The 71,186-nt window shown below is 41.9% G+C and overlaps 4 protein-coding genes and 1 long non-coding RNA gene across 5 annotated transcripts; 4 read left to right on the forward strand and 1 right to left on the reverse strand.

Moving 5' to 3' along the window:
* Nucleotides 1–5,082: 5,082 nt before the first annotated feature.
* On the forward strand, nt 5,083–22,409 carry LOC122654523 (protein RNA-directed DNA methylation 3). Its single transcript, XM_043848645.1, has 23 exons — nt 5,083–5,368; nt 7,981–8,231; nt 8,329–8,484; nt 8,668–8,826; nt 8,921–9,004; nt 10,236–10,303; nt 10,397–10,735; nt 10,828–10,879; nt 10,949–11,104; nt 11,207–11,353; nt 11,434–11,554; nt 11,655–11,813; nt 11,893–11,947; nt 12,071–12,120; nt 14,165–14,234; nt 16,684–16,720; nt 16,837–16,891; nt 18,256–19,884; nt 20,209–20,973; nt 21,219–21,281; nt 21,543–21,605; nt 21,850–21,909; nt 22,201–22,409. The coding sequence occupies exons 1-23, from the start codon at nt 5,173–5,175 to the stop codon at nt 22,272–22,274; spliced, it is 4,809 nt and encodes a 1,602-aa protein (XP_043704580.1). The 5' UTR covers nt 5,083–5,172; the 3' UTR covers nt 22,275–22,409.
* Nucleotides 22,410–26,852: 4,443 nt separating this feature from the next.
* LOC122654524 (serine/threonine protein phosphatase 2A 57 kDa regulatory subunit B' beta isoform-like) lies at nt 26,853–35,555 on the forward strand. The gene is made up of 2 exons (XM_043848646.1): nt 26,853–28,046; nt 34,993–35,555. Exons 1-2 carry the CDS (start codon nt 26,853–26,855, stop codon nt 35,317–35,319), a joined length of 1,521 nt encoding a protein of 506 aa, XP_043704581.1. The 3' UTR covers nt 35,320–35,555.
* Nucleotides 35,556–39,290: 3,735 nt separating this feature from the next.
* Nucleotides 39,291–41,149, forward strand: LOC122655103 (protein FAR1-RELATED SEQUENCE 5-like). The gene is made up of 3 exons (XM_043849339.1): nt 39,291–39,980; nt 40,254–40,327; nt 40,777–41,149. The coding sequence occupies exons 1-3, from the start codon at nt 39,291–39,293 to the stop codon at nt 41,147–41,149; spliced, it is 1,137 nt and encodes a 378-aa protein (XP_043705274.1).
* Nucleotides 41,150–55,793: 14,644 nt separating this feature from the next.
* Nucleotides 55,794–57,533, forward strand: LOC122655104 (protein NUCLEAR FUSION DEFECTIVE 4-like). Its single transcript, XM_043849340.1, has one exon. It carries the CDS (start codon nt 55,809–55,811, stop codon nt 57,531–57,533), a length of 1,725 nt encoding a protein of 574 aa, XP_043705275.1. The 5' UTR covers nt 55,794–55,808.
* A 600-nt stretch (nt 57,534–58,133) lies between these two features.
* Nucleotides 58,134–70,119, reverse strand: LOC122654525. The gene is made up of 3 exons (XR_006331924.1): nt 70,050–70,119; nt 66,110–66,112; nt 58,134–58,436 (listed from the first exon to the last, which is right to left on the reverse strand). It is a non-coding gene; the product is annotated as an uncharacterized LOC122654525 (long non-coding RNA).
* Between the last annotated feature and the right edge of the window lie 1,067 nt (nt 70,120–71,186).

A 71,186-nucleotide genomic window follows, 5' to 3' on the forward strand; every position in this document is an offset into this window, starting at 1 on the left:
TGGGTCGCGTCCGATTGGGGCTTAAGCCTAAGCCGACATTGGTCTTAGTCCTTGAGGTTAGTCTTGGTTCAATCTAAACATGTCAAAACCAATTAACCATGTTTTGAAAATTCATTCGTAAAATTTTAAACATCCTATACCAGCATGGGAGCTCAGAACACTAACACACTCATCTAGGCCGAAATGTGTCACACTCGCAACCCACCTCCTGAGAGGATTTGGCTAGTGACTTAAATACTCGAAGTATTCGAAAACCTCTAGGATCCAGATGCAGTACCTACACATCACAAGCACAACACAAGATCAAGTTAACAAGTACTTCTTTGATCAGAGTGCACGAAAAGTAAATACTTGCAAGTTTTATATACATTATTTACATTGAAAGTCCCCACAACCCGATATTCCCAGGTTCACAGCTATCGGGCCAAAGTAAAAACTATCCTGAATATATACAGTGGAAACCCTTCCATAAAAAAAAATAGTGATTTAACAAAAGAAAAAAAAAAAAAAAAAGACCACGTTATCAGTCCCTATTCTCTAGGGATCATCCACATGATTGGGGTCACACCCCTCTAGGTCCAGACAAGCATGCCCACTATTATCATTATCCTCCACCTCGAAATAATCCTCCCGTAACCATCACATCCACCTGCAAGATCATCTAAAAAGAAAACATTCCACAGGGGTGAGCTCCACCGAGCCCAGCAAGTAAAAGATAACCACACACAAGCACATTCACACACAAAGTAAAAATCCTATATGCATGGATTCAATTTTAAATCTTAATTCCACCTAATAAACAATATCTAAGTCTCTAAGTCTGTGCTACGCCAACAACTCGAGAATCATATTTGGGTCCATCTCCCCGACTCCAAGTTGTAACCTTAATTATTGTATGGAGCCCACACAGATCCCCCCGTGGGTAGACTCTGATAATCATAGCCTAGACCCCATCCCGGCGTACCACCACACTCCTCAGTGATAGGGAGCTATGATCACCTAACACCTGAATCCCTACTGGTAAGGGTTATAGCACCAAGAAATGACATTCCTAGCCATCTGCAATCTAGTTGGCATAGTACGAGGTGTACAATATTCTCGCATCCTATACTATGGCTCACCCATACCTCTCGTTTCCAAATCGCCTACGGTATCTATTCTAACACAATATTCACATTCAAGCGTATGATTCTTAACAAACAATCTAAATGAAATAAACATTTCTAAAATAAATCAAATCTATCCCCACTTACCTTGTATTACTTGTGTTTATGAAGCTAGACTGGTTCTTGAGTTAGTTGCCGATTGATTCGATGGCCAAAGGGCTATGTCCTATCATTAATCAACCAAACATATGAGTTATGAGGTGTCCTAATGTTACTGGAGTCTTAGGGTAGGTTAGGGTTAAGTTAGAATAAGTTTGGAGTCAATAACACACTTGATAGCAGCATTGGTCTGTGTGAGAGGTCAACTACTGACACAAACCAGTGGACTACACAATACGAATTTCATAGAAGAAACAGGGTTTTGGAGGAGCTTTTGGGTTGGTTTTCACCATTTGGTTCCAGAGATGATTCCTACATATAGAATTGAGTTATCAAGACTCAAATTGGGCTAGAGAAATGAGCAATTTGAAGAATTGGAGTTGGGATTGGGTGTATGTATAGGGTTTGGGGTTCAGGTTCATGGATTTAACCACGCATGGCAAAATTGGGCTTTGATTGTTCAAAACAAAGCATATCAATTAATAATTAATGGAATTTATTCCCAATTATGGTTAAGATTAGGCTATAGAGATCATGGATTGAACATGCATAAGAGGAATTGGGTTCATAGAGATCGAATTTAACATGCATGGTAAGGATTGGGTTTTAATTGTCCAAAACAAAGTATTTCAGATAATAGATAGTGAAATTCATTCCTAAATATGGTTAGGATTAGGTAACAAAGATCGATTGGAGCATGCATGTGATGATTTAACATCAAATTTGTGGATTCCCAAATGAATTCATAAGAAAACATAATAGGTAATAATTCATATGAACTCAAGATATTCAATTGCTGTAATTTGATATAAAAGATAAGAATTGATCATCATTTATGATCAAAACAGAATTTGGGATGATGTTGAAGCTCATGGATCATACATGCATGGAGGTTTTAAGTCCAATTTCATGGTTTCAACTTGAATTACAAGTTCAGGAACAGAATTGAATGATAGAGTTTTCAATCAAGGTTAGAGTTTACCTTGTGAGTGTAAACAGAGTGGATTCCAACTTGATCACTTCAACTAGACTAAACAAATTACAAGGGAAAGCAGAATTTAGGAATGGTTTAGTATAGAGGGTGAATTTAGATGGATATAGGATGGGGAAGGTGATGATTCTTACCCAAAAGCATGAATCGATCAACACAAGACTTCAATCTTCAATCTCTCCTTTCCTCTCCTCTTCTTCTTCTCTCCTTCTTCTCCTTCTCTTTTTTCTTCTCTGCTTCCAATGTTTTGATCAATAGAGAAATGAATAGTTTTAGGAATTAGTTTGCTTATATAGGTAGTGGTTATTAGGGACTGTTTGGTTTGAGTTAAATTAGTTCAAAACTGTTTTTAAAGCCAAATTGGTGTATGTGGGTGTTCCAACATTGTTGGAAAAACATATCCACAAAATAAATGGTACGCAACGGTGAGATCCCCAACTCGAGACACTGGGCCCCACACTCCCGAGACAGAGATATGTTGGGACAACAACACTGGTCTATTTGAGAGGTTGACCAACACTATGGACCAGTGGGTCGTTTTATGTTGTCCAAGTGTCGAAATAAGCCAAGCTGTAACAAAATGAACCCTCCACATTTAAGGGGAATTCCAACTCATCATTGTCCACGCTACTCTGGTATAACAAAATTATGTATCTACAATATCATGATCAAGAGAACTAGATATGGAGGGTAGATCTGCTAAATACTTATTTCCAAGATTTGGACAAAAAAGCCATAATGAGGATGAAATTGAGTTTGTTTCCAAGGTTTGATCACCATTTTTATTTTTTTGGGGGGGGGGGGGGGGTGGAACTGCTAATGGAATTTTTATTTTTTTTTGGGAACTAGAGGTGTCCGGCCTTCGGCCAACTAATTCCCCCAGGGCTCGTGCACGACCCCGCAACACACACAAATCGGAGATACTAGGGCCCCCATGTTCACCAGGGAGTTTCCTCTCAGGCGGGTGGCCCCAAGGGGGGAGGCAGAGCCGAAATGGAAAGTTTTCAATTAAGACAACCTATCACCTTCTCCTTAATCAAAGAGATCAACATTCCTCGGCCCAAGCTCCTTCTTTTTCATAGACACGAATGGGATTCCATTCCTTATTGTGTGTGGAAGAGAATTTAGAATTGTGTGTCTCTCCCAAAAATCAAATCCTTCCTCTATAGAGTTTGTGCTCAAGTTGTAGCTTTTGGAGAGGGTTTTTGGAAACTATGCATTCCAATCGATCCATCTTGTAAGAGATGTTGTTGTGACATGGAAACCATTGATCATATTTGTTGGAATGTCCTTTTGCTAGAGCAACGTGGTTCAACAATACTCTTTTTTGGTGTGCCCAACAAAGGGGGTGCCAAACTTGCTCCATGTTTGAAACATTGGGATCATATTCGCTTCCCAAATAAAGTGAGAGCTACAGAAACATTGAGCTTGTGTACCTTCTTATGTCAGAGAAGCCCGTGGAATTTAGATCGTATTCACTAAACAACCAATGGATATCAAGAAACGAGTTCATTTTCAACCAAAAAGAATGGACTCCTATCGTGGTCTTCATTCAAGCAAAAAAAAGTTTTCAACGAGTTTTGGTCAGCTAGAAAATTTTTTGTTGTTCAATCATCCCCTCTCAGTCTCTAAGCTCAGTAGTTCATTAGTGTCGGTCTCCCCCGCCTGCTAACTTTTCAAAATTGAAATGTGACGCAACTCTTACATGGAGGTATAGGTGTTGTTTTGAGGAATCACTTGGGACCCCCATCTCATGTATTTTTATGAACCAACATCATTCCATGATAGTCTATTGGGAGTGGCCTTAACAGTGCGCTTTGATCTATTTTGGGCTTTCAACACCTTGCTTCATCCTTTATTTAGCATTTTTTTCTTCTTCTCTATTTCTAGGGATGCAGATTCTTTTGCGCATACCCTAGCTCAAAAGGTTGTATTTTTTGGCAAGACATTGTGGCCTATGTCCACTCACTCGCTTCAAGATCATTCTAAAGAGTGTTTAATATGTTTTTTATCTTATCTTTTGTTTTTTGGGGATCATAACTAACCACCACTACTAATGGGGTCACCATATGTTGTTAGTGTGGGATAAGGAGAAATATCTGGGTTACTAACCAAACATGCATAGGATTTAGGCTAGTGCTTTAGGCTAGTGCTCTAAATCCTATGGCCAGTGCTCTACTGCGTTTGATGACCTACACCACTCCAAAGGGGCTTCTCCATTTTTTTCTCCTATCTTTTGATAATTTGGATCCATATGGATGTCGTTTTTGCACTGCCATGGAATTACATGAGAAATTCTCTCCTACTTAGAGAGAAAGAATGCCACCTGGTCATGTGTTGTGGCATGCACCTACACCTAGACACAGTCGGATGTGAAATGACTCATATACCCTTGCTTTTCCATTGGGATGAGGTGATCATTTCATACTCAGCTGTGTCTGGGCGCAGGTGCACGCCAAAGTGCGAATGGGTGGCGTTTCTTTTCCCATTTTTTTTATAGTCTGAAGACTTCGAACTGAATAACGGATTTTTTTTTCAGATGATTCTTATCCGATGTCTGGTATAGATCAGAGACCAATAATTCCGATTGCTCCGTGGCCCATCCCTTTGGCCTTTGATTAGTAACTCTGTAACTTATTATTTTATTAAAAACTCACCGAAAAAAAACTCTGTAACGTTTATTAGCGCCCCCACCCACCAAACAAAAAAAAAAAAACTCTGTAACTGCACAAAAGCCGATGGAATGGAACCCACCGTACGCACAAATGCCTTTTCATCCTATTGTGTCCACTCTGTAGAGAGTGTGGTCTGCCTTTTGGTCTCCCTTCATCCTTCTCTCCGTCTCTTCGTTCTGATCGCGAGCCTCCGTAGTAGTCCCATTCTCTTACTTTCTCTCTCCTCTTGTAGCTGTAGATAATGGCTGTAAAAGGGAAGAAGGTGAAGGGGAAGCAGGTTGCTGGAAAAGGGTCATCGGGAAAGAGGAAACGTGATGATACGGACAAGACTGGCAAACGGAAGAGAAATAATCCTGGCGTACTCCAGTTTTTCGACGTCGCCGCTGATGTTGAAGACGAAGAAGATCAAAGCGAAGACGATTGGTTTTCTGACGATGGTAAATTCGTTTATTCTTCCAAATTGCCTCTTTCGATTCCTTTGCTGTGTTCACTGCAGTGTATTATGTACTCTATACTATATAGGGTTTCATTTCTGTCATTTCGTGGGGGCTATCGCAGCAGTCTTCTGATTGTTTCACCTTATTCTGAACTTCTTACGGTATTTAGGGCTCATTTGGTGGGTATGATCGTAGGGTTTGGTTCCTGTGATGAATATTCTTTTGAATGCAAATGTGAGTGCATATAATTGCTTTTATGCTTATATTGGCATGCATTTCGGGCTTTGACTTCTCTTTATTCTTACATGCACTATATGCTTAGGTCTAGAAGTGGATGCATGTAATGCGGGTTGTAGCCTTGTGGGTGTATGTACGCATGTGGTGATGTGTTGATGCTTTCGGGTATTATTACATGGTGGTGGTGGTGGTGATGGGGGGGGGGGGGGGAACTGTTACTGCAGAACTTACCAATGTTTACTGGATGGGGGTTTCACAGGGTAACCAGTCTTGTAAGTGTTGGTTAAATTAGTGCATAAATGCCTTATGGCAGCTTATGGGAGGCCCAAGAGATGCACAAAATCCTTGGCTTTCTAATTGATTAAATTAGTGCCATAAAGGCCTCGTGGCATCTTATGGGAGGCCCAAGAGATGCACAGAACCCTTGTTTTTCTATAATCCTGTAAAATTTCAGCAAGCAACATGTTTTCAAAATATGGTAAAATCAAAGCCTTTTCATTTTTAGAACTTCTGGATATTTTGACCTAAAAGTTGACACTTGGACACGTAGAAGAGAAGAACCAAATACATGGTGTGTCATATGATTGGAGTGGAGCCCAAAGTTCCATTTGATTTGGTTATACCAGAGTTTTTCGTTGGTCAAGGACCTCAATTACTTCCAAGATATTATTTGGTCATAGATACCCCCTTAATAACTATTTTATTAAAAGCTTAGCATGATTAGATAATCTTTGAACCATCTAAATTAATAGGAATTGTTGGAACTCATTTTATATTCTTCTCCTTTATTCTAATGAATGATAAAAAAACACACAGTTATGCTGATTGTTTGTTATAGGTAATCTCTTGCCCCTCCCCCCCCCCCCAAAAAAAAAAAAAAAGAAAAAAAAGAAAAAAGAAAAAAAAAGAAAAAGGAATGTCATAAGGTTTATTTGGGTATTTTTGATCCAGTCCAAGTTAACAAGGAGTCATTCAGGTAATGTGTCTTAAGGTTGTTTTCTAGTCAAGGTATAACCGTTATATGAATTTAACAGACTCTATGCAGAATAGGTTATAGCTGCATTGTTATACAGAGAATCGGTTATTGATTCAATCGAACCAATGTTGCATCGTTTCTGTTATTATCCATTATAAAAGAAAGAGTTGAACTTGCTGCTGTAAATCTGTCCTAATTTACTTGTACCGAAAGCTACTGCAACATATAACTGATATATCTGTTACTCGACTTACTTCTATTACCTTATCATCCACCTCTATTAGGTTACATCCATTATCATCATTGTTCGCTTGGGGGTGGGGGTGGGGGTGGGGAGTGGAGGAAAGCTGGCCTCTCTCTTTATCCTATGGGGTTTATTTCCCATCCACTCCCTTTCTAATTTGCGCATCCCAAATTACTCCTGTTTACTGTCATATCAAATGCGGAAGAGACCATCTGTTTCTTTCATCCATTTCTTTTTATGGTTTCTGGTTTCCTTCTTCCTTAGTTGCTGCAATATGGATCTATTATAATATCGCTCTTCAAGTAGTGGTTTTATTTCAGGCAACTGTTTGGTTCTATTTGTTTCCTTTAACTGAACCTTCATACCTTGTTCGATAAGTGCATTTCATTTAGGGATGCCTCCACACCCCCGGTCCCTGAGGTTTACCAACCGCATCAAGCATAGCCTACCACAAACATATTGCATGTGCTCTAAAAACTATTCTTTTCCGGAGGACTGAGGGAAACCTTACTCTTTAGCTGTGATTAAGGTTTTTTTGTTGCTATTATCTTTTGCAATTTATGAGTCTGTCCATTGTTTCGAGTTCTTTGGTTCTTTGTTTGTCCTTGTTATGCGGGTGCTATTCGTTTTTAATCTTTACCAATTTTTGTACCAACTGGTTGGTTTGCCTCAATTTATGATCGCTGGCCGATTGGTTGGTTTTTCAGGATATATCAGAAAACTTATCTGAAGCTACAACCCAACAGTTCAGTTCAACTGAACCCTCTCTCACTCTCTCTGTGTTCAATATTTTCTACATGAGAACATAGGATATTCTATGCGATTGCTTGAAACTGGTTAATTGAAAATTGAAAGGATTCATGATCGTGTGTTTTTTTTTTTTTCTTCCTTTCAGTTTCATCTAACCTCGCCACTAGATCTGTAATGGCAGTCTGGTCGGTGCATCTTTAATGCTTGTAATGAATTCTGACTTATGAGGATATACTGGTATAATCTGAGCCTAGTTTGCTGAGGAGTGTCATAGTTTGTTTCAGTGGCAGGAAAGCTCTTTTCGTGTCTTGGAAGATGCTCCAAGGGTTTGTTGCTTCTTTTGTTTATAATTTCAGTGTCCAACCAGTAGATTTATCACATCCAATTGTTTATCAATTGGGACAGATTTTTTGGATAAGACTGACGCAGAGCTAAAGGACAAGAATGAAGCTGGAAAATCCCATCACCTCCCTTTTATTCCTAAAGAAGAGGAGCTGAGTGATGATGAGCTTGCAGAACTGTTGAAAGAACGTTACAGGCCTGGTTCACGGCATGTTGTCTATGCTGAAGACGATTATGAGGATAAAAGTTCTCTTGCAGGAAATGGGCTTATGCCTTCTGATGACGATCCAACCATTTACAAAGTCAAGTGCATGGTATGATATCTGATTATTTAGTTGTCTCCGGACACCAACCATTGAAACAGTTGTATGACATATTTCACTGCTTTTTCTGAAAATCTGTTGGGTGCAGGTTGGACGTGAGCGATATTCAGTATTCTGCCTTATGCAAAAGTATGTTGAATTGCAATCTCTTGGAACCAAGCTGCAGGCTATTTCTGCTTTTTCTCTTGAGCATGCAAAAGGTTATATGTTCATTGAAGCTTATAAGGAATTTGATGTAGTTGAGGTATCTCCTGTTACCTGTTAGTCTGTTGCTGAAAAAATTTATCGATATTCTATACTTTGTATATAAATTCTTGCAGCTATTGTCTTGATTATTGTGGCCAGGAAGCAGTTTATTGCCGTTATTATTGTTAGTATTGTTACTATATAAGATACTAATATAGGATTGACAATATTTTCGCTTCAGGCATGTAAAGGGCTTTGTAGTATATATTCCAGTAGATTGTCAAGTGTACCAAGAAATGAAGTTTCTCATTTATTCATCACAAGAAGTAAGACCAGTGAAGTTTCTGTGGGCTCATGGGCTCGCATGAAATATGGGATATACAAAGGTGATTTAACACAGGTATGTTTTGTGTTCTTTAGTACACAGGTTGCTGGGTTTCAACTTCCAAGTGCATTTAGTGTTTATGTTTTCTATGTGAAATTTGTTTCTGTAGGTTGTGGCTGTCAATGCTGCACGTAAAAGAGCAACAGTAAAGCTTATCCCAAGAATTGATCTACAAGCTATCGCCAAAAAACTTGTATTAAGTTCTCCTTGTTACAGAAGTTAATTTTGGATTGATTGTCAATTATTAAGCAATTAGCAGTAAATGCGTACATGTTTTCTGTATTTTATGGTCTAATAAATCATAGTTGCCAAGGCATCACCTAGCACCTAGGCGTCCAGACGGTTTTCTCATATGACCTAATTAGGTCATGAAACTTGCAGGACATCCTATTTCAGGCCTTATAAACATGGTGGAACCCTTAGTTTTTTTAAAAACACACCCAAAATGGCAGTTTGATTTAGGACCCTAGGTTGGTAGTGTACGCTGTATATCTATATATATGGATATGACCTATTCCATTGTGATCAAGTGGTCATGGGTTTGAGTCTGGAAACAGCCTCTCTGTGAAAGCTGGGGTAAGGCTGCGTACATTATGACCCTCCCCAGACCCCGCAATGGCTGGTGCCTCGTGCATTAGGTACACCCTTTAGAACAACTTAAATAAGCAATATGAATGAAAAGACATCAAATTATGATCCATTTCATAAATCATACATCTAACATTGTTTGTTATATAGAGTCAAATATAATTGAGTCAACATTTAACACTACAAGCAAATCTCCTCCAAATGTTGTTCTTGAGCATTAAATCCAAGTGTTCTAAGCTTTGTTTTGGTAAGATTTGGAGCTGTTTTCTTCATGAACTGGCATAACCAGTTGAGTTTATCGAGAATAGGTCGAAATTGCGACCGAGAAAAGTCGAAACATGGTATTTATATAATTGACGTTGTGACATTTCGGCAAGATACCGAAATTTCGGCCAAGAAAATGTATTCTTCTTATTTTGCACCCTATCTCGAGTCGAAACTGAGAAAATTGCTGAGATCTTGCAAGACCTCGAACACTTCCTTAAACCAACCTGATTTTCTCTCCACAGGACCTATAATTTTAGTAGGCATTAAATTCGCAACTACTCCGAATAGGTTCCAGGGCGAAACTGGAATTAGAACCATGGATAGATGAGCTTGCTGGCATTGTGCCTTGGGATTGGTACATGATTAACTTATTGCGGAGGATGAAACAGCACTTGACTACAATTTTCTGCTAGAGGTCTCAGCAGCCTCCATTATGGCTCTTACAAGGATGTCAAATGAATCAAAATATAGTCTTTGTTTTTGTATTGTCAGTTAGAGCAATCAATATTTTGCATCGTACTTGTTTGTTTTGTCATCTATGTAATACTTGGTGCCGATTTCATTTGCAGAGTGGTGAAGGAACTGTCAAACGAACTTCTGTCCCGGCACCTAGACTGATAAGTTCCAGCGAACTTGAGTAAGTTATGTAATCTTCTTCTCTAAGAGAGTATTGCTGGATGTTGATTGCATTTTTTTTCCTGCTTCACTTCTGTGTGCTTAATATCTGTAGGGACTTTCGGAAACATATTCAATATCGACAGGATCGTGAATCGGGCTTTTATTTCGAGATAATTGATGGCTTGATGCTGAAAGATGGTTATTTGTACAAAAGAGTATCCATTGAGTCGCTATGCTGCTGGGATGTGGTGCCTTCAGCTGATGAGCTCCAGAGGTTTGAGGCTTCTAAGGAACATCAATCTGATGATACCGAGTGGCTTTTGGGGCTTTATGGTGAGGGAAGGGGAAAGTTTCCCGAGATGAGTGACAACGAGAAAACCAATGTATCCAAAGGTACATCAGGGACTATGCATGGGAGTGGTTTTGAACTGCATGATCTTGTGTTTTTTGGGTAAGTCTCTATCACCACACAAAATCACTCGATGTATAGCAACTCTAAGGTTTTTATGCATTTCCTTGGTTTATTTTTCTCTTGGATTGCAGTGAGAAAGATGTTGGTGTTATCATAGGCATGGAGGAGAGTGACAGATTCCAGGTAGTCAAATTTAGTTTATTTTCTTCTCTCTCTAGCACTGGCTATTTATGTCTACCTTTGGTTGTTTAGATACTCAAAGACAGTGAGGGGGAAGTAGAAACTGTGACTGTTGAGCTGGATGAGTTGAGAAGTGGATCTGACGATGGAAAGTTTACCCCTTTAGATCATCACAGGGAGACCATATCCATCAATGATGCTGTTAGTGTTTTAGAGGGTCCATTTAAGGTATGATGTTTTGAGTTCATGAGTTCTGTATCTTTCACTGAAATAGATAGTTAGATACACCTTAAAATTCCTAAATAGCTGCTGTTGATTCTTGTATTGCAGGATCGGCAGGGGGTTATTAAACAAATGTACAGGGGCACCCTCTTTATCTTTGATGAAAACCAACTGGAGAGTGGTGGTTACTTCTGTATTAAGTCCCACTTCTGTGAGAAATTGAAGCATTTGAAGGATGCTTCTCAGGAAAATGTTGTATGTTATACCAGAGATTTGATGTGGGTTTAATAATCTCAGTTCCTATTCTTAAGATTTTATATTTTTTGTTTTTCTAGGATGATGGACCAGGACCCCCAGGCTTTCAGGATTCCATGGCATCTCCCAAATCACCTTCATCATCCCCAAAATCTTCTCCACCCAGAAAACCTTGGGAAGCAAGGGGCAACTTTCGCGATTGTATGTATCTGAGTTTTCAGTGTCTTTGTTCAAACTTCAAAGAGCTTAGTCCTAAAAGCTTAAGTTGTGGTTCACTTCTAATTTCGTTGCTCAAATGTAGCCAACAACAATGGCCAAGGAGATAGTGATGGAATATTCTCGATTGGGCAAACTGTGAGAATCAGAGTTGGTCCTTTAAAGGGTTACTTGTGCCGTGTCATTGCCATTTATCGCTCTAATGTTACTGTTAAGCTCCATTGTCAACTGAAGGTTCTTTCAGGTTGGTTAGTTGCTGACAGTTGGTTCTGTGTACTGGTAGGTTAAGTTTATTTATAATAATTTTCTCCATGTTTCTGTAGTTAAATGTGAGCATCTTTCGGAGGTTCGTGTGAAGACTTCCGGAGAGTCTTTTAGGTATATCTTATGTTTTGGATTATTTCTGGAAACATATGCTGGGGATGTAAAAATGGTTGAATTTCTTTACTGGTAGTCTATTTATCCATGTTCTGATTCAGATCTATTTCTTTCTTTGTAAAGCAGGGATCCTGCTTCCAAATCAGAAATTGGAAATCAAGATTGGTCGAGAGGTATGGATATTGCAGCCTCTCTCCCTGAGCTGGCAAAGTATAGATGCATGTTGCTTATGCACTAATATTTGGCACCTGTACCTTTTCATGGTTAATTCCTGATGACAATAGAAATATGATGTATCGCAGTAAGGGTTAAACTTGCTGCATCACAGTACCCATTGGTCCTGTTGTTGGGTTGGGTATTACTTTCTATTTAGGGACCCTAGTCCCATCAAAATACCTTGTGTTTTCTGGCAATGTACTACCCTCCTTTGTGTCTAGTGTATTGCCAACAAAGTGGTAGCTAGCAACACTCTCAACAGATATTAGACATTCTGAATGATATCAAGCGGGTTTTTTCACGCTTACTTTTCAGAGATGGTTTTTTAGCTTTTTTTTCATTTTAGTATTTTGTTTTTGTTCTTCTTTGTTGGCATGAGATGGTGTGATTACATTAAAACTAAAGCCAGGATGTCTGCAAGTAAGATTCAACTGTGGAGCTATGGAGTCCAAATCAAGAACCACAAAAAGAAGCTCATTGAAACACCCTTCACCATAACAAATTCTTCCATAACATTTGGGGATACTGAGAGGCCAATTGTACAAAGATCATCAACTACAAAGGACTCTGATGACCCTCAAAATGTGGACTATCTAAACCACCTCCATCAAGAATGTCTTGAATCGTGGCAAAATTCGCTACATCAACAATGAAAACTATGCATATAAATGCATCGGCCTTAACCCATACACCTTCACTCAAATTTTAAGCTTCACGTTGTCAATTTGCTTCTAACAGTTGACCAACCTGTCTATGTGGTGACCCAGGTTTATTACCTGCTAGTACCCTGCTAGTACCAACCTAAAACTAGAGATTGAGAGAGAGGCTCACCAAGTGTAGTTTCCATTCAGGTAGGTGAAACAGAAAACCAATTCACAAAGATCTTTGTAATTCATTAGAAGAAGGGTGCAGAGAAGAAGCCATCCACATTTAGACACAAGATTGTTGATGTCACCGACTCGTATGATACCCTCCCTTGGTCTTATATCCAATTTAGATTACACCTCATAGTTTCTTATGACTTTCAAAGAAAGAACAAGGTATCAACATATTTTCTATGATGCTTATTGTGGAACCTAGCTTAGTCAAATCTTCAAATGATAGAGTTAGGTTTCAAGTAGCCCAAGTGTGGAGTAGAACAGGAGTTTGGAGCCATCACATTTACATGTTACAAAGATTTGACATGCACATATAAATGCATGCGTGTCTCGGGTGTTCCTTTGTACTAAGCAATTAAGCATCTATGTTTGTATTTTTGTCATTTGGATTTTCAAGAGCTTGTATGTTTCTAATGAAGCTGAGGGAATTAATCATGGAGTTGTATTTATCACTCTCCTATAACAGAACAAGCTATTTATTGGTCAGATACTATTAGTTAATGAGTTGAGAGGATTGAGCAATTTTATACTATGGTCCTCTCTCCCTCTTTCTCATTTTCTGATAAATTGCATTTGATATGGCATTTGTTCCCCCTTCCCACTTGGGGTTCTTTTTCCCCCCTCCTCCTGGTAACCTTTTCTGGCTACTGTTTTATAGCTGTCCAGAAGGAAGGCCTGAGAATTTCAGAAAGCCAATATGAATTTTATACAATTAGGTTTATAAATTTGACTTTCTATTTTAACTGAATATTCTTTAAACTGATTATAATGAGTGTCATATGCCATACAATTTTGCTGTCTTATATCTGTCCTGTCCTTCAAATTACTCTTATGATTTGTTATGCCCGTATAAGTGCTGTTTTCTTAAGTAATTACTCTTAAGATGCTAAGTGGCGAAGCAACTCTACCAAATTCAGGTCCCTTAATTTATTAAATTTCATCTTCTTTTTTTTTTTTTGGTTTATAGTCAGTTACTTCTGAAATTAATATGAGGTGTTGAATGCTATGTTTGTCATGTCTCCTTTGACCTAATCTCAGTGAAGTACAACTGATTTAGTTCTCCTGATTCTTGTCACTCTTGTCATGTGTACTGATGTGTGGCATGGTGCCTTCATTTTTGAAGATCTGATGGACGGAAAGGGAGCATTTGGAGAAAGTAATGGATGGAATTCTTCGGGATTGTCTACTGGGAGGTATGGTACATTTTGATGAAAATATGGTGACAGGGCAGAATTTGTTGATATTTGATTGATTGCTTGTAATGGATTTCTCCAGGATTTATTGATTTTTGGGGGCTTTACACATTGGTATTTAATGACATTTTAATAAAACTTTTTACAATAGGTTAGGCGGTTGGAAGATGTCTGCTCCAAATTGCCTATCTAAAATGGCAATAAATATGTCTTGTGAGGGCTTTTGACCTCGTTGCATCTAACTATTGAAATCTAGTTGTTACCTTGTGTTGGGAGACAATTTAGCTGAGGAGGTTGAAGTTGACAAAGATTAATTGTAATTAAATTAGAGACTGGATTTTCTTTTTGTTATTACTTATTAAAAAGGTTCTGACTGTGGTGTTATTATGGGTTCTTGAGCATGATTCTATATAATGGGCCCATGAGTGCATTCTACACTAAGATGGCTTTTAATTGGCTTTTGGTCCGACGTTTTTAAGAGATTTTTTTCTTATTTTTGTAGTTTAATAATAATAGAAACTGTTTCTTTTGTCGGTCCAAGTCAAGGAGTTAGGTGTCTAGCTGTTTTATGAAATTTTTATTTGTAATAGCCCTGGATTTATGATGGGCTTTTGGTATATTGAATATTGGGTGAGGTATTAGGTGATTATCCACGTCCCAAGAGCTTTGCTTGCTTCTATTTTGATAGTTACTGTAATTACAATTTACTACCAAAAAAAAATAATTACAATTTAATGTTACTAAATTACTTGTTTGTTGCTGCTTTTGCTTGCAATCTAAAAGCTTTTCAGGACTTTTTCTATTCCCCTCCCCCCTTTTTTCCTTTTTGGAAGAAGCCTGTAAGCCGTGTGAGGGAATCAAGAGTGATCAAAGATGTGAGGCTTGTCCTAAATGCCAACGGGTGTGAAATGTTCAGGTATTGAATGAAACAAAAATTCAAGGCACAAACTACAAAGAAAAAAGTATATTGATGGAAAAAATTGCATTTACACTCTATTTTTATGAGGTCAACACTGGAGCAACAACCTCTGATTAATGACAATGAAGCTGATGACAAAGACGATGGTCATAGTGATGTATCTCCCACCTTTAGATGTTTAGGGGTAAATTCCTTCACACATACTCAGCTAACTAACAAATCCTCCTTGGAAAAGGGGTGTTCAATTGATAGCATCTGTATTTAGGTTCCTGTCCTATTATGTAGTTTGTGTGCTGTTTTTATGGTCCTTGCGACCATTGTAGTTACTGTACTATCTGGTTCTGATCTTCCCCACCCTCTCAGTAAAATCTGTTATTTATAAAAAAAAACAAAACCCTCTGTGAATGACTGTATGACCAATATGGCATCACTTAGTCACTTTGCCATTGCCTTGGTGCCATGACAGCTGTGCCCATAATTTGTCTTCCATCTTGAGTCGAAAAAGGCTGGAATTTGCATTCTTCACTCCATTGCCCCTGAAGTTGTAGGTCAGTATGGCGATATAGATGTGGTTTTGACACATGCAAGCTGATAGATTAACTCAATCTTGAAGACCTCTCATACGAAAATACCTTACCATTTGACTGGTATATAGCCATCCAATCTTTGCTCAATATTTTTCATTGCTTGAAAAGAAGAGAAAGAACATAATATGGGTTAGTTGGTGGCAATTGTTCGTTTTGGTTGAATTTGTGGAGTTGTGAAGACCTATCATACCAAAATTTCTTACGATTTGACAGGTATATGGCCATCCAACCTTTTCTCAATATTTTTCATTGCTTGAAAAGAAGAAAAAGAACTTAACTATGGGTTAGATGGTTGCAATTATTCGTTTTGGTTGAATTTATGGAGTTGGTATCTTGCGTAGTCGTTTTACCTCCCTTTGGGCTATGGATGTGTAATTTGGATGTACCCTTGGAGGAAGTGTGCAAAAGACAGTCTAGGAGATGATGTGGGTAGATGGAAAATAACTAGTGAAAATTGTAGGTTTTGTTGTCAAGGGCATCCCTTCTTTCATTTTAAATTTCACAATAATCATATTCAGATGATTCTAAATGAGCTCAAAATTGTGTGGTTGAGGTCTAGAGAAGCCTTGAAAAGTAATGACTAATGTAGCTGCCCCCTAAAATTCCAGACAAAGCGTTATTTGATTTGAGTCGAGTTAAGCTGCACTGAAGCAAAATATGTTATAAAATATCCATTTCTGTTACCTCATTAAAAAAAGCACAATTTTGTAGTAATGTAGTCTTTACATGTGAATTATGCCCTTAAATTAACATGCTGCTCATCTTCAAAGACTGTCACTATCTTTAAACTTTTCCTTTCAGGGTTTTTGTCATTGCTTGACCTGTATTGGTTTTAGCTGATCTGCAACTCTGCTTTTTAAGATTTGGTGATTCCTTCTAGGCTTTAATTGACGGAGGCTTTATCTATTTCGATGCATACCTGATAAATCCATGCTGTTTGCAGGAATTCTTGGCCTGATTTCTCTGCCTCTGGCTTTTCGGTTGGTTTATTTCCTTCTTCATTCACACCATTTCTGTGGTATTTACATTTTATGTTTTTATTCATTTTTCAATCATTTTGATCATCTAATGTGGAGTTTTCTGCTTGTTAATTCAGACCGAGTCCCCTTCTGCAAATCCTTTTCAGTCCACAGCAAGTGATCCTAAAAAAGGTATGTTGGAGTACCATCTGCCCTGGCATGTTAATGTCCATGATATAGGTGTTTAAACAATTTTAGAATGCATAGATATGCATTTACATGCATGTATATATGCACGAGAAACATGTGAGATTATATTGCAAGGGAAAGAAAACGCTACCTGGGACTCTGGGAGCATGCGGTGCACTGCCCCTGCACCCAGACACGGGAGGTCCTGCCCCCCCCCCCCCCCCCCAAGTAAATTCCGCGTTTCCATGGGTGCGTCAGTTATTTCGCCCTCCCGTGTCTGAGCGCAGGGGGCAGTGCACCGCACACGCCCAGGTAGCGTTCTTTCTCCCATTTTGCAAATGCTTATTATTTAAATGGACCATCTTTTAAGTTTTATCACTCCATACTCCAGTCAGTCGATCTCTTCTGTTACCAACTTGACTCGGATTCTTACATTTTAGATGATTTCCCCTCTCCGTCTATGATATAAGTTTTCCAATTTAAAAATGCATAGATAAGCATGTACATGCATGAATATATGCACGAGAAACATGTGAGGTAATATTGCAAATACTTATTATGTAAATGGATAATCTTTAAACTTTTATCACTATATACTCCAGTCAGTTGATCTTCTTCTGTTATCTGCTTGACAAGCAATTAACTTGACTGGGTTTCTTACAGATTGATGACTTCTTTTACCCTTTTCCATATGGCTTGTCTTAATTTTAGCAGCCCTGGGAGAGAATTGGTTGGGATTTGAATCATCTGATTGGGTTGGGTTTTTCTTGCTGCAAATTTTCTAAAATTGGGATCACAAGTTGGACTTTGCTATTTGTCTGAGATTCTTAACTCAACTCAACTCTTTCTCAGCCATATAGTTCCTATTTCACCAATCAACTCTATACAAAGACATACTTTATTAGTTGTACCCCACTCCCAAGCTATGCATGTCTGTCCTCACCACTTCTGCTAGAGTCACTTTAGGCCTATCCCTGGTTCTTTTAGCTCCTCCAATCTGAATCATACTATTCTTCTTTGCAGGTTCATTTAAATGTCTCTGTTACATTTCATTTCTTTGAACTTGTCGTTCATTGGAGCTACTCCTAATGTAGCTCTAAATTGGTCATTCTTTATTTTATCTTTTCTAGTTTTACCACTTATCCATCTCAAAATCCTCATTTCTGCTACACTAAGTTTGTTTAGATGCTGTTTCTTCACCTTTCAGCATTCCGCTCCATGTATCACTGATGTTTGGCTGAGATTCATTTCCCAAAAAATAGTCCCATAACCTTTTTTTTTTTTTTTTTTTTTGGCTTAATAGGGATGCATATATGTATTTTTATTTGTTGATTCATTTTTTCTTGTTTGTCACTTGTAAATTACAGACGAAGGAGATGATGCTTGGGGAAGCAAGTTGGGTCCAACTGCTGGTAATAAAACTACGGACAGCTGGGAAACAGCAATTGGTTCTCGTGAAGATCAGAACTCAGCGTGGGACAAAGTAGCAACTAAGAACAAGGCCCAGGATGCCGTCAATGATAAGGTTGGCAATTGGGGTGGGAGTGCAGACTGCTGGGATAAATCTACTGCTAAAGATGGCTTTGGCAGCAGTAAGTCCGATGGCTGGGAAAAAGCAAAGTTTCCGAATGAAGGGAAGGCAGGCTGTTCAAGAGATGCAGGTGACAGCTGGGACAAAGACCAGGGCTGGAGTGCAAGTCAGTCTGAGAAATGGGGTGGTATGAAAGAAAATCGTGACGGTGAGCCAATGGATCAGAAAAAATCGGATGATCTTTGGCATAAAGGGGAAGTTGGGCGTGTAAATCATGCGAGTGGATGGAATTCTGATGCTATTAGACAAGATCAACCAAATTCTTGGGATAAGGGGAAACAAATTGTCGGAAATGATGGTTCAGCACTGGACTCTGAAGGTAAATCTAAAACTGATAATGCAAACCAAGAAGAGTCTGGGGGGAGAGCCACTGATTCTTGGAAGGGGGAGGGTGGTACAGCTGGAAGTAGAACAGATTGGAACAGTGCAACGGCTGCAGGAGGTTGGGGTAGTGTGGCAGGCAGTTCTTTAGCAAAGGGCGATCAAGGGAGTAGCTGGAACAAAGACAAAGGCTGGAGTGCAAGTCAATCTGAGAAATGGGGTGGTATGAAAGAAAATCGTGAAGGTGAGCCAATGGATCGGAAAAAATCGGATGATCTTTGGCATAAAGGGGAAGTTGGCAATGTAAATCATGGCAGCGGATGGAATTCTGATGCTACAAGGTGCGATCGACCAAATTCTTGGGGCAAGGGGAAGCAAACTGATGTAAATGATGGTTGGGCTCTGGACTCTCAAGGTAAATCAAACACTGATAATGCAGACCAAGAGAACTCGTGGGGAAAAGCTGCGGATACTTGGAAAGGGAAGGGTGGCACAACTGGAAGCAAGACAGATTGGAACAGTGCAACAGCTCCAGGAGGTTGGGGTAATGCACCTGACAGTTTTATTGCAAAGGGAGATCAAGGAAGCAGCTGGAATAAAGACAAAGGCTGGAGTGCTAGTCAATCTGGGGAAAGAAATATGAAAGAAAACCATGACAAAGTAAATCTAGAAGACTCTTGGGGCAAAGCTTCAGACAGTTGGAAAGCAAAGGATGGTTCAAGTGGAAGTAAGTCAGACTGCTGGAACAGTGCAACAGCTGCTGGTGGTTGGAATGCAAGCCAGACCGAGAATAAGGGTGGTACCAATGGTGGATGGAACAGGCCAAGGGCAGCTGGTGCTGATGAAACATTGGCCTGGAGAGAAGGGGATGCTACAGAAAATGAAACAGATGGAAGAAAAGAAGATCAAAATGGCTGTTGGGGCAAACCAAAAAGTTTTGATGGGGGTCGGGGTTCTGGTGGGAGAAGAGGAAGAGGAGGAAACAGAGGAGGAGGTAGAGGTAATTTTGGTAGGGGTAGATCTTATGGTGGGAGTGAAGGTGGGAGCCAACCCAGATGGAGTAATGGATCAAATGGAAGTGAAGGTGGGGGTGGAGATGGATGGAATAATAGCGAAGCGTCCAATGAAAATCAGTCATCTGGTTGGCAGCGAGGAGAAAGTGGTGCAGGAGGGAATCAATCTGGTTGGGATAAAAGCAGTTGGAGTAACCCCAAAGGTTCTGCTGAGAACCCTTCTGTTTGGAATCAAGGATTTGGTGCGAATGATGCAGATGTGCATAGAGATCAAGGGCGCTCATCAGGTCCCAGTAGAGGAGGCTTTGAATATAGGGGCCGTGAAAGGAGCAACCAATCGAGTGGCTGGGGCAGAGGACGGGGTTCGGGCGAGGAAGGTTCTTTTAGGAGGGAAGGTGGGGGTGGAGGTGGTTGGAATAGTAGCAATGTTTCCTCTGAAGATCAGCATACCGGTGGGAAAAGTGGAAAAAGTGATATGGGGGGAAATCAAGCATCTGGTTGGGATAGAAGCAGCAGTTGGAATATTCCCAAAGTGTCAAATGAAAACCAGTCATCTGGTTGGCAGAGAGGGGAAAGTGACGCAGGAGGAAATCAATCTACTTGGGATAAAAGCAGTTGGAGTACGCCCAAAGGTTCTGCTGAGAACCCGGCTGTTTGGAATCAAGGATTTGGTGCGAATGAAGCAGATGGACATACAGATCAAGGACGTTCATCAGGTCCCACTAGAGGAGGCTTTGAACATAGGGGCCGTGGAAGGAGCAACCATTCTAGTGGCTGGGGCAGAGGGCGAGGTTCTGGTGAGGAAGGTTCATTTAGGCGGAACAATGATACAAATGATAGTGAACATGGGTGGAGTGGCAGTGGTCGTGCTGATAGTTGGAACCAAAGAGGTGGCTTCGGAAATAGAGGCCGTGGGAGGAGGGATCAATCTGGTGGTGGCAGGGGCAGAGGACGAGGTTCTGGTAGGGAAGGTTCATGTAACTGGAACCAGAACAATGGTGATGGTCAAGGAGATCGTGTCAGCAGTTGGAACCAAGGAAGTGATGCTGGTAAGGGACAGTGGCAGGGTTGGAGTGTTGGACATAGTGGTCAAAGTAGAGATGGAGGTGGTTCTTCAGAGGCTGGTGGAGCAAGCTCCTTGGGCAAAAGACAAGATGAAAGTGAGTAGGGAAATTCATTCTCAACTTCGATGAACTAGTTATGTTAAAAGTTTTTTGGTATATTACATTACATTAGATTTTATAAGTCATAGGCACGTAGGTTCAGAGTTATGTATGGAATTCCTTTGGTTACAAATATTTCTTTTTGTCCCTGTGGATACTTGAGTGAAAGATCATAATTATTTTAAATTTTTTTTTGGGGTATTGTAACTGTACAATTCCTATGTTATGTTATTCTTCTGCAGATCCATGGGGTAATACCACTGGTTCTTGGGGAGCAAGCTCCGTAGGCAATCGAAAAGATGAAAGTGAGTAGAGAAATTGATGATATAGTAATAGTAAAGTTTATTTGTATGCTATATATACCTTAGATTATGTTGATTGAATTTGAAAATTTAGATGGAGTTTGTGCATTAAATCCAATTGGATCCAATACTTCCTATTTTGATCCCTCTGGACAGGGTAATAATATCTGAGTTGACAGGTCCAATTCACTTTCAGAATGAGTCTGGTTATGTTATGTTCTGTTGTTACTTATACAATTGTTTTGTTGTGATATTCTTCCGCAGATCCAGGGGGTGATACCACTGGTACTTTTGGAACCAGCTCTTCGAGCAAAGGAAAAGATGAAAGTGAGTAGCGAAATTAGTTTTCAACATTGTGGAAACAGTAATATTAAAGATTACTGGTGTACTATATAACGTTACATTTTGTTTGGATTTTGTACCCTAGATTGAGTGTATGAAATTCAGTTGCATTCAAGTAATTTGTATTGCCCCTGTTGTCTGTGCCAATATTTTAGTTAGAGGTTTTAATTTTGTTTGGAATGAGTCTGGTTATGTTGTAACTTTAGAATTCCCTGTTATTCTTCCACAGATGCATGGGGCAATGCCGCTGGTTCTTGGGGAGCAAGCTCTTCCGACAAAGGAAAAGAAAGTGAGTGGGAAATTTATTCTTAACTTAAAATTACTATTAGTTAAGTTCATTGGTACACTATACTACATTATGTTTAGATTAAGTCCATACCTAAATTATAGTTTGTGTATGAAAATCCAATTGTATCTAATTATTTCCTATTGAATCCCTGTAGACTGGGGAAATATTTGAGGGAATGGTGTTGATCAATTTTAGAATGGCAATCCATAGTGGGTTCTAATCCTTTTTAGAACGAGTCTGGTTATTATATTTCATATGTGACCCCTCGTTAAATATTAATCTTCCACACAGATCAATGGAGTAATGCTGCTGGTTCTTGGGGCAAGGGAAGCGGCAGTGATGGTGGTGCAAAGAGTGGATGGTGACACTGGGTGAAGTTCTTCATGGGATTATAAACAGTAGGGTTATCTTTGCCTTGAGGATTTGTAGTCTTTTGTTTCATTTAAGAGCACTGGTGATTCAGAACTGTAAACAGCAGGTTATATATAACCCTTTGTTTTAAGTTAGTTAGTTAGCCTCCGTCTTTCTGGTTGTAAATATAGCAACTTGATCCCCATTTTGATATCTTCCAACTGTTAGACCCTACTCTCTTTTCCTCCCATCACCCTCTCCTGTTTAATTTTCTAATTGCACACTAATAGGCTGTTTACTGAGGAATGGTAGGGCAAAATTCACCTGGTCCGATTGGATCAGTTGAAACCGAAAATGAGAAGAGAGAAAGAGCTCTGGTCGGCAATGACCATATTAGTTTTTCGTTGTTTGATTTACGAGCTAGTTGATTTGGTAGCTCCTTATGCATTATATTGCAGTGAGAAGACCTACAGTTCTCTAGGTTCCTAAAATAACATTGCAGATTAAATTAAAAAATAACAGGAAATAACTTCCAAATCCCATCCATCAAACAGTTCTGAGAATAAATTGTTCACTGAATGCAAGCAGTTGAGATTGCAGTCCTTTACCAGGTTAAAAGCTATACTTGGAATACCTTTCAGTGCTGCTTTGGGTGCACAGTTGCTTATTCGATTACCCATTTTGGCGTGCATTTGGTTTGAACCTGAAGAGAAGAGCACAAAATTGCACACCATCTAGCATCACTAGATAAGTGGCGACTGTATTGTTAACAGCAACTACCTGAGACACACAAGGCCATGTTTATGGTTAATAAGCCTTAGATCAAATGTCACAGGTTGGGCAGGTTCAGTTGAGTTGGAATCAAGTGGTAGAATAGATAGGTTGGACAATAATAGGTCATTGATATAGTCTCTAAACTGGTGAAGTATATGGTCAGGGTTCCACTTACAGTTTTTCATAACCAGACAAATTTCTAGGTTGTCTGTTGTCATAAGGAGTAAGCTAACAGAGTTACAATAGATAGGAGCCAGGATTTGTCACTCTTTGTTAAGGTGAGAGATAAAATAATGGACCTTTTTTTTTTTTTTTACCAAAAACTAGATATTGCTTCTGACAGAGAGCTTCGCATATCCTCTTGGAATAACTACAGGATAGTAAAGCTTGCCATATAGGCATTTTTAGAGGAAAATGATAAATTTAGGACAGACCTACTTGCCTACTAGAGGTGGGACCTACTGGTTCCACTGGTTCGCTATGTGGCAGATATTAGAGCCACCTTGGAAGGCCTTCCTATGTTGGCCATGCAAGAAATCAAAAGAGACTAGTTATACCATTATTATTTTAAGCTACAGTATATATTTTTAGGCCAAATTTTCTCTGTGTTGGGGGCACAGGCTGCACCCAAACATATGGGGTGGGCGAAATGACCATCCTCCTTGAATGGAGTTTTTATCCTCTTTTCTTACTATACGGTGCAGTACTGCATCGTGCGGCGTTGCAGAAGTCATGTGGCACAGCAGGCCCCACATGATGTACATGGCCTCTGCAGCCGCCGCACGATGCATTACTGCACTGTATAGTAACGGGAGAGGATAACGATTCCCCTGAATGGCAGGCCCATGTATCTGGGCACAGATTGTGTTGCGTACAGAGAACATCAGCCCATATTTTTAAGGGTAAAATACACATACACCCCTAAGGTTCTGACAAGTCCACGTAACACTCCTACTTTATCCCCCTTAAGCCATTTAAGTTCACATTAGGCATTAAATATTAAAAATGATCAAACTACCCTTTCTTCTATCTTTTCTAAAATTTGGAAAGACCTAATTGCTCTGCCTTATTTGTAAAAATTTAAAAAGACCAAAATGCTCTCATCTTTCCTAAATCATCATCTTCTTTTACATGTAGATACCCAATATTACCACCACCGCCATCCACCATTAACACCGTCACCACCTCCAACTCCTCCACCTTTATCAATTCCACCACCGAGTCCCTCTCCCTCATCTTCCCTAAATCATCATCTTCTTTTAAAAAATACATACCAAAAGACAACCTAAATTTACAGTTATAACAGGTTAATTAAACTAGATATGAGCTCGCAAGTTATCACAGATCATTAATAATGTACTTATCAAACCAAGTTACTCAGTCGGGAAAATTATTAGTTAATTGAAACATCAAATCTTAAAACATTGAAGTTCTGAATATTACAAGCTCTGTCTCAGGTAGGTATGGTAAGGGAAGCAATATCTCCATTATTGTGACCATTATAGTGAGGACTGAGCACCTAACCACAAAAGGCAACGCAAAGTAACTATTTACTACTTACTGTTCTTGGCTTCTTGCTCCCAACTCCCTCTGGGTTTGCTTATCCTTGAAACAACATTATTTAATTTAGACAAAAAAAGGATTATCTGGACCAACTTCTCTGGTCTATCATTATTGCACTTAACTTGAGTACCAAAATTATTTCTCTATTTTTGACTTTTTTTTTTTAGTTGCTAAAAGTCAGCAGAGAATTTCTTTGGAAAAAAAAAAAAAAGCATCTTAACGTCTATGATAAAGTTCTTTTTTCCTTCATAAAAATAAAAGGGTTGTGCGACATGTGAAAGAATTTCCCACGCCACAGCAATGGTAAAGTGAGAAACAATATCATTCATAGAGGGGTCACACGACCAGGGAAAGAGAAAAAATATTAAATTAAATCCATGTAAGAGGGTGCACGTAGAGTACTTTGCCCGCATCAAAAAATTTTTTTCCAAAATAAAATGTCCGAAGATATTTAGCAAATTTTTCCTAATTTTCTCTAGCCATGATAAGAATCTCTTCATCCACCCCATCTAACCTTCTTAAGTTTTTATTAGGCTGGTGGAAGCTATTTCAGCCCTAACACAATAGGGATAAGAATTAATTATAAACTCAAAGTCCAATCATAACATCACGTCATCATTAGTGAATAGATTATCTCCTCACCTTAGATGGAGAAAAACTTGATCCAATAAAAAAATAAAATAAATAAGGACAAAGAACACTATACACTAGCACATGGGCCAATAAGAGTGCGCACAGAAGTATTGATTTGAATGAGTATTTTTTAATTTCACTAGAGACTAAGCGGCCTTTTCGCATACTCCTATATCTAGGCATAGGAATCATGTGACCGATTAGCCTTTTTTTTTTTTCCAAATTTTTTTTAAGTGCACATAATCACCTAAAATTATGATCAAAGCTTGCACCAGTATAGAGTCAATATCATGACTTGGTATTTACCCCTCCAAAAAACATGTCATGACTTGGTAGTGGTCAGTGGTCAGTGGTCAGAGTTGAGCATTTCTGACCTCAAGTCCCTAATTCAATTCAATTGCTTCCTCACTCCAATGACTCTTTTGAGTGTTGACCTAATCTCTCATTTTACAATGTCTCATCTCCCCTTATACATCATCAAATACAAATATACAATACTTTTTTTTGGTAGAATACAAATATACAATACAACATTGAAAATTTGAACAATTCTAGTTGTAGTGTTTAAAGATTTTGATGAGTTTCTTCTTGGGGGTAGTTTCGTCATACCAAAAAATACTATAAAATCCCATACGAAGTACAAATGTTGCATATTCTGATCCTTTCCTCAATTCCTCCAAAGGATCAAAGCTAATAACGTTATAAAAACTCTCTTTTATTTTTGATCCTTTGGAGGTTCCAAACTGTTTGTGCCGCAAAGGCTTCAGATTTCATTTCCTTTTTCCCCTTCAAATCTTCCTTCTCTCTCTCTGTTTCTCTCTCATATATAGAAATATATTTGTTAAATTCTTCGCTGGTTACTTTCAAAATATTCTAAGAACAAAAATGAAGGAAGATCCAATCCTGAAAATGGTTTTTTTGTTTGGGGGGGGGGGGGGTGTGGGGTGGGTTGACTGGGGAGAAGATTGAAAAACTTAAACATTAATTATGGTTTACAATAAATTGAAAATCGAAATTCTCCTTTTGGTCTTCGTATTTTCTCATTTCTGTCCCTTTTTTAGTTTTTAGGTTTTGTAATTTATTTTATTTTTTTCATCACCCGCCGATTTTTCTTCCTCCAACTCACCTTCTCTCTCTCTAACATTATCGATTGTTGGCTGGTTGCAAATCCATGAATCGATCGTCTGAAACCCTTCTGGATTCTGATTCTTCGTTTGATTTGGGTTTTATTCCGGCGAACTCTTACAGATGGTTCCGGCGTACCCGTCTCTCAGGGGTCGGATATCTCGACGATTTGAACTAAAAGCGGTACCCTTTTTTGTCATCTGGTTCATGTTCTTTGATCCGCGTGTTTTCGATTTCTTCAAAATTCTTTTGAGATCTTAGAAGCTGAACCTGACTAGGTTTTCTTTCTTTTCGTTTTGGTGGTTTCTGGTTCATGTTCTTCAATTACAAGCGATCATCCTTCAAATTTTTTTCCCCTTGTTTTCCACTGTACTGATACTATAGTTTGATTTGTTAATTGATTCCTGGTCGGTATTTGAAATTTGAAATTTAAACACAGGAAGGTAAGAAGATCTAGGGTTTGGCTGTATCATTGTCATTATCATCAGAAGGGTGAAATGTTCAATAAAATCATAAAACGTGGGCATCGTAAGGTCTCCAAGTCCGATCTCCAAGAGCCTGCTGTTTATGGGCATGGTGCGTCGGCGTATAGCAATTATGCATCGGTCTCCACATCGAACGTAACAGTGAACCATGCCTCTCGACCCACCATTGCTACCTCCGGCCCCAATTCTCAGCAAAATGCCGGAGCAGCTACGAATTTGCTTTCTCCCACTGGGCTTTCGGAGGGTATCGTTGAAATTCTACCTTTGTTCAGAGATGTTTCAGCCCCCGATCGCCCCAGTTTGTTCCTCCGAAAGGTGCAGCTTTGTTGCATCCTTTTTGATTTCTCCGACACGTTGAGATTGATTCGAGAGAGGGAGACTAAGCGCCAGACTCTTCTCGAGCTTGTGGATTATATACAATCGGGTTCCAGCAAACTTAGCGAGAACCTCCAGGAAGAACTGATACGGATGATTTCCATCAATATCTTCCGTTGCTTGCCCCCATCTTCGCATGAGAATACTGGTGCCGAACCCACTGATCCGGAGGAAGACGACCCTTATCTCGAGCCCGCGTGGCCTCACTTGCAGCTTGTGTATGAGCTGCTCTTGAGGTACGTTGTGTCGTCTGATACTGACACTAAGATTGCTAAACGTTACATCGATCATTCTTTCGTTTTGAAGATCCTTGATTTGTTTGACTCCGAGGATCCTCGTGAGCGGGAGTATTTGAAGACCGTTCTCCATCGTATTTATGGCAAGTTCATGGTGCACCGTCCTTTCATAAGGAAGGCTATAAACAACATTTTTTACCGTTTCATCTTTGAGACGGAGAGACACAGTGGAATTGGGGAGCTGCTGGAGATTCTCGGGAGCATAATAAATGGGTTTGCTCTGCCAATGAAGGAGGAGCATAAATTGTTCCTCGTTCGTGCTCTTATCCCACTCCACAAGCCTAAATCTATTGCTTTGTATCATCAACAGCTCTCCTACTGCATTACCCAATTTGTTGAGAAGGATTACAAGCTGGCAGATACTGTCATCAGGGGACTGCTGAAGTACTGGCCGATAACAAATTGTCAGAAGGAGGTTCTCTTTCTTGGAGAACTAGAAGAAGTGCTCGAGCTAACGCAGTCTGCGGAATTTCAACGTTGCATGGTTCCCCTCTTTAGACAGGTCGGGCGTTGCCTCAACAGCTCCCATTTCCAGGTTTGGGAAAATTTCCCTTTAATTTGTTAAAGTTCTTTGTAGATCCTATACTTTGCATTCTGCAGGTGGTTATGATTCCAGTGAGATGCTCAAGTTCATCTCAAGGGATCATGAAACACGAATTTTATGAACTTACTCTCGATGTTGGTTTGTTTATGTTTGTCTCTGTCTGCCACTCTCTTTCACTCTCTCCTCCCGTTATTTTTTTTTATTTTTTGCAACTGCTTGCTTTGTTTTAGCCTTTTAGATTTAGTTATTTTCCGGGGACCTTTATGCCTTGATGAAGAAGGGTTAGTGCTGTGCCCTCAGCTACCAGTGAACCATGAAAAATCTAATATCTGCTCTCTTGTTCACAAAGTTAGTCCACTGATAACTTTACCTTAGTATTTCTAAAACTAGCTTTAGTACAGGCTTAACGTTAATTATCAAGTACTGCTACCTGGAGAGTACCTAATTACTGTTCACACACAGTTTTAACTTTACTTGTTAGACCGAATGAAGAGGGTAGAATCATTAGTTTGTGGAGTTGCTTCCCTTAACCACCCCCCCAACTGCCCCCCTTTATCTATATCTTCCCGTATGGCCTCAACTTTTTTGGAAATAGTTTTTGAGGTGCATGGTTGTAGATGGGTGGGTTTGGCTCTATACATTATAGTTGCATGTTGTGTGTATATATGATGCCTTTTGTGTTTATATACTGCTTGCCTGCCAGAAGCAGAAAAGAGAGGCTTCTTTCCAACTGACTGTTTTGCCTGTGCAATAATGTTATTTCTGAACTTCATTCCTCAATTCCTCCAGAGTTGAAAAGAGTCAGTTTAATGTTGTAGCTATTGGACATGTGGAGAAGGCAATGAGCTTCTGATTTAATGGAATGAACCCATTTGTAACTGGATGAATGATATCTTGTAGGACGTATCCATATAACACCCAAATTTAGGACTTCATCTTAGTAAGAACAAGTACTGTTTTTACTCTTCATGAGTGGAAGATTGTTAAACTTGACTCGCGCCCCTTTTCATGGTGTATGCTATCTAGAAACTATCTAGTTGCCTATATTGTAACAGCTTGGCTTGCTTTGCTAGGTATCTGCAGCAAGGTTCTTAATCCCGGGATCGGTCAATGCCGAAACCGATCCGGATCGGTCTAAAATGGAAAAAATCTCGGTTTTGTTGGATAGGTCCTAGAATCGGTGAGTATCGGTTAGAAAAATATTAAAAAAAAAAAAAAATCTAAAAAAGCGGTAATCACAGGTTTGGGGGGGGGGGGGATTAACCTTACCCAGTACCATCATTATCACCAACTTATTCCCTAATCCCTATTTCTTTGTTTAGCTTATCTTGACTTGCTTCCTCAACCTCACCCACTGCCACCATTATCGCCACTTTATCCCTATTTAGCTTATGTTTTTATGGAATTAAATCCTCCTTTAATCGATTCCCCAATAAAAAACGGTAATATCTCCCCCTCTTCTCGCAGATTTGAGACTCCCAATTCTCCAAATCGCAAATTTGGGTTTTAAAATCCTAACCACCTTATGCAATGAAATCTCCAAATCTGGGATCAAATCAATCTTTACTTTGAATGAATCTTTCCTTATTCTATTCCCCACTCAAAAACGGTAAGATCCCCCTTATTTCCCGTGGATTTGAAGCTCCCAAATCCGTGAATCGTGGCTTGAAAGACTCAGGACGAAGAGCAAAGAAACAGGTTTTATAACCGTTTTAGTCATGTGTATCGGATCACATCGCCTGATCCCAGCGAGTTACCCGATCCCGCCTCCGTTCCATGAAATCTTGATAGGATCGGCCATATTTTGGATCAACCATATCTTGGGATCGGTCATGACCGATACTGATCCGATCCAGCCGATATCGGCCGATCTGATCCGAGATTACGAACCATGATCTGCAGGCTTAGTCACATGCTAGACTTCCTGATGAGCCTTTGACATATCCCATCTAGTTGTTCTTGGATTGGGCTTGAAAAATAGTGAAATGTGGTTGGATTCAGACGATGTAATAGGCAAAAACTAGTCAATTGGCTCAGCAAGCCCAGACCTTGTCAACTGATTACAGGAAGTATTTATGAAGCCGCTTTTAATAATAGTTGGTCAATGTATAATGGGCAGTCTTGGAGTCCCTAACTTGTTCAAGATTGCTATATTCTCTCTTATCTCTGTGGTTGGGTTTTAAATTAGTAATTTCTACACCCTTCCTCGTTAAAATAAATAAAAAATTCCTTGAATTTAATGATGTCTTTTGTGAAGTCTGATAGTGTATATTGCAAGGGCATCTATGTCAGTTTATCTAATTTTTGGGTTGCAGTATATCAGTATGGTAGGATGAGTTGCATGGGCTTATTTCTAAGAGTCATGGGCATAGTCATCAAGGCGTCGCCTAGGCTTCCAAACTCTCTCTTGGGTCCAAGGTGATAGCATGCCTTGTTGATGACACTTCATGAGTTTATGTTGATTTATGTTTATTGCTTGGTTTTTTGATGAATATGCTTATATTATGCCCTATGCTTCGTTTATTATATGTTAGTTTTCTCATAATAGGCCATTACTAGCATAATTATATCATATTGCATTGATATGGCTTCTATGTTGCATATAAACATAAGGGAAAAAGATCTCTACTTGGTGGTGTTTCCTACGCCCTCTCACAGGGCACTGTGAGATGACACCTCTGCCCCTTGGGTAGATACCCAGGCGTGCTCACCCATTGGCCTAGACGCTTGTGAAGAGACCATGCGACCAAGTAGAGAACTTTTGCCCATATAATTATATAAAATTATTTTGTTATATTACACATAATCATATACTGCACATCTAGAGCGCCTAGGCTAGTGCCTTGTTGCTGAGGTGCTCCTCCATCCTTTGCTTTCCAATTGGCCACTATGGTCACAGGATTTATTTGTAATTTTCATAAACTATTGAAGATGTTATGTAATGTGGAGGGACTAGTTGATTGATTTTTTTAAGGTATGGAGAATTTGGACTTAATGGACTGAAGATGGGGTAGCCTATGCTAGGGTTTTATTTGTTGAAGTAATAGAAAGTTTGGACTCATGATGAATGGTATTCTTTTTTTAATAAATTTTGGGCTAGAACTGATGTATGGTTCTTGATTTTCATATTTCATTTTCTCTTCACTGCAACAATCAATACTAGATACGATATTGCTTTAGCTCTGTTATATCAATCTCCTTGTTGATTTTCAGCCAGTACAAATTTCATTTCAGAGGTACAAATCAGATTTGTGAAGCCTTCTTAGTACTTCAAATCTTAACCTAGATTGCTTAAAAATTGAAATATGATTGGATTAATTTGATTTGATATTTCTGACTGTCCCTCTATTCAATCCAAAAAACCTAATACTAGGTTATATTCCAACCTGATACTGTATCTGTATTCTAGTTGGCCCATTGTCCACTGGCATTTATATTGTCTTGCATCTGTATATGTGCCATATACATTACTAGTATCTTGACTTTAAATCTTAAAGATGCTTTGTTATATTACTTGATTTTAGCTATTTTTGGTGGCCTAGAATCTCCCATATATGCTTAGTTGCACACTAAAAGAGCCCACATGTGCCTCACACCCTCATCTGCTCAGGCTTGTGGTAGGTTTCATTCCATAATCATTTTTCCAGATGGCAAAATAGAACCTCTCTTTTCTGCTGGTGTTTGAGCCAAAACTTTTATATTTTGATGGTTAAAAAATGCAAGCTAAATAGTTAATAAAAGGGGGTATACAGATGAGGGTGACTACAAAATTCAACATATGTCCAATCCAGAGGTCCCCTGTCTGTTGTACAGGAAACTTGGCTCAGTTTTTTCTTTTGGGGATAGATAATCACTTTATTGGCAAGGGAAAGAAAGAAATATGAACAGACAAAGGAGAGGCAACTTTACTTTGCTCTCAAGGACATCTCCTAGGAGACCTAATAGGGTTCCTAGAGATTAACTACAAGCTTAACTCCCTCTCTCACAAGAGATACCCCAAAGGATCAACAGCGATGAACAAACCAAGCAGCCGGAGAGGCTTCCAAGATGGTTGCGGCCTCAGACTATCTCCTACCCACCATTGCTGCACAAGATACTCATTCCTAAGGGTTTTTGGACCCTTTGGCCTTTGGTGGGGCTGCACGGCACCTGTCGTCCACATCACTCCGAAAATTGGCCGAGTTATCCCTCCAGGTGGCTCAAATCATGTTGGACAAGGTGTGAACATTTTCCATAAATGTATACTTGAATTTAGTAAATGCAGATACTATTTTTAACCTTTGGATACTGATACATGCTTAGTCCACAACTTGACTACCGCGGTGCGGTGAAAGCAGTAATTGGTTTTCTATTTAATTTCTTATCTGACCTTGGCTATTGTATTTAAGACTACTAGAGTACTTGGAATTGCATCCTCGATGGAGGGTTTACCAAATCCTCTGCCAGATTTAGTTCAAACTAGTTTGTGAAATTATCATCATCATCATTAATTCCAGTGTGTTGAGTGGACGACTTTAATGACAGAATCCTCAGTGTGTAGCTACTTGTGTTTTGTCAAAGATAAATCTGTTTCGAGTCTTTGACCCCTCCATCTGGATCAAGTTTGATAGTCTTAGTTTGCATTTGGTTATGTTGAGTGTGCATAACTATATTTCTTTGGAAACAGCCTCTGTGAAAGCAGGGGTAAGGCTGCGTACATTATGACCCTCCCCAGACCCCACAGTGACGGGAGCCTCGTGCACTGGATACGCCCTTTGTTTGGTATATGTAAAATCTTGTCTGAAAGGAAATTGAGCTCTGGACAGCTGTATGTTTACATGGCTGTCAATTTTCGGTTTTGACTTTCAGGTGCCTTTCTCACCAAATCATTATTTCTTGACTAGATGATGGCATAATTAGCTTATGATATAAATATTTGCATTAAATGATAGTTTATGTTTATATGGAGTACCACTTCCTTTGCTTCACTAATTGTGCTACATAAGCTTTTGGGATTTCGAGTATCATTGCAAATCTGCAGTATCTGAAACAAGTCTGTCAACCACTGTAACTTTTTTTTATCAGCTGTCTAGTGCGATTCATTCCTCAATTTATGGTCTGATGTTATTTTCCAAATTATGTTTGATGCAAATCTTTTGAGTTAGCCTGAGTGCCATCTTACAAGCCATACCCCGACCATTTCAAGAGGAATGATAATTCCATGTGCATCTGTATAAGTCCCACTGTGGAATCCTCCAGCTATATTGGGTGCATGGCAGACCTGTATAAAGTGGGACGTACCCGACCATTTCAAGTTGCTGCAGGAATCTTTTATATAATCAACAGGAATGATAATTCCATGTGCATCTGTTTTGAGTCCCATTTTAATGTGGAATCCTCCAGCTATATTGGATGCATGGCAGACCTGTATAAAGTGGGACGTCTTTCCATGGATGTGTTGTCTTTAGGGGAATAGTGTGCATTGGCCATGTCTTTCTGAAAGTAGAATCCTTAAATCTTTGCTCTTCCTCAATGCACATCATTTTCAGCATCCGTCTTGTTTACATTTTAGATTTCGAACCATCATCTTTAATCTTTCCTTCATATGAATAGCTGAACCAGGATAGTGTAGACTAGGTATAAAGTTAATGGAGAATTTGAGACCACAAACACAATATTTAGAATAATCCAGCATGTACATTTTATTTGGACATGGATTCTAGTGCAAAGTTCAATTTGCTTCCTTCCTATTTACCCTTGTTTCCTTTCCGGAAGAGAACTGTCTGTCCAGCTTGCTTTTCAGTATTTAGAGTGTTGTTTGCCTGCTGAAACATTGATAAGCCTCGACTAGAAATGTTCGTATGATTCTTTTTACTCGATATCATATATGCTGTACTTTAGCAAGTGTATAAGGAGATGTTTCATGCCTATGCTAATAAGTTCATGCACGCACGGATATTTGGAAGAGCATCCTTCTGGTCAATTGATTTGGCTGTTATTAATGTAGAATATGACTAGAAGTCCATCTTCATCATACATTGGAGTACTATTTCTTGCTCCATGAGCTATGGTTCTTCATCCATCCTGATTTTTTTTAGAGGCGGAGTGAACTGTTACCCCTCTACAAGATGAGAAAATTGAGTAAATTTACCTCCACCAAGAGAGTGACAGAGAAGACCTTGTGTGTCTTCACTCTTATTCTTCGTTAGGGATGCAGGCGGATGCCCTGCTCCTTTTTGACTTGGGAAAGATAAAAAGAGTAGAACTTATTTATAATGCTCCTTTCTTTTTCCCTTGTTTATGGCCTTGTAGTGGGCGAGCCTTAGTGCAACTGTTAAGTTGTGCTATTGCAACCTGTTGGTTGCAGGTTCGAAACTTGGAAACTGCCTCTCTTGCGAAGCGAGGGGTTAACGCTGCCTACGTTTGCGCCTCCCAGACCTGCAGTAGCGGGAGTCTCGTGCACTGGGACACACTTTCAGTAGAGTAGCTTTCAAGCTTGAGCAGCTTTTAGAAATCTCATCTAGGATATGAAACTCTTGGGCATTTTTAGATGCTGTTACAGTTCCTGACAGGACATTGATATTCCAATTTTGTTGACCACTTTGTAGTGATTACTGTTTTCCTAGTGGGCACCTACTAAGACCCTGGTGCAGTTGTATCGGTCCTGACCTGATGAAGTGGTAACCAGGGGAAAAGGTTCTGGTAAATTGTTGCATGCTGAAGCTTACACTGGTTTCTAATATATTCTTGTAAATTATGATTGATATGTATGATTGCGCAATAGGGTGTTTGCTTTTTTTTAGGGTAAACATAGGGTGTTTATTGTTGGAAATAAAGTTATTGACTGTTTGGTGTTTGTAAAGCGTTTCAGTTGATTAGAAATTCTTAAGTTTTGTGTTTGGGAATTGTAGTATCAGTTATCATATAAATCGTTTGCTAAAACAAAGCTACATGACAGGTAGCAGAGCGAGCTCTTTTCTTGTGGAACAATGACCACATAGTGAGCTTGATTGCACAGAACCGTAGTGTGATATTCCCGTTAATTTTTGAGGCGCTGGAGAAGAACATACAGAGCCATTGGAACCAGGCAGTTCATGGGCTGACAGCCAATGTACGGAAGATGTTCTTGGAGATGGATAACGATCTGTTTGAAGAGTGCGAGAGGCAGTACCAAGAGAAAGTTGCCAATGCCAAAGAATTGGAAGAACAGAGAGAGTTAACATGGAAGAGACTAGAAGCTGTTGCGGCAAAGGCTGGAAGTGAGGACATGGTTTTGGTGAACTGATTGAGATGGGTGGTGGCCTATCGATCAGATTGAATGACTACTGGCTTCTCTTCATTCTAGTTCTTATTTATTTTTTTTTAAATATATATTTTTTTGGGTTAGGGGAGGATGCATTGAATTTGAATATATCAAGAAAGCCAATGACTAGTGTAATCTAAAAATGTATCAAAATATGTGGATAATGTGCTGCAGATTATGAATGCTTGTTAAGATTTCCAGTAAATTTATTGATTCCCCAAACTCCACATGCCCCTTGAAAAAATAACCAGAAAAAAACTATTGTCTTTTTGTTCGAGTGTGGGAAGCTTTTTTGTTTTTTTTTGTTTTTTGAAGTGATTGGCTAGATTGGCATCGCGGCATTGTGCCAGCCGAGTAGTTGCTTAAATCAAGGGGAAATATTTTTTAAGGGTAAAGCTGTTTGTGTCCAAGACTTTTTTGACCCACCCAACACCACTTATCAACATTTTAAAATAGGGTGTATTTTGTAATTTCCCCTATTCCTCGATCTCTCTCCCCTTCTTTCCCGGTTCCGGCTTCCTTCCCCCTACGACTCCCTACGATTCTGTGCGTGTTTAGGTTTTGTAACGGAGCTAATTTTGTTCTCTCTGTTACCGTCTCTAACAACGGCCGAGCTTAGTGCAGTAGTTTTTATATGATAGATCTGATCGTTATCTGGGCATCATTTAAGCTAGTAGTACAATGTTTGTTCAGTAGGTGATAGTAATTATCACCTCACAGAATGGCCGCCCGAGCCTCATCTTGTTGAGTCGCTTCCCATTACTGTTGGGTCCTCTTGCGAGGATCCGCGTTAGCTTGCCTGAATACCAGTAGCAACGATGTCGTCCGGGGTGTATCAGGCGGCTTCAAACTTAGCCTCTCCAAAGCTGCACAAAACTAAAATCTCGTAGATGATCGTTGGTTGCCAAATTTGCATGATAAATCTTCATTGGTCATTTCTATCTGCGACAATCTCTTAAGTGCCTTTTTAGCATTTTACCACTTATCAAGTTGATTGAACTCAAGTTCCGATTGCTGGGCGCTATTCCAATTGATCCATTCAGTTGCTCTGCTATTTATTAAGAAATTTGGAGAAGGTAGAGAAGTGGGGTTATGGTGAGAGGTGTTCAGAGGAAGAGGAGAAGCTATCTTTGAGATTAAGGGCAGGGGATAAAGAGAGAGAGAGGTCGAAGATTTTATTACAGAGGACAGGGGTGGACTACAGAGTGGGGGAGTGGGGTTGTGGAAGGGCAGGGTGGGGGTGTAGAATATGGGTGCGGCTTGAGGGCAGAGTTGATGGGTGAGTAGCATGAGGAGGTGGGGGCAGGGGAGTTGCAGGGTGAGAGGTAAGAGCTGAAGGGGGGTTGATGGAAGTTGCAGTGGAAGGGTCAGCCGGTCAGCTGGGTTCACGTTGGCTCTGGAATCGGGGAAGATGAAGAACTATTTTTTTTTTTACCCCATTTGTGTGAAATTAGATTATATGCCCTTCAATCTATATAAGAATATATTATATCAGAGGACAAATAAAATCCGGTTACAAATTTTGGTTACAAACAGACGCACCCATTTTTTAAGTCCAATTACCCAAATTTTCTTATAGAATACTTTTCTTTCTTATTCTTCAAACAAACCTTTTTACAAAAAACAAAAGGTGAATAAAAGATTAAAAACCATTTCATTGAATTATTCTCTGAATGAAAAAAAAAAAACTGGACTATTATATATCACAATCCATAGTGACAAAAAAGAAGCCCATGCAGAACAGAACCAGACCCTGAGCCTGCGTAGCTGTTCAACACAATTCTTCCAAATCTCACTTGATGGTCCACTCATAATGGATTTGGCTCCTGTCCTACCGTGGCGGGAGCTGGAGCGTCCAACACCCATCTAGGATTCTGCCACCTGAATAGGAGACCATCCAACAGCCAAATTCTGGGTTTCGTTATTTTAACCCATTTTGCTTCCTTCGTCCTCTCTCACCCGACCCATTTCCTATTTGAAATTTGAAACCAAAAAACGAAACCCATATTTCATTTTCCCCTTTCGTCTTCCCCCCTTTCTTTTCTCTCTCCATTTATTGACTTCACGACGAACCCTAGCAGCAGTGAACGTCGAACCAGGTGAAGAGTTGCCATTTTTAACGGCGTATGACCACGAACATCGAACCCTAGCAGCGGCAAATCAAAACTGAGTTCTATTCCGGTGACACCTCATCTCGTTGAGCGACAAACCCTATTCCAGAGCGACAAAGGGGAGCTCCACTGGTTGAGCGAACGGTGGCGAGTGACGGCGAAAGGTTCTTCACAAAGGTATTCATTTTCTTCTATGATTATGTATTTTATTTGGCATGAAAGGAAGGAATCTAGGCTTCAACCTGTGAAAGGTTTTTCACATTGCTGTGCTAAATTAATTTTGGTTTCAAAGCGTCATTTATGGAGTTTAGAAATATTTTTTATCCCCCAAAAACCATCCTAGTTGGAGAGGGAATTTATTTGTTCTTGTTCTTACAAATCAGGGAAGATAGTGATCCGTGACTTTAACATGTCGATGTGTAGCCTCTTCGTCTCTAATACACAAAACTGTGGTTTTACAAAGAAACCATGTATCAAACATTTTTCCTAAAAGACTTGGATAGAACCATTCTCCACGATACAACCACTACAACCAAACCAGCTTCTAATTCCACACAAATTTTCACAAAAAGCTAGCAACTGCAATTAGTACAAAGTACAATAACATTGACTATAACATTTTGAAATCAAGTTCTGTCATTTAGTTTGGTATTAGTGCCATAGGAGTAGGAAATTCAGGCATAGTTGATGATATTATGGGTTTGCTGATGCTTTCCTCTGCTTGAGAAACAGATTGGGAAACTGAAGGCATCACTGCACTGTAGGATGTTCAGGAAGATTTAGTGGAGTCATGGTTCTTCGGGAGCTTTCATCTGGTTCGGGATCAGAATCAGGCATGCAAGTTGTCTGGATAACAAACTTATCACTGTACCTCAATCTTTTTGGCTTAGAGAAGTCTTCCAGATAGCAAACCATAGGCAAAAGCTTCATCATCATCAGGTCCACCAATTAAGAGAACAACTCTGTAGATGAAAGCCCTACTTGTAACGAGTTTTTTTTTCATAGAGTAACCACCTAATTGTCACTATTTTTTCTTTCAAGTTTCTGTTGAATCCTAGTGTCTCTTTTTCTCATAGAGTAGCATATAGTTTCATGTGGTCCAAGCTTTCTTGCATATTTGGTAGTCAAGTTCTAGGGATAGCATTCTGTGATTAATTCAGTCTTACCTGTCTCGAATCTACCTGACCTGCATACATACTTTTCAGGAGTTGAGAACAAAATCTGCCAATTTTTATCAAGGCCTACTGCTGCTTGGCACCTAACTTAGTATGAATTGATTGATTATTTGCCATTTTGAAGCCATTTTTATGAAAAGAATGTCATGAGCAATTTTCATGTTTATGAGATAAATTGTTATGCACTATACAAGGGGCCAGAATAATGAGAATGTCAATGTTTTTTGCCTCTTAAAAAGACAAATAACATATGGTTTCATATCAGTTAATGTTTTTTGCAAGTATGAAATAGCATGTTTTACAGGATCAATGTGGATTTTTGTACACTGAACACTTAGGATATAAGGGCATGCAAATCTCACTGAAGGAAGTTCAGCTTGTAGTAAAACTTCTCTTTTATAATAATCATGCACACATCCACACAAGCCCTTTTGCTTCATCTATTTGTATTGCACTCCCATGGTAATGTAGAACTTTCTTCTTTATATGATGCTTGCATTTTTCTCAGGTCTTGTTAGTTACAATATTGCACCTTTTTTTTTTTTGTGTACACTAGTTAAAGATGAGTAATGTGGGTGCTGAAGATCTTCAGAATGTCCCTAAGGTGGGCATGATTTTTAAAACAGACGAAGAGGCGTATCTCTTTTACAACATATAAGGGAGAAGGATGGGTTTCAGTATCCGGAAAGAATATGGACATCGGAGCAAGTCAGACAAGTCAATAATAACTTCGAGGTTTGTTTGTAGTAAACAAGGATTGAAGAAAATTGACTTACAAGTGTCAAAACCAAAAAATCCTCGAGCAGAAACAAGAACCAATTGTCCTGCTCAGATGGGAATTAAAATAATGGTTAATGGACAATATTGGTGTCATGATTTTATTGAAGAACATAATCATGATCTTCACACTCTGGCTACCTCGTACATGATGTTGTCACAAAGGAAAATTTCAGAGATACATGCTTTTAGGATTGATTTGACAAATGATTCAGGTCTTAGACCCAAGGCGATATTTGATTGCATGGGTAGGCAGGTAGGTGGTATAGAAAACCTTGGGCACACCAAACAAGACCAAAAGAATTATCTCCGGACCAAATGGCAACGAGAATTAGTTTATTACAAAGTGGCGAATTTGTTAAGGTACTTTGAGAAACAAACCAGGGCAAATTCTTCTTTCGCATACTCATTGCAGTTGGATAGCGGTGAAAAGATTGCAAATATATTTTGGGCTAATCCAAGGATGATTATAGACTATGCATTGTTTGGTGATGTGATTACGTTTGACACTATATTTGACACCAACAAAGAATACAGGCCATTTGGTGTGTTTGCTGGATTCAATCATCATAGGAGAGTTGTAATTTTTTGGGTTGCATTATTATATGATGAGACTGCTGATTCATTCAACTAGTTGTTCAAGACATTTCTTGAAACATATGGAGATAAAAAACCCATAACAATTTTTACCGACTAGGATGCTGCAATGGCCAAGGCAATCCAAGAGGTGTTGCCTGAGACATGGCATGGATTGTGTACTTGGCACATTATGTAGAATGAAATAAAGCACCTAGGTCATTTGATGAGGGATGGTTCAAGATTTTTAAATGATTTCAAGGTATGTATGTTTCAGTACAATGATGAAGTGGAATTTGAAAAGGCATGGGAGAAGTTGCGTATTGATTATGAAGTGGCTGATGGTTCATGGTTAGATCGGATCTATGGGTTAAAACATAAATGGACTAATTGATATATGAAGAAGATCTTCACTATAGGTATAAGGAGTACGCAACTCAGTAAAAATTTAAATGGGAGTTTAAAGAACTATCTAAGATCCAGTTTGGACATTCCTCAATTTTTTAAGCATTTTGAAAGGGTGATAAATGACAAACGTCACAATGAGCTCAAAGCAGAATATGAGACAAGAAATAAAATTACAAGGCCAAGGCAGTACAGTCATCCACTACTTAGACAAGCAGCAAAAGTTTACACTCCTAAAATTTTTGACGTATTCCAAAAGGAGTTCAATGTGGTTGGGGATTGCTACATCAAATTGAGCAATGAGAGTAGTGTATGCCGTATGTAATTGTCGTGGCTGGTGTGGTTGAGGAATTTCATGTTGTATGTAACCCATTTGAGCCTATGATTGTTTGCAGTTGTAGAAAATTTGAGACGTATGACATTCTATGTTGCCACGCTATCAAAATTTTAGATAGACTAGATATCAAGATGATTCCTGAATCATATGTTTTGAGGAGATGGACTAGGACATCGAGAAATATTGAGATGAAAGACAATGAAGAGAAAATAGTTGAGGAAGATGTTCTTCTGGATTATACACAACGCTATAGTGTTCTTAGCCCTTTATGTGTTAAATTAGTTTCGCAAGCATCGACTTCAGATGAGGGATACACTTTGGCTCACAAAAATGCCCATGAGTTGAGTAAACAACTTCAAAATCTTCAGTGCAATGAGGAGAATCTAGATGAAAGTGGTGAGAGTCACATTGTGCAATTAGAGAACAAATGACTGAAGAAGAAAGAGAAAAGCCATTGTGGAAAAAGAATAAGTCTAGAGTTGAAATGCAGAAGACTACAAAGAAAAAAGCGAACACTCCTAATTCTCATTCCCAAGGTGCTCATCAAAGTCAACCAAATGCAACTTCCTATCCAGTGGGACTGGCTCCATCTTGGAATGGTTTGGAGACCACATCTTCTTTTACGACACCATTCATGGTATAATTTATGAAATAAAATAACATTTCTTTATACATGTTTCTATCATTCCCATCTTAATTACATTATTACATTTTCTTGTGCAGGGACATATTGGTTATTCACAACCTTCGATGTACTCCTCTCAAGGCTCAACATCAGTGGTCCATCATACTCCAAGAGAAGAAGGAAATGGAACAGAAAGTTTTATAGATTTGTTGTAACTTTTCTTTAGAATGTGAATTCATACGTTGACAATATAAGTTTATATATTATCTAAATTGAGTGTAATGTCTAATGAAATGCAGGAAGGGAATTAGTGGAATGTAAAGTTGGCAAGGGGAATCTGAAGTTTATATATTATCTAAATTAGGTATGTTGCTAAACAGGTTTACTTCCCCCCCCCCCCCTCTTTTTTGTGATTGAATGACAGCTTTGAGTTACATGTTTTACCTATATGAGCCTTAAGGAGTAGTTATTTATAATTTGATTTTTATTGATTATCTATGACTATTTCATTAAAATCTAATGCAGGTGCACTTGATAGGATACTGTATTGAAGGTTCTTTATTTCTAGTATATGAATTTATTGAGAATCGCAATTTAAACCAACATTTGCATGGTTCAGGTGAGAACAGTAGTACACAACTGTGCCGTAAAATTCTTTTCTGACAAACAATTGAACACCTTTAACTGCTTGTAGTTCATTCAATTACTAATTGTGATTACTTTCCTCTGCTTTCAGGGAAGGATCCACTTCCATGGTCTACTAGGATTCAAATCACCCTTGATTCGGAAAGAGATCTTGAATATATTCATGAGCATACTGTTCCTGTTTGTACCCATTGTGATATTAAAACAACAAATATTTTGATTGACCAGAATTATCATGGAAAAGTTGTGACAATCACTCTTATGTATTGAACTGTAGGATGCTATTCTAGTGTTTTGGGTGGATTAGCTATAAGTGAAATTATGTCTTAATAGCAGCGAAATTAACTATCACTGAAAATAGGCTTCGCACAAGACATGAGAGTTAAATGGTTCAGATACTTGTCAGGAGAGAGTAGCTCTTTTTAAAAGAGAGAGAGGATATATTGTTAAGAGAATCCGCTCCACATATACCAACTAATAAAAGAATATAAGCGGGAAATTGGCCATCCATCCTTAATTTGGTGCAACAAGTCACTCCATTTTGAGATCCAATTGATGATATTTGACTCCTCGCAAGATCTGAAATTGACTGCTAAAAGGGACGCAAAGATGGTGAGGAATTGAGAACATACACGTATTGTTAAGCAACATTAAATTGTATTCATATTTGGCTCCATTTTGTGAGATTGATGACGTGGGTGCGTTGGGTTTAAAGTATTTCTTTTTGGGTCATCCATGTCTCAAGAATTTTGGGTTTAGAAAATTAAATTGTATTCTTATTAGTCTTTTCTCTTGAAATGGGTGTTTTCTACTTACTCCCTTGCCTATTAGAATCTTCTGAATTCCAACATTGCTTCTTCTATCTCTTTAGATGAGCAATAGGGTTCTTATAATCCTTCTTTATTTAAAAAAAAAAAAAAAAATTTGGATAGAAATCAAATTTTATTCATGAATTCGGTTGCCAAGATAGCAATTGGGCCAAAATATATAGCGAAGAAGTTGTAAGAGATCAGAAATTATTTATCTAACACCTCATACTCGGCATCTTTGTGAACTCTTTTCTAATCCTCTTTGCAAAGTGGTTGTATGCACGCCTCTGCTCCCAGAAACCTTACCCTGTATTAAACCAAGCTTACCCTGTATTAAACCACCACCACCACCAACAACCTAAACTCAATCTCAATCTCATCATAGTATCATACCACCAAAGAAATTAATGAAGAAGAAATCCACCACCCTACCTCCTCTCTTCTAATTAATGGAAAGAGCATGGGGTTCGAATCCAAAGAGTGTTGAGGCAGAATTGCAGAAATCGAGGGCTGTTACACAATTTTCTCAGATTTTTTTGTTCTTTTTGCATAGGGTGTTAGTCTGAAATTTTCTTGCTTAAACAAGTTCAGAGAACAAAACCTAGTCCAAAAATGTCAAGTCTAAACTCACTTACACACCAATGTCCAAATACAAAGTCACTTATACATGCTATAAGAGAAAATGAAATATAGATATGAGATTTTACCACATTGTTAATCTTCCCACCAAACCAAGGACATCCGTCAGTAGTGGTTAACTATTTGTTTATGTCCACTCCTTTTAGAAGATCAAGGACATCCCTTAGTGCTTTAAGTTGTCCACGCACGTATCCTTCAACAAATTCAGTGGATTTTCTTTGCTTTGCTTCTGTAGCCAAGTCTGTAGTCCTCCCAAATGTGAGATGAACTTCCCGTATCTTCTGCTGAAAAGGTAGGGCCCCCAACCTCTACCAACGAGTTGTGTTCAATCCACTTGAACATTCCAAATCCATGGTTGTCATTTTGTATGCAAATTAAACAAACTTAATCCAATATATATATATATATTCATAGACTAATCATTACAAATGAACCACAAATAATATTCACTATTGGTTTCATGATCTTACCCCCGTCGATGTTGGGCAGCATCAAAACGGTCGCTTCTTTGAGTACCTTACCTTGCATTGTCCTTTGCCACATGTACACATGGCCAGATGTTCCACCCACATGACAAATCCATGGATGGAGCACTTGTAATATTTTCGTCCATTGTTCTTGGGTGTACTTGCCATTGCTATGAAGCAACGACTTGTACAATCCTCGCATACAACCATAGGATCTTGATCACTACTATCTCCACCCATGTAGAACATGAACAACAGAAATGGAAATCAAGTTACAAAACCAGAAAAAAATGTCAGTGTTCATGTCTTTGAGAGGGGCAAAGTTGCATGTGGGCATTCCGAAAAAATATAAGAAGCAAAGAAAGCTCCTCTCATTCAATCGCAAGTTGGTTCACTGCAAATTGGCAATCATACATCATTATACAGTGGTCTTCATTTTACCTATTCAACCATCTTTTGAGTTCTGAGAATTAGAAGGCATCCATGGAACAAAACTGTTCACGAATAAAAGGTCTAGTGAACGACTGTTTGAGTTGAGGATGTTGAGCTCAGTAAATGGAAATCGTAGAAAGGATGGAATCAAAATGACTGCATTTGGAGGAACTTAGAGGTAGCATCATTTGGTGGCAAAATGATACTGTCCGATCCCCTTGTACAAACTGCCAACATTAGGAAAGTTGATTGAGATTTTCTTTGAAGACCAATGACTGCAATGAGAAGGAACAATTTGGTATTCGTTGAAAGCCCTAGATAGTTGAGCAAAATCCAAAAGTTTGGTTAGTGAGGAAATATCTATCAAAAAATGTGGCCTCAAGTGGAATGTGCATCAAGATTCATATGTATAGAAGAATTTAAATGAAGGAATGTAAATCTCGCAGTGCTATATGTAGTATAGTCCCTGATTCAAATTGCTAGAAAAGATTTTCAGCTATTGTTCAATTGATGATAGATTGTTACTTAATTGAAGAAAATGGTGTTCTATAAATGTTTCTTTTGTAGTTTTAAATAATTAGAGTATAGAATCCAATTTGGCAGCTCAGTGCATCATTTCTACTCCTCTTTGACCTGCTATTTTGATAAGGGTGAACATATGTAGTCATACAATAATACGCTATGACCCACTTCATAGAGCCAATGACAACACAATATTTAACCTTGTATAGTGGCATTTGGTAAGACCTAATCAAGGGAACATGAATTTTCTTCCTTGTGTGGGCTGGGAGTCATGGTCACGTACCCTCAATTCCAAAAAAAGAATGTATCATCAAGGTTGCAAATTTTGTTGAAGCTTCAGAATCTCATTATTCGTTTGTAATATAAAATTTGGTCTTAAATTTCTCTTCAGATGGAAAACCTTATAGAAGAAATCAGAAGGCTAGAGAGGAAATGAGGACCAGGTAGAGAAAAATAGGTAGAGTTTCTGGGGAGGACCAAGTACCTAGTTTCTTTTCTAATTTATGTTTTTGTATTTTATTAATTTGATGAAAATTCTGAAATTTCAGCAAAATCTGTTTAAATTTTTCTCTCAAGCTGGGTAGAAAACTAGTGTAGGTTGGAAAATCCACTGGTTGCCATGAATGATAGAAACAATGTTTTAGCAAATACTAGGTCTTATTTCCCAAACCTCAAGAGAAAAGCAAGGCCTCAAAATCTGGCATTCCCAATGAGCTTCTCTCTTCTAAGATTTCTAATTTGAATAAGATTTAGGTTTTCGATCTGAAACTCTATAACAGTAACTATATGCATATAATAGATCAAAGAACCCATCAAGAAAAATTAGGAAGTGAAAGATTTCATGTCATATTTGAAGGTATAGCATAGTAAATACACTAGATATGTATATAAACCGAGCAGGGAGGAAAGGATTCTAGAGTCTACAACAATATGAGCTTATCCCAGCATTCTGGTAAGCCTAATAAGTAATAACTCTCAAATAGGTTTCACAGGTTGAAGCCTAGATTGCCTACCAGAGAGAGTGTAAGATAATAAAGTCACAGATCACTATCTTCCCTGATTTGCATGAACAAGAACAAATAAATTCCCTCTCCAACCAAGATGATTTTTGGGAGATAAAAACTGTTTCTAATCTCCATAAATGATGCTTTGAAACCAAAATTAATTTAGCACAGCAATGTGAAGAACCTTTCACAAGTTGAAGCCTAGATTCCTTCCTTTCATGCCAAATAAAATACATAATCATAGAAGAAAATGAATACCTTTGTGAAGAACCTTTCACCGCCACTCGCCGCCGTTCGTCACTCGCCGCTGTTCGCTCAACCAGTAGAGCTCCCCTTTGTCGCTCAACGAGATGAGGTGTCGTCAGAATAGAGATCTGTTTTGATTTGCCGCTGCTAGGGTTCAATGTTCGTCGTCGTATGCCATTAAAAATGGCAGCTCTTCATCTGGTTCGATGTTCACCATTGCTAGGGTTCGTCGCGAGGTCAAGAAATGGAGAGAGAAAAGAAAGGGGGGAAGACGAAAGGGGAAAATGAAATCTGGGTTTCATGTTTTGGTTTCAAATTTCAAATAGGAAATGGGTCGGGTTCGTCATAGAAGTCGGGTGAGAGAGGACGAAGGAAGCAAAATGGGTTAAAATAATGAAACACAGAATTTGGCTGTTGGATGGTCTCCTATCCAGGTGGCAGAATCCTAGATGGGTGCTGGATGCTCCAGCTCCCGCCATGGTAGAACAAGAGCCAAATCCACTCATAATGGATCTGGCTCTCCTTCAGCCGTGGTGGGAGCTGGTGGGTCTAGCCCAACAAACAAAAACAGGGGGTACGGTCATTTCAAACAAAATCCCCTTGTTTTGTTGGGCTGACCTCCCAACTCCTAATTTCCAGCATTTTTTTGGGGTTTTTCTGGGCCTTCCTAATCTTTTTTTTTTTGGGAGGATTTTTGGGCTCATGGTGAGGTTTCTTCCATCTGTATTCCGTTCGTTATCATTACTAAGGGTGGTGGTAAAATTTCAGTGTCTATATATGTTTAGCATGTCATCAAGTCTAGGTATAGGGAATCTATACTTGACAATAATTTTATTAATGGTTCTGCTATCAGCACACATACGTCAAGTGCCATCCTTCTTGGGTGTGAGTAAGGTAGGTACTGCATAGGGGCTAAGACTCTCCCTAATGAATCTCTTCTGAAGTAACTCATCTACTTGACGCTTAAGTTCAGCGTGTTCCTTGGGATTCATATGGTAATGGGGTAGATTTGGAAAGAGGAACCAAGAACTAGGTCCATTGCATGTTGGACATCACGCATGGGCGGTAATTCATTAGCTAGTTCCTCGGGAAACAAGTGCTCAAATTCTTTCAATAGGGGCTGTACTTCTCTAAGAACCTCAGTAAATTTGTTTGACGTATCGGTATTACTCTGTTTGACAACTAGAGCGTAAACAATCCCACACTCTCTTCATTCACCTTCAAATTGTTGTTGATTCAGGATGTTGAGTGTTTTGGAAAAAGTCTGCCTTGAAATACTACCTTTGTGTTTCAGGACCCTTACCTCTTTGGGAGCACTAAGAGTTAGTCTAATTTTCTTTCCTTTAAATTCAAAGATACATGTGTTAGACCTCCCATAGTTGGTGACATCTCGGTCATATAACCATGGTCTCCCAAGAATGATGTGAGCGGACATCCATCTCTAAGACGTCACACCATACTCTGTCCTCATAGCCCGCAAAATGCAAAAGGACTAAACACCTGAGAGTAACTGGAATGGTAGACTGATCTACCCAAACAACCTTGTGGGTTTTGGATGATCCTCTGGTTTGAGTCCCATTCTGGCAACGATACTTTGGGCAACTACATTCATGTAGCTACTGCTGTCGATGGTGATACGACAGTTCTTACCCTGATGGCAGGTGTAAGTGATAAATATGTTGGTCCACTGCTAATCATCGCTATCCTTGTGTTGTGATATCATGCATCGCACAACTCTAAGTCTAGCACCATCAATCATATCAACCTCTTCATCAGATATGTTCTCATTTGGTTGGTGATCCTCATACTCTTGGTCCTAGGTGTCATTTGGGTTATAGTACTCGTGGTCTTGTCCTCCAACAAAAAGATTTCTGTTGGGACATTCTCTAGCAATATGTCCAAATACTTGGCATTTGAAACACTAGTGTTGATCACTTTTAATGGGGTCTCTCCTAGGATGCCTTTACCCTTGTTATTGTTGTCAATTTAACGAAGTGAGTTAACAGGGGATCTTTAAAAATTGAGTGCATTTGGGAGGGGCCTTTGGAAGCTGGGCTCCCCAGCCTGGAAGCTCTTATTTTGACGAAACGTCCTCCTTGATGCTTCAATTTCAAGAGCTATCCAAAAGGCTTGAGGGACATCTCGCACCAATAAGTGAGGTGTCATCTGTGATCGGATGTCAGAAGTAAGTTCAGTAAGGAATTTGGAGAGTGTTTGCTCAACATCCTCATGAAGACGGCTCCTAATTTTCAATTCATTGAACTTGCCTATGCACTCAGTTATAGACAACTTTCCTTGTTTCAGAGTGTTCATTTCATTTAACAGTTGTATCCTATAGGTGATAGGCAAGAACTCCATTTGGAACTTCTCCTGCATCTCTACCCAAGTGGTCATTGGCTCAAGTCCTAAATTGTTCTCTTGGTACTCTAATTCTGTCCAGAACTCTTGGGCAACTCTGATAAGCTTGATTTTAGCGAATCTGAAGCGAACTTCCTCAGACATCTCATAGAAATCAAAGAACCGATCCATTTGCTTAATCCAATCTAATAGGACTTTACCATCAATCTGACCGTCATAGGAATGTGCCTCTACTTTGACCATTCTCCTGACATCGAAAGCCCTATTATAATGGTCAAAACCATCATCATCCCCATATGGTGTGGGATACCTCGGGCCATGTTGTCCACATGGCCCACAACCTCTACCTCTACCCCAATTACGTCCATTGCCTAGGAAATTGTCCCCTATTCTATATGACCATCAGAGTGGTTGTCATAATCTTCCAAATCAGGTTGGAAAATTTCATTCCTAGGTCCATTGCCTTGGACATTACGTCCTTGCTACCCATCCACAGCTGCAAGCCTTGCTGTGATGGTTTGAATATTCTGTTCAATGGTTTGGATGTTAGCAGCTTGTGCTGCCCATTCTATCCTATTGGCAATTAGCTTTGCAGTGGTGGCTCTTAGCAGCTCTTGGTTATCTTGTAGATCTTTCCTGGTCTGCTCACTTTGTTGGAGTAATTGAGTCCATTGTTCAGGTGAAATTGGGGTGGTAGTAGGGTCCGTCATGTTTTGATATGGTCTACCACTACGGGTGGACATGCAAAGGGGTAACCTAAAGACACCTAAACTCACAACCAGTGGCAACCAGACATCTAAACCTAGGCTCTGATAATAAGATTGATGTAGGGGAAACCCTAGGGACTGAGGGTCCTACAAAAGCTGGTTAGGTAGGCTCTATGCCAAGGTGTACACAAGTTAGGAAATGTCTGATAACAGGGACTGGCAGGAGCATACATGATTTATATGTAAGCCAAAATAGGAAAATCAATGCAACAATGAGAAATAGAAACCATAAGTGAATGCACCAACTCAACTAGGATTCAATTGGGAAATATGGGGTTTGGGACTTGGCAGCATAACATCAAATTGAGTACATATTATCTCATTATTCAAAAAAGAACAAGTATTGTACTATTCCTTAATCATACTTCTAATAAATAAAATCAACAAGTAGTTCAATACATAAGAATCCATAGAACAAAGAATAGGTTGTTAAAACTTGGCAGCAGGGGAAAGGGGTGCAATTTTGAAATCCGTGGGGGGAGGCGTTCGGTGTCCACAATAGCAGCAATAGGTGAGGAAAGGAGAATAAAATAAGAGAAGAGCAGAGAGAAGTAGCCATACCTGGCCGATTGATAGAGAGAGAGGGAGAAGAAGAAAAAATTCCACGATGGAGGAGGGGGGGGGGGGGGGGCACGATCAAGAAAGGAGAGAGTGACAGTCGAACTTCTTTTAATTTTAAATGCATTCAATCAATCTCCATCGTGGGGTTTTATAAGGCTTCATAGCCACTTCACTCTAAAACGGAATATTCTATTCTAATTGGAATAAATAACAAGTAAGAAGTAAAAAAATAAAACTTAAGTGAAAATAGCCATGGGTTGATCCATGGATCGACCCATTGGACCCAATTAACTAAATGAACCCAAATAACCCAAATAAACTAACTAAACTAATTAGGTTGCACTCCATCGATCCAAGTACGCAAGTAGGGGCTGAAATCAACGACCCAAGTAAGCAATATAGGCGATACGGTAGCTTCTAAACTCATCATCCATCCATATCTGTGCTGCAGTAGACTGATCTCTACGTCGTTGTCTCTAGTACACTCTGAATTATCGACTCAATGGGCTGATGTCCTCATCAAGATTGCTATATTCTTTTTTGTCTCTGTGTTGGGTTTTAATTTAGTAATTTCTATACCCTGATCTCATTAAAATAAATAAAAAATTCCTTGAATTTAATGATGTCTTTTGTGAACTCTGACACTATATATTGCAAAGGCATCTCTATCAGTTTATCTAATTTTGGGGTGGGAGTATATGAGTATTATAGGATGAGTTGCATGGGATTATTTCTAAGAGTCATGGGCATAGTCATCAAGGTGTCGCCTAGGCTTCCAAACTCTCTGTTGGATCCAAGGTGATAGCATGCCTTGGTGATGACACTTCTTTTTTGGTAGAAAATGGATTTATTGATGAGAAAAGCATGAGCTACCTGGTGCTTCATCCTCGCAAAGGAGAAGCAACCAAAGATTGGAAATAGGCCATACTGTCATACATGCTAGTGACAGAGCATTCCTGGCCAAGGTATCAGCTATAGAGTTGATTTGCCTTGGAACACAGATTTTAGCATACATCAAAACATAAACAAGATTCTTAATAATTTAGGATTGGACTGCAAGAATAGGCGGAACTCGACTCTCATCCTGTCGGCATCTGATAACTTCAGGGTTGTCCTATTCAACATGAATCCTCTTATAACCAGCTGATATAGCCTGAAATAGACCCATGCGAATTCCAATAGCTTCATCTAGGAACAGAGTACTGAAGGAAACTCTGTCACAAGTAGCTAATAAAGGGAAACCCTTTTCATCTCGAATTAGGAAACCAATGCCTCAAAGAGTAGCATCTCCTGGGAGAGATACATCTAAATTTAATTTGACATATCCCAGGGGGGTTGCCATGAGGTCGTCACGGAAGCATTCCCATTTACTGAATGAGTATGAGAAGTTGTCGATGAATGATTAGCTGAACGAAATTCCCTGCAATGATATTTTGCATTCTCAATAATATCTAGAGGAGACCAAACTTTCCACTTAAACACCAAATCATTCCGAGCATTCCATAAGTTCCAGCAAATGAAAGAAGCCAAGGAGAGAGATTCACGCTCCATATGCATATCCTTGCAAAAGAAATAGTCCCACCCTTGAAGCCAACGGTATAATAACGGTTCCTGATTTGTAGGAGGGACATAAGATAAGGAACTCTCAAACCAAACTGCCCGTGCAAAAGGGCAATTGAGCAAGATATGATCAATTATTTCCTTAGCACACCTACATCTTTGGCAGCATGGATCTACTGGAATTTGACGACGATGAAAACCCTCACCTGACGCAATCCCCTGGGCACACCACCTCCATAAGAACATCTTTATTTTTGGCAATGTTTTAACCGTCCAAATACCTTTCAATACCGAGTTAGGGACATTGCGGGCAATGGTAGAATGAGAAGTAGAGGCTGATGCTTCATTTTCTGCTTGCACTTGGTTAGATAGAACATTGTATGCAGATTTCATAGAATAGATTCCATTGAAAGATCCTCCCCAAATTAGGATATCCTCCATGGGAAAAAGACGCAATGGAATTTGTAAAATTGCCTCCTTGTGACATAGCAAAAACTCATCAAGCACATCTACTCGCCATCTCCTATTTTCTTGATCAACCAGATCTGAAACCAAAGTGATTGGGCAATTGGTGGGTTTGCATTGACGAACCTTAAAATTTGCTGAAGATGGCAGCCAGTTATCCTCCCAAATCTTGGTTATGACACTTCACGAGTTTATGTTGATTTATGTTTATTGCTTTGTTTTTTGATGAATATGCTTATATTATATCCTATGCTTTGTTTATTAAATTATAGTTTTCTCATAATAGGTCATTACTAGCATAATTATATCATATTGCATTGATATAACTTCTATGTTACATTAAAACATAATTATGTAAAATTATCTCATCAATTATTTATATTTATTAGTGATATTTTATAAAACACAATTTTACATATTTATCAAAAGTTATATATCTCATCAATTATTTATATTTATTAGAGATATTTTATCAATTGTAGAGATATTTTTAGCTTATTATATTATAATTGTTGGGATAAATTGTTTAATACTATATATTACAGAAATCTCATTTAATTTATCTCATCAATTATTTATATTTATTAGTGATATTTTATAAAACACAATTTTACATATTTATCAAAAGTTATATATTTAGTAGTGATATTTTATCAATTGTAGAGATATTTTCAGCTTATTATATTATATATAATTTTCACAAGATTTCTTTGTAATTTTCATTAACTATAGAAGATGTTATGTAATGTGGAGGGACTAGTCGATTGATTTCTTTGAGGTATGGAGAGTTTGAACTTAATGGACTGTGAATAGAGTCGCCTATATATCCTAGGTTTTTATTTGCTCTAAGTAATAGAAAGTTTGGACTCATGATGAATGGTATTCTTTGTTTTTTTTATAACTTTTTTTGGGGGGTTAGAAATGATGAATGGTGCTTGTTTTTTGACATTTAGTTTTCTCTTCACTGCAACCTTCAATACCAGATAAGATATTTCTTTAGCTCTGTTAAATCAATCTCCTTATTGATTTTCAGCCAATACAAATTTCATTTTAGAGGTTCAAATCGGATTTGTGAAGCGTTCTTAGTATTTCAAATCTAAACCTAGCTTGCTTAAAAATTGAAATATGATTGGACTAATTTGATATGTTATTTTTTGTTGTCCTTCAATTCAATTCCGAAAAACCTAATACTAGCCTAATTTTGTATCCACTGGCATTTATATTGTCTTGCATCTATACTAAGGATGTAAACGGATCTAATTCGATCAGATAGTGGCATTATCATATTCGTATTCGATTATATTCAAACGGATTTGGATAATATCCTATTAGTTTTCGAACGGATTCGAATAATTTACAGATAGTGATTTTTAAAAACAAATTATTTTAAATGAATATGAACGCGGATCGAACATGAATTTTCAACTAGCCATTGACATCTTTATTGTTTTGTTGATGAGGGTTGGGTTGAGACTTGAGAGTTCAACAACTACCATTTCTTCTACTCTTTTTAGTCTTTGGTTGTCTTATGTTTTGTACTTTTGATTTTATCTTGTATTCATTTTGATAGATATGTGATTTCATGTATCATTGTACATAAAACAATATAAAATCTAGAAAAAGAATCATATTATCTTAACTAATAAAATTATACTTTTATAAAATAAAAAAAAACTAATAAAATTATAAAAAAAAGAAAAAAAATCCAATAAGGTAACTTAATCGGATAGACGAACACAAAGATATATTTCAGACATTTTATTACTGTCGGATTGGTAAATGAATCGGATAATAATTGGTTGAATAGGGGGATTATCATATTCATATCCAATTAGTTTTTGGACGGATTTGAATTCTCCTAAATGGATACGAACGCGAATTGAAAACTGATTTTCGAATATCCATTGACATCCCTAATCTATACATGTGCCATATACATTACTAGTGTCTTGACATTAAATCTTAAAGATGCTTTGCTTTGTTACTTGATTTTATCTATTTTTGGTGGCCCAGAATCTCCCATAGATGCTTAGTTGAACATTAAAAGAGTCCACATGTGCCTCGCATCCTCATCTGCTCATGCTTGTAGTAGGTTTCATTCCATATCATTTTTCGAGATGGCAAAATAAGATCCTTTCTTTTCTGCCGGTGTTTGACCAAAAACTTTTATATTTTGACGGTTAAAAAATGCAAGCCAAATAGTTATTAAAAGAGGGTATAGTGGTTATTAATGTAGAATATGACTAAAAAGTCCATCTTCATCAATCATTTGAGCAATATTTCTTGCTCCATGAGCTCTAATTGTATCGGTCTTGATGCGATGAAGTGATAACCTACCATGATTACTGGGGGACAACGACCAGCTTGTTGAGTCAAATTAGCGAAGCATGTGCAGAGGGATCGATCACAACTCGACGGGATTGCAGCAAATACTCGTGACTTATCAGGAGGCCAAGATTGGTATTCATCACGTAGGGCGCGCGAAAGATGTGAATATTGAGATCTTCAATTGGTAAGGGCTTGCCGGCAGCAGCTAGTTCATCTGATGGAGACTTTGCTCGTTGGAGAAATTGGACAACATTTTCATCAGGTTTGTGAATGAGGTTCAGCAGTGCAACATTGAGCGATAACGTCCCATAATTCCTTGTTGGTATTACGATCAACGGCAATGAACATAGTATCTTCACCAAGATATGCAATTAAGAGGCTCTTCACAAGGGCATCGTGTTCACGCCAGGTGGTGGCAAGAGTTGGATCTTGAGGGCACGGGTTATCACCAGTTACTTACTTAATCGTAGAGTCGCTGCCCAATGAGATAGGACTCAATTTGCGTGCCCCTGTAGACATAATTCTTAGATGATAGTTTGAGGTGCAAGAAGGTAGAAGCACCTGAGTGAGTAAGGGGAGGAGTTGGAGTGGCAGAAGCCGTGGGCAAGGAAGAAGGAGAGTTCGGCCATGGACTGAAGAGAGACAAGGGAAAAAATAAATTAGATGTGCTCGGTGGAGCCTGTGGCTCTGTATACCATATTGGAATTGATAATTTGTCTCATTTAATATTAATCCAATTACATCATGTATATATAGATAGGGTAGAGTTTGACTAGTGTAGGAGTCCTATCTACATACAATGGATAGAGTCCTTGAGTACATAAAGTGTCATCACGAATTAAAATTCTCTACAATACAAGCGGGGCGACAGTGCATATCTGACGGCACAGCAGAGGCCATTATCATCACATGTGATGATAAGAGTCCTGAATCAACTAGGTTGTTATTGCATGTGATAAAAGGTTTATCAGCAACTAACTTGTATTGTAGGAGATGATCGCGATCCAATCTTATCTTTGTCGATAGAGCTGCGATCGAGTTGGTTGAGACTTTGTAGGAGATAATGAAGGTGATGTGGATAAGCACAGTTGATACATAGTAAGAGTATATCCCAGATCTATTGAAGCTTGGATCTCGCAGACTAATAGTATAGCTGTTGGGTTTTATAGCGAGAGCTACGCATCTGAGAACTCTCAAGCAATGCCATCTCACTGCTGGAGCCGAGACAAGCCTGGTCTTAGACTCTTAGAAACCACAAATTCTAGATTTTGAAGGAGGGACAATAAGCTGAAATACGAACCATCTCGAATTTAAAAACAGAGACCAACTGCAAGAACCCAACTTATAATTAATTACCTACAACAACTTCACAGTCTTCAGAATCAAGAAGTACTGTAGCAAAATCAAGAACCGAACCGAACCGAACCCCTCTCTCTCTCTCTCTCTCTCTCTCTCTCGATAGTATTGACTGAAAACACTATCACTGATTAGATTTTAGATCAGACATTGAAGCACTTACTTTGCAGGATTTTTACGATTTTTTCAATCTTAGAAAATTAATCTTAAATGAGAAAGGAGGCAAATGGGAAATGCGGTGGTGGTGGTTTCGTGGCCCACCTGGTGTTTGGGAGATGGTTCATGGTGTTTGGGTCATTGTTGATCATGGCAGGGTCAGGGGCAACTTACATCTTCGGCATCTACTCCAACCAGATAAAAGAGTCCCTCGGGTATGACCAGACAACCCTTAATCTAATGAGCTTCTGGAAGGACCTTGGCGCCAACGTGGGAGTCTTGTCTGGCTTCATCGTTGAGGCTACCCCTACCTGGTTCGTCCTCTTCCTCGGCGCTCTCCTCAACTTCGTCGGCTACTTCTTCATATGGTTCGCCGTCATGGGCAAGATCCCCAAGCCGGACCCTAAGCTGATGTACATGTTGATTGCCTTCGGTGCCAATTCCCAAAACTTCTCCAACACAGGGGTGATGGTCGCCTGCGTCAAGAACTTTCCCGAGAGCAGAGGAATCATGTTGGGCCTGCTCAAGGGATTCGCGGGACTCAGCGGAGCCATCATTACCCAGATTTACTTGGCAATCTATGGTGACGACGCCAAATCGCTCATCCTCTTCATCGCCTGGCTCCCGTCATTGATTTCCATCATCTTCCTTTTCACGATCAGGACAATGAAGGTGGTCCGTCAGCCCAATGAGACCAGGGTCTTCTATCATTGCCTCTACATTTCCATCGCCCTTGCCGTGTATCTCGTGCTCATTACTCTGCTTCAGAAGCAGATTGTTTTCCCTCACGCCGGGTACATCGCCAGCGCCACATTCGTCTCTCTAGTCATCTTTCTCCCGCTCGGCATTTGCATTCGACAAGAATACGCCTTCTGGAACCTCAAGAAACAGCCCATCGATCCCCCTTCCAGCATCACCGTCGTCAAGGAGCTGGAGGCGGCAGAGTCCACCACCACCAAACACACAGCCACAGCGGCAGCGGCAGAGGTAGAGGCAGAGGCAGAGGCAGAGGTAGAACCGTCCTCCTCCGTGCAGGCGCAGCACACAGCAGATGAGAATAAGAAACCCAAGAAGGGCAGAAAACCAAACAGAGGCGAGGATTACGGAATCTTGCAGGCGCTCTTGAGCATCGACATGATGATTTTGTTCCTGACGGCGTTTTGCGGGCTAGGCAGCTGCCTAACGGCGATAAACAATCTGGGCCAAATTGGACAGTCTTTGGGCTACCCGGCTCGTATCATCAGCTCCTTGGTATCACTGGTAAGCATATGGAACTACTGCGGGAGAGTTTTCGCCGGATTCGTGTCGGAGATCTTGATAGCAAAGAAGAGATTCCCAAGGACTCTAATGATGACGCTCAACGTTCTCTTGTCCTGCGTGGGATACCTCCTCATTGCCCTACCTTTCCCAGGCTCCCTGTACGTAGCGTCGGTCATCGTAGGCTTCACCTTCGGCGCCCAATTGACGCTGCTCTTAACCATCATATCGGAGCTTTTCGGTCTCAAATACTACTCCATATTGTTCAATTACGGCCAAATGGCGATGCCACTGGGCTCTTATGTACTAAACGTGAGGATCGCGGGGAACCTTTACGACAGGGAAGCCTTGAAGCAATTGGCGGAGAAGGGGCTTGATAGGTCATCAGTGGAAGGGTTGACTTGTATTGGGGTTCAGTGTTACAGACTTTCCTTCATCATACTAGCGTCGGTGTCGTGCTTTGGAGGACTGGTTTCCATCATTCTGGTGATGAGAACGCGAAAGTTCTACAAGAGCGATATTTACAAGAAGTTCAGAGAGGCGGCGACAGAGGCGGCGGAGGAGAGGGAGACGGCACTGTCATCTGCTGCAGAACCCAACGATCAACTAAAGGTCTGACTCAGATCGATCGATCGATCATTCATTCAGCTAGCGAAGGGCATACTTTGTAATTTCAATGCAGAGATCGAGCTCGGCAAGTCCATAGTGAAGACAGGTGGATAACGAGAGTCAATTTGGCTCTCCTACAACCGTGGCGGGAGCTGGAGGGTCTAACCCAACAAAATAAGTGGGATTTGATCATTTCAAAGCGTACCCTGTTTTTACTGGGCTGGACCCTCCAGCTCAGATCTGTAACGAGTGGATCATCAAGTGAGATTAGGGTCTGCTTCTGTTCTTCATGGGCTTCTTTTTTGTCACTTTAAGAACTCTGATAGATAATGGTTCAATTTTGTTTTCATTCAGTGAATAATTCAATGAAATACTTCTAGCCTTAGTCCTAGTTTCAATTTCAGTTTTTTTAGTTTCAGTTCTGAGTCCGAGTCTAGTTCTTTTGAGTCCACTATGTTTGAGTCCAATGTAGATGATGAGTTTGATTCCTATGAATTGCTTTGTTTCAATTATGTTGTGCCTCTTCTTGTTCATAACTGGTTCATAATTTGAAATAAGTCTTTACCACCCCCTCCCCCAAAAAAAAAAATTTAAACGAATCACTATTTGGGGAGTCAATAAATTTACTGGAAATCTTAACAAGCATTCATAATCTGCAGCACATTATCCACAAATTTTGATACATTTTTAGATTACACTAGTCATAGGCTTTCCTGATATAATCAAATTCAATGCATCCTCCCCTAGCCCAAAAATATATATATTTAAAAAAAAAAAAAATAAGAACTAGAATGAAGAGAAGCCAGTAGTCATTCAATCTGATCGATAGGCCACCCAACTCAATCAGTTCACCAAAACCATGTCCTCACCTCCACCCTTTGCCGCTACAGCTTCTAGTCTCTTCCATGTTAACTCTCTCTGTTGCGTCAAGAAATCGTCGAGCGGTCCTGCGAGTGCCGTCACCTGCAAGTGGACCAAAGGGGTCAATCAGAGAGAACCGGTGTGGTCCCGGCCTAGGGCTCTCCGATGCCAAAGTTAGATCTCCTGGCGCAAATAGATGAATAGTGATTATTCAGTATGAGTTTAGATGTCCCCTATGGGGTTGTGTACCTTTGCCTTTTATAGTAGCATATGGCGGTGTGGAGAGTCCCCGTTTGATTGACGATTGTGCCGTTGAGTGGATAGAGGCCCTGGGTAACGGGGCTCTATCCTGATTGGCCATCTCCCCGCGGGAGGGAGTGTCCTGGTGGCATCAGGATCCTTGGTGGATAGATATCCGCGTGTGGTGATAACGTCCTTGGTGCTTGAATCCGTCTGGATGACGTGACCTCTAAGGGTCTAGAGTCCTGGTAGTGACATGAGTCTTAGCGATACGATCGGGGTCGTAGATGGGTGGCCCCCACCTCAGGTGCCCTTGATGCTGCGCCTGGGTGAGGCCGCGCCTGGTGAGGCTGTGAGGAGGTCGCGCCTGGGTGAGGCTATGAGGAGGCCGCGCCTGGGTGAGGAGGCCGCGCCTGGGTGGGGCCGCGCCCGGATGTGTGGCCGCGCTCGAGTAGTGGCCGCCCCGAATGGTCTTTGGGACTCGGTTCGTTCCCCTTGGCTATGGGGGGGGTCGTCTATGACACGTGGCGGTCGTTGATTGGCCCTGTGAATATTGGATGTATCATTTGCCCCCCCACTCTCTTGGGATAGGATGTCCAAAAGAGTAGGTGTCTTTGCATAGTGAGGGCTCCGCTGCGAATAAACTTTCCTGTGGGGTTTGCCCGTAAATCCACTAATGAGGTAGGAGAGGTTGGGGGTTCAAACCTTACCTCCTACACTTTTTCTTTTTGTTTTTTTGTGGGTATATGTTCCTTCCTCTCCCTTCTTCTTTCACTTCTCATTTCTCTTTCTTACTTTTTGTCTTCCCTTTTGCTCTCCTTTAATTCTCCCTTTTTGTCTTTTGTCCTCTTTTTGGTGCCCACCATGTGTTTGTTTTTGGGTCACCTCCACTAGTATCCACTTTGCTTGATTTTGGGGTCCTTGTGCTTGGGTTGTGTTCTCTTGGTGCCTTGGTTTGCTTGGAAAGCTTGAGTGGTGCTTGGCTTGAGTGCCTTGCCTCTTGTGACCTCTATTCCTTGGTTGTGCCTAGTGGTGTGGCTACGTCATCGCCGTGTGCTTGTCCTTCCGGCGCGATCACCTTTTTTCTGAGGTACATCGATTCTAGCCCTCCTTTTTTTTTTTTTTTTTTTTTTGTGTGGGGTGTCTCCTCGAGGCCGCGCTTGCGGGGTGTGGCCGCGGTGAGGCCGCGCCTGCTGGTGCGGCCACGGTGAGGCCGCGCCCCGCGGGTGTGGCCGCGCCCGGCGGGAGTGGCCGCGGTGAGGCCGCGCCCGGCGGGAGTGGCCGCGGTGAGGCCGCGCCCGCGGGTGTGGCCGCGCCCGCGGTGAGGCCGCGCCTGCGGGTGTGGCCGCCTGGCGGCGCTGGGTGGCCATGCCTGGGTGTGGTCCACGCCTTGCCGGTGATGCCGCGCCTATGGTGGCCTCGGCGTGGGCGTGATGGACCCTCGCTCTTCTTCCCTATTCCTCCTCTTGTATGTGATGGATCTGCTGTTTATATTTTGCAGGTGACCTTCCTTTCCTTTTTCTTGCCAGCTTCAAGGAGATTGCTTTCTCGAGTAAGTAGTTCGTTCCCCTCTTGTCCTTCATGTCGTTCCCGGGTGACCTTGGCCCTGCTTCAGTCGGGGTTGGATCTTCAGAGGAGCGTTCCCCTGGATCGCCTTCTTCCGTGGGTACTCCGCCCTCTATACCCTCCCCTAGTGATGCGATGGACGAGTGGGACCTTCTAGTGTCTCCGGTCCCCGTAGGGATCGTCACCCTCAGGGCGGCATCCTCATTGCCGGTCCTGGCGATAGGTTAGGCCTGTTGCTAGCATCTTGTCACCCTCGACTTGGTTTCCCTCCGTGAGGAGTTTCATATTCCCGCCGAGGTCATGTTGCGTGCTCCTGGGCCTAGCGAGTATGTCTTCTCTCATCGTGCGGGGGAGATCTGCCTCTACCGTTCATTTTTCCTCCAGGGCCTTCGCCTTCCTATCCCTCGCTTTGTCGAGTTGGTGTTAGAGCATTGGCACCTCACCCCTGGGCCGGTGTTGCCCAACTCTTGGAGGGTGATCTTGGGTTTCTATGTCTTCTTCGCCCGCTGGGCGTTGCCTTGTTCCCTGTTCTCCCACTTTTATCTGTTGAAGAAGGGGAACCATGGATGTTATCACTTTGCTCGCCGCGTGCTCAAGGGGCCCTATGCCTCTGTGGAGCTTCTCACGGGGATCACTAGCAACGTGAAGTATTGGAGGGATCGATTCTTTTTTGCCACGGTCCCCCGATGCCCACTACGGACCGTTAGGGAAGTTATTGACCTCAAGAGGGTCAATCAGGGGCTTGAGTGAGTGATTTTGAGGGTGACTCCCTCAGCGTGCACGGGTCGCGATCCGTTCCACGTCCAGGAGTTGGACTCGGAGGCCTTCTGTCTCTCGGAAGTGAGTCTGGTAAGAGCATTGTCTTTTGTACTTGATTGGCATGTTGGTATTTGAATGTATGTGTCATCCGATTGGTTGGCCGATCTATGCACGGTGGATACGCGTCCGGACTTGATTTGCAGCGGCAATCTGCGGAGGAAGGCCGCTTCTCAGGGTGGTCCATCTGCTGGAGTGACCGATGTTAGTGGTGCTTCTGCGCCTGTGGTTGTTGGAGCGAAGCGGAAGGGTGGACCAGGACATGCCCGCATGACGAGCTCTGGCGTGCGGGTCCTCCTTCCCCGTACTTCTCCTGGTGACGGTGGCGTTCCAGGCTCTGTGCCTCTGCCTCCCTCTGTTGTTCCTTCTAATTCTTCTGTATTGCCCCTTTCCAAGGGGAAGGGTGTGAGTTCTTCGGGCGGTCCTGCCCGATCTTCCCATTGGGTGAGTCCACAGTGATCACCTTGGGCGTGCTTGGAGGGGCTCGACCTTGGCTGAGGCCGCGTATCGCGGGAGTGGGTGGATAGGGGCGGCTCCCTACCGCGAGGATGGCCTTGCAGAGGCTTAGCGATGCTTGTCGGCCAGGACCCTCTACCATGACATGGCTTCGGTGAGTTATTCCTTTCTTGTCTCCTCATGTCCATTGCTCCATTTATTTTTACACTATTTTATCTCTTGCCATGTTGATTGTAGGTCCATCATCGTATTCTTGGCGGTGCTTGATTGGAGGGTCACGCTTCTCGTGAGGTGCGGATCTGCGCCCCTGCGTGACGTGGAGAGGAGCTCCGAGGGTCAGGTCGATGCCCGTGAGAGGGCCGAGGTGACACGCGAGGGTGTCGGGGAGCTCGCTGTGGCGTCGGGAAGCTCCTAGAGGTGTCGAGGAGCTGCGTGTGACTTCTGCTGGTGCGGCCGAGAGCTCGGCTAGGGTTCTTGCTTTGGAGGAGGAGCTTCATTCATTGAGGGGAAGGCATGAGGTGGAGCGGCATCTGCCGGTGAGCGAGTGTGGGTGAGTTCCAGGCATCCTCTGCGTTCTCGATCTTTGTATCGGTAGCGACTTCAGCCCGCCTATGAGGGAGGGGTCCGGGACTTAGCCGCTTGTGTCTGGAGGTGACCCACGACTATGACTTCTCTGTCTGGGGTTCTACGAGTTTTCTGCGGCGCTTTCGGGTGCGGTGGGGTGGAGAGCGCTCGGTTTCGAGGTGGAGGCTGCCCTGCGAGGGAGTCTGCTTGCCACGTCCTCTGAGGCGGACATGATGTCTCCAGCTGGGTCGGAGGTGACCCACCACTCTGTGATCCATTGACCTTACGGTCGTCCCGATCCTGTAGACGTCTCCACCTTTTTCCTTTTTTGAACTTGAATTGTAACTACTATGACTTTTCTATGTGATCGCTTTTGCTTTTCTTTGATTGCCTTGTCGCTTGGTGATTATTTGGGCGTTGATGCTCTCTGACCCTTTATAGTTAACGCCTTAGGCGTAGAGCCTCAATGGTGGCATGGCGCCTTAGGCATGAAGCCTCAGTGTTGGCATGTTGCCTTAGGCTTGAAGCCTCGGTGTTGGCATGTCGCCTTAGGCATGAAGCCTCAATGTTGGCATGTTGCCTTAGGCACGAAGCCTCAGTGTTGGCATGTTGCCTTAGGCACGAAGCCTCAATGTTGGTATGTTGCCGTAGGCACGAAGCCTCAGTGTTGGCATGTTGCCTTAGGCACGAAGCCTTAGTGTTGGCATATCGCCTTCGGCACGAAGCCTCAGTGTTGGCATGTTGCCTTAGGCACGAAGCCTCAGTGTTGGCATATCGCCTTAGGCACGAAGCCTCGATGTTGGCATGTCGCCTTAGGCATGAAGCCTCAATGTTGGCATGTTGCCTTAGGCACGAAGCCTCAGTGTTGGCATGTTGCCTTAGGCACGAAGCCTCGATGTTGGCATATCGCCTTAGGCACGAAGCCTCGATGTTGGCATATCGCCTTAGGCACGAAGCCTCAGTGTTGGCATGTTGCCTTAGGCACGAAGCCTCAGTGTTGGCATATCGCCTTAGGCACGAAGCCTCAGTGTTGGCGTCTCGCCTTAGGCCTGAAGCCTCGATGTTGGCATGTTGCCTTAATGTAGTGGCCGTGATTCGATTGAGTGGTAGGAGAAGACAAGTATTCTTGCAACATTTCTTTATTTTGACTGAAATTCACATTGTCTTTGATGTCGTCTACTGCTACTCCTACTGCTACTGCTTCTGTTATCACTACCACTACTGCTATGCTTCTACTGGTAGTACTTCTTCAGATGTTCTGAGTTCCAGGTACGGTCTACCTTCTTGCCCCCTGGAGTCTTCAAGCGGTAAGTCCCTGGGCGTATCTGCTTGGAGACTATGTAGGGTCCTTCCCAGTTGGGTGACAGCTTCCCCGCCTTCTGTGGCTGCGATGCACTTGCCCTCCGTAGTACTAAATCTCCCTGGTGGAATAGCCTTTCCTTGACCCTGGCGTTATAGTACCTGGCAGTACGTTGCTGGTAGGCGACGTTCCTTAGTAGTGCTCTTTCGCGGACCTCATCTATAAAGTCTAGGTTCGCCCGCAGTCCGTCGACATAAGTGCGTTCATTGAAGTGCAGAACCCTATGGGACATAGCGCAGACCTCTACCGGCGCCAATGCTTCAGTGCCATATGCTAGGTGGAATGGGCTCTCTCCTGTGGCGTCCGCACTGTAGTTCGGTATGCCCACAGGACGCTTGGTAGCTCTTCTACCCACTAGCCTTTGGGTCCTTCTAGCCTTTTCTTGACTCCTTCCAATAGCGTTACGTTGGTGACCTCCACGACCATTGGCCGTGGGTATGCTACCGACACGGGACGATAGTCGATGTTGTAGCCGTGACAGAATGCTTGGAATTTAGGGTTGTTGAATTGTTTTCCATTATCGAGACGAGGATCCGTGGTACCCGAACTGTAGATGACGTCGTCGCGGACGAACTTCTCCATCTCTGTCTCTGTTATCTTGGCCAAGGGTTTAGCTTCAACCCACTTGGTGAAGTAGTCGATCACGACGACCAGGTACTTTCTGTTTCCTGGTGCTGCGGTGAAGTTGCCCAAGATGTCTAGTCCCCACATGGCAAAAGGTATGGGGTTGAGGATTGATGTCAGCTTGGTGGCGGGTAGATGGGAGTGCTTGGGCGAACAACTGACATTGCTCGCACTTCTTGGCATATTGGATGGCCTCCTCTTGCATTCGTGGCCAGTATAGTCCCTGGCGGAGGATTTTGTAGGCTAGGGCTCGTCCCCCCATGTGGCTTCCACATATCCCCTCATGGACTTCGGCTAGGGCGTACTCTGCCCCCTTGGGTCCTAGGCACCGGAGTAGTGGTCTTGTTGCCCCCACTTGTACAGACCCGTCTAGGACGGTGTACTTTGCAGCTCTCATCTGATCTTCCTTGCTTCGGCCTTGTCTTCTGGTAAGACATCGTTCTGGAGGTAGTTGAGTAGAGGGTCCATCCAGCTAGGTCCCTCCATGATCTCGTTAACCTGCTTTTCCTTATACGTTGGCTCATGCAGGATCTCCACATAGACTGCGCTAGCCAAATTTCGGAGTTCCTCATTGGCTAGCCTGGATAGGGCATCAGCGGCGGCGTTCTCCTCCCTGGGAACTCGAACCATCTCAAACTTCTCGAAACCCTCGATTAATGCTTGAGCACGTGCTAGGTATGATGCCATCCTCTCATCTTTTGCCTCATACTCTCCATTCACCTGATTCACCACGAGCTGGGAGTCGCTCCGGGTGGATAGGTGTGTGACTTGGATGGCTTTGGCCACCCGGAGTCCAGCTAGTAATGCCTCGTACTCTGCTTCATTATTGGATGCTTGGAAGGTGAATCGAAGAGCATATTGGATACGAAATCCCTCGGGGCTGGTTAATATGAGCCCAGCGCCGCTTCCTGCCGCATTGCTCGACCCGTCCACGAACATGTCCCACGATCCGTGATCCTTCTCTTCGGGCTCCCTGTTTGTGACTCGATCTCGGGTGGGTACATTCTCGCAATGAAATCTGCAAGAGCCTGGCCTTTGATGGCTGTCCTTGGTTGGAACTTGATGTCATGCTCACTTAACTCCACCGCCCATGCTATCAATCGTCCGGAGACGTCCGGCTTGTGCAATATCTTCTTCAAGGGTAGGTCTGTGAGGACTGTGATGGTATGGGCTTGGAAGTATGGTCGTAGCTTCCTGGCTGCCATTACCAATGCATAGGCTACCTTCTCGATCCTAGTGTACCTGGTCTGCATCGATCGGGACATGGCCGACGTAGTAGATGGGCCTCTGGACTTTGTCTTCTTCCTTCAAGCGATCTTGCGCTGACCGCGACAGGGTGGCGGCCAGGTAGAGCTGCAACTCTTCGTTAGGTTCCGTCGCCTAGCCCAGCGGTGGGCTCTCTAGGTACTCCTTCAATTCTCCGAACGCCTTTTGGCACTCTTCCGTCCATGTGAAGTCCTTAGGGCTTCGGAGGTTCTTCAATGTTTTGAAGAATGGTAAGCACTTATCACCTGATCGTGACACGAACCTGGAAAGGGCGGCGACCCTTCCATTCAACCTCTGTACTTCCCTGACCGTTCGAGGAGGTGCCATCTCTTGGATGACCTTGATCTTGGATGGGTTAGCTTCTATTCCACGGACTGAGACCATGAACCCCAGGAATTTTCCTGATGTTACACCGAAGGCGCACTTTGCAGGGTTTAGCTTCATCTGGTTCCTCCTCAGTACTATGAATGCTTCCTCTAGGTCGGTCAGGTGTTGGTTGGTGTGGACGCTTTTTACGAGCATGTCATCCACATATACCTCCATGTTGCGCCCGATCTGCTCCTCGAACATCTTGTTGACCATTCTCTGGTAGGTGGCCCCTGCATTCTTTAACCCGAACGGCATGACGTTGTAGCAGTAGTTCTCTTTGTCCGTCCGGAATGCGGTGTAAGACTCATCCTCCTCATACATGAGGATCTGGTTGTATCCGGAGTAGGCGTCCATGAAACTCAGCATCTCATGGCCGGCGGTGGCGTCGATCAGTAGGTCGATCCGGGGCAGTGGATACTCATCTTTTGGGCATGCCTTGTTCAAGTCGGTGTAGTCGACACACATCCTCCACTTCCCACTTGGCTTTGGTACCATGACCACGTTGGCGAGCCAGGTTGGGAACTTCTCCTTTCTGATGAACCCTGATCGGCTTAACTTCTCGACCTCCTCCTTGATTGCTGCTTGTCGGTCGAGGGCGAAGTTACGCCGCTTCTGCTGAACGGGCTTCCTGGTTGGGTCGACATGTAGTCGGTGTTCCACTATGGAACGTGGTATTCCTGGCATGTCGGAGGTCGACCATGCGAAGACATCCATGTTCGCTTGGAGGAGGTGTCCAAGCCCTTCTTTCTGTTCCTTGCTTAGCAATGAGCCGACTGAACGACCTTGGAGGGGTCATCTGGTGAGGGGCCATGGGATGAGGTCTTCCATTGGCCTTCCCCTTCTCTCTGTCGTTCATCTCTCCGGTCACCGATCATGCTCTCTAGGCAGAGTGCCATTCCACGTGTGTTGCCATTATTCTTTTTCATGAAGGTGGCGTAGCACTCCCTTGCTTTCTTCTGATCTCCTCGGACTTCGCCTACCCCATTCTCGGTGGGGAACTTCATCTTCAGGTGAAGTGGTGATATGACTCCTCTAAGGGGTCATCGGTGATGGTCGCCCTAAGAGGCCGTTGAAGGACACCACGGACTTGACTACCATGAAATTTACCATGATGGTTACTTGTTGAGGGTGTACCCGAAGATGACGGGTAGCTCTATGGTACCTCGATGGAGGCGGTGGCACCGAGAATCCATGGAGATAAGTGGGCTCGGTTTGAGCTGGTCGTCCCCGAACCCGAAGCGTCGATAGGCGTCCAAGGAGAGTACGTCAACAGACGCCCCGTGTCTATCAGTACCACTGTATGCAGGTCGATTGGCTACCTCCACCTGTACTACCAAGGCATCTTCATGCGGGAAGTTTAGTCCTTCCAGGTCTTCATCCGAGAAGGAGATCACCGCCTCGAGTCTTGGCTATCTTGCTGGGCTTCTCTGCCACTCCCACGAACCTGGCATGAGCTTTAGCTTTTCTGGTGGACTCTTGCCCTGGTCCTCTGAGTATGGTGAGGATAGGAGGTCCCTTGGTGCCACTAGGTTCTGTGGCATCTCTCCGCTCTTCTGGGCGGTCTCTCTCTCGATCTATTCTTCTTTCTTCTCGTCTCGGCTCCACTCTATCTCCGTCGCGACCTCTATCTCCTTGGCCTGAGCGGTTGTCACGTCTCCCCTTCACATACTTGTTCAAGCTTCCTGCTTTTACCAGTTGTTCTATCTCTCTCTTCAATTGATAGCACTCCTCCGTGTCGTGCCCATTCTCTTTGTGGAAGAGACAATATTTGTTAGGGTTTCACTTCTCTGGCGCTGCTAGCATGGGTCGTGGCCAATGGAGTAGGTCACGGTCCTGGATCTGCATGAGTATCTGGGACCTGGTGGTGTTCAGTGGTGTGAACTCAGGGGTGCTTGCCCTCTCGCTTCTCTCTGGGCGGCGGTCTGTCCTCCTAGATGGGCGGTCGCTCTTCTCTTATCGGCGCTCTGTCCTCGACCTCTTACCCTCGTTGCGGTCATCAGGTGCTGACCTCTTGTTGTCCTGTGGCTTGGCCTCGATTATTTTTGTTCTAGCTTGTAGTACCTCGGCCATATTTGCAAACTCATTGCACCGCTCCAGGAGCTCTTTCATAGTCCTGGTCTCATGACGTGCCAGGTCCTTGATCAAGTCCAGGTCCCTAATACCTCCTGCTAGGGCTGCATGCTGTGTCTGGTCATCCAAGTCTCAAACCTCCAGGGACTCCTTGGTGAACCTGGTAACGTATTCCCTGAGAGATTCCCCAGGGTGCTGTACCACATTTAGTAGATTGACGGTGGTCTTCTTCTGCTTGACGCTGCTTTGGAAACGGGTGACGAACTGTTCACATAGCTCTGCAAACGAGCATATAGATCTCGGTCATAGCCTGGAGAACCATGATGTGGCTGCTCCCTTAAGGGACGCAGGGAATGCCCGACAGGATACCACGTCCGACCCCCCATACAGCGTCATCATGCCATTAAAGTAGTTGATGTGGTCATTAGGGTCGGTGGTACCTTGTAGAGTTCAAAGGTGGGTAGTCGAAACCTGGAAGGTAGTGTGGTGACATGATCTCTGCCGAGAATGGGTGTTGTCCAGGTATGGAATGTGTCTCGCCTTTGGTCTGCTTCTTCAACCCTTCCAGCTTCTCATCCAGGTCGCGGAGTCTTTGATCGAGCTCCTCGTCCCTTGTCTGCCCCCCCACGCCTAGCCGGACGTTCGCTGCGGCCCCGTTCACGCTCTCTCCTGGATGTCCCCTCCCGCCTTGAGTGTTGGCGGGATGGTGAATGGTCATGCCGTGATGAACCCTGTCGTGAAGGTGAGGGGCTTTCTTCTCTGTAGGTCCGGCTTCGTCGTGGTATGTGACTTTCTTCCAGTCGTCCGTCAAACACGGACCTCCGGACCGATCTCTGCGGGCTAGACACCCTCGCCTTGGGTGTTGGCGTCCTCCCACGTTCTGACCGTGGGGAGAGGTCTCTTGTTCTCCTGGGATGCTGGGAAGGCTCCCCCCGCTGCGGAGTGGGGGTTGCCTGTCGCGCAAGTCTCTCTGATCTCGCGCCCCTGGGAGATGATCTCCTAGGGTTTGGCTCTTGTTGAGGTATGGACTCCACCCTTGCTGCTGGTGAAGTCCTCCGACGGTGAGATGTCGCACGCTGCGTCAGGTATTCTCGAAAGAGTCGTTGTTCATCGAGGATCTGTCGTTGCAGGTCGTTGATCTGACCCACAGTGGCTGGAGCATTGGGGTCAGGTGTCACCTCCACCACCACATCGTTGGCCTCGTCATTGTTGGGCTCGGCGATCACGAACTGGTCATTAAGGGGGATCTCCTCCTCCAGAGGGACATGGTCCTGGTCGTTGGCTCTGCGGCGAGAGCACTCTGGGGTTGGTGATCCATTCCTTGCTCCGTTGTTGGTGGTGGTAGTCTTCCTTCGTGCCATTGAATGAGTATGGAAGCGAGCTAGTAGCTGTAATGGCTAGCGTCGTTCCCACAGACGGCGCCAATCTGTTGCGTCAAGAAATCGTCGAGCGGTCCTGCGAGTGCCGTCACCTGCAAGTGGACCAAAGGGGTCAATCAGAGAGAACCGGTGTGGTCCCGGCCTAGGGCTCTCCGATGCCAAAGTTATATCTCCTGGCGCAAACAGATGAATAGTGATTATTCAGTATGAGTTTAGATGTCCCCTATGGGGTTGTGTACCTTTGCCTTTTATAGTAGCATATGGAGGTGTGGAGAGTCCCCGTTTGATTGACGATTGTGCCGTTGAGTGGATAGAGGCCCTGGGTAACGGGGCTCTATCCTGATTGGCCATCTCCCCGCGGGAGGGAGTGTCCTGGTGGCATCAGGATCCTTGGTGGATAGATATCCGCGTGTGGTGATAACGTCCTTGGTGCTTGAATCCGTCTGGATGACGTGACCTCTAAGGGTCTAGAGTCCTGGTAGTGACATGAGTCTTAGCGATACGATCGGGGTCGTAGATGGGTGGCCCCCACCTCAGGTGCCCATGATGCTGCGCCTGGGTGAGGCCGCGCCCTGGTGAGGAGGCCGCGCCTGGGTGAGGCCGCGCCTGGTGAGGCTGTGAGGAGGCCGCGCCTGGGTGAGGCTGTGAGGAGGCCGCGCCTGGGTGAGGCCGCGCCTGGGTGAGGCTGTGAGGAGGCCGCGCCCTGGTGAGGCTGTGAGGAGGCCGCGCCTGGGTGAGGCCGCGAGGAGGCCGCGCCTGGGTGAGGCCGTGAGGAGGCCGCGCCTGGGTGAAGCCGCGCCTGGGTGAGGCCGCGGCCCGGATGTGTGGCCGCGCCCGAGTAGTGGCCGCCCCCGAATGGTGCTGGGACTCCGGTTCGTTCCCCTTGGCTATGGGGCGGGTCGTCTATGACACGTGGCGGTCGTTGATTGGCCCTGTGAATATTGGATGTATCACTCTCTGTTCTTCCAATTCTTTGGCATTGGCCACTTTCTCTTGGTACTACCTCTGGCACTCTTCAAACAGTGAATAACTTTAGTTCCAACAACAAAAACCCCTATTGAGCAATCATACAGATCAATCATAATTTACAAGAATAGATTAGGAACCAGTTTAAGCTTTTGCATCCAACAATTTACCAGAACCCTTTCCATTGTTGTTCTACCCTTTTTCTTCTTGTTAACGGCAATATTGGTTTGTGAAGATCTTGTTAAACTATTTGAATCCTTAACCGTCGGGCCTGACATTTGAGATATACATTTCCCTTCCTAGGCAACCCTATCCCTAGGGTTTTCCTTCCATTGATCACCCTTGTCATAAGAAACAATTCTTGCAACTACTTCGGCTTGAACTTGTCCGCCAGGCCCTATGGACGAGGACGCGGATTTGGCAGATCTAATGCATTTGTCCACAGTCCATGTACTATTTGCGGTCGCACAAACTACTAGGCCGCCACCTACTATTACCGCTCCCAAACCCCACACCCAACACTCCTCCCCACACCTTCCTACCCTCAAAACTGCCCCCCAATCCCACGACCTATTACACTAACATACCCAACCCCTTTCGGCTACACCTAACCCATCCCAACCGTCCTATCCTAACAACCCAAACCCATCTTAATCTAATCCCCAACCCCATTTTCCCTCTCAATCCCTAAACACTACATGTTTACCTGACACTGAAGCCTCTTACCATGCCACATTTGTTGGAAAAAACTCTGTTTGAAGAAGGAAACTTCAAACTGCTTTGAACGCGATCTCGCTATCTTAAAGGAGATATTTGCCCCACACGACAAATTCACCTTCAGGAATCAACAAAGCAATAAATATAAAACACAGAACTCCACTTAGAGATACTGAATTGTAAGAGGGAGAGATCATTCGTTTGAACACATGACTCCTATTTTATAGAAGTGGAGCACCTCTTCTGAATAGACATATCTATTCATTCTGTATCCATTAGATCAATTGCCATATGATCTAACGGTCCAGATTAAACCAGAGATGAACCTGTTCACAACAGTCATATCCTATCAGACGTGACCTTAGGATCTTCTAATCCGACGGATCTGATCATTTAAAAAAAAAACAA

Source organism: Telopea speciosissima, chromosome 3 (genome assembly GCF_018873765.1).
Source record: "Telopea speciosissima isolate NSW1024214 ecotype Mountain lineage chromosome 3, Tspe_v1, whole genome shotgun sequence".
Classification (NCBI taxonomy): domain Eukaryota; kingdom Viridiplantae; phylum Streptophyta; class Magnoliopsida; order Proteales; family Proteaceae; genus Telopea; species Telopea speciosissima.

Bases quoted from the DNA above. Each gene is read 5' to 3' on its own strand.
- LOC122654523 (XM_043848645.1), top strand. From the start codon at position 5,173: ATGGCTGTAAAAGGGAAGAAGGTGAAGGGGAAGCAGGTTGCTGGAAAA. The intron at 11,105-11,206 runs GTATGATGTTTT...CTTGTATTGCAG, and splicing joins TTTTAGAGGGTCCATTTAAG to GATCGGCAGGGGGTTATTAA. The intron at 21,910-22,200 runs GTGAGTGGGAAA...TCTTCCACACAG, and splicing joins TTCCGACAAAGGAAAAGAAA to ATCAATGGAGTAATGCTGCT.
- LOC122654524 (XM_043848646.1), top strand. From the start codon at position 26,853: ATGTTCAATAAAATCATAAAACGTGGGCATCGTAAGGTCTCCAAGTCC. The intron at 28,047-34,992 runs GTTTGGGAAAAT...GCTACATGACAG, and splicing joins TCAACAGCTCCCATTTCCAG to GTAGCAGAGCGAGCTCTTTT.
- LOC122655103 (XM_043849339.1), top strand. From the start codon at position 39,291: ATGGGTTTCAGTATCCGGAAAGAATATGGACATCGGAGCAAGTCAGAC. The intron at 39,981-40,253 runs GTAATTTTTTGG...TGTATGTTTCAG, and splicing joins TCAATCATCATAGGAGAGTT to TACAATGATGAAGTGGAATT. The intron at 40,328-40,776 runs GTTAGATCGGAT...GATTGTTTGCAG, and splicing joins GAAGTGGCTGATGGTTCATG to TTGTAGAAAATTTGAGACGT.
- LOC122655104 (XM_043849340.1), top strand. From the start codon at position 55,809: ATGGCAGGGTCAGGGGCAACTTACATCTTCGGCATCTACTCCAACCAG.